The sequence below is a fragment of the Pyrus communis genome, chromosome 9 (genome assembly GCF_963583255.1).
Source record: "Pyrus communis chromosome 9, drPyrComm1.1, whole genome shotgun sequence".
Lineage (NCBI taxonomy): Eukaryota > Viridiplantae > Streptophyta > Magnoliopsida > Rosales > Rosaceae > Pyrus > Pyrus communis.
In genome coordinates, this window is record NC_084811.1 from 4,696,683 (window position 1) to 4,768,600 (window position 71,918).

At 36.4% G+C, this 71,918-nt stretch overlaps 5 protein-coding genes and 3 pseudogenes across 8 annotated transcripts; 1 reads left to right on the forward strand and 7 right to left on the reverse strand.

Moving 5' to 3' along the window:
- Positions 1-3,306: 3,306 nt before the first annotated feature.
- On the reverse strand, positions 3,307-4,148 carry LOC137745133 (non-specific lipid-transfer protein-like; annotated as a pseudogene).
- Positions 4,149-6,676: 2,528 nt separating this feature from the next.
- Positions 6,677-7,510, reverse strand: LOC137744854 (non-specific lipid-transfer protein-like). The gene is made up of 2 exons (XM_068484662.1): positions 7,075-7,510; positions 6,677-6,886 (listed from the first exon to the last, which is right to left on the reverse strand). Exons 1-2 carry the CDS (start codon positions 7,410-7,412, stop codon positions 6,877-6,879), a joined length of 348 nt encoding a protein of 115 aa, XP_068340763.1. The 5' UTR covers positions 7,413-7,510; the 3' UTR covers positions 6,677-6,876.
- A 9,114-nt stretch (positions 7,511-16,624) lies between these two features.
- Positions 16,625-17,219, forward strand: LOC137744235 (uncharacterized). Its single transcript, XM_068484096.1, has 2 exons — positions 16,625-16,887; positions 16,967-17,219. The coding sequence occupies exons 1-2, from the start codon at positions 16,625-16,627 to the stop codon at positions 17,217-17,219; spliced, it is 516 nt and encodes a 171-aa protein (XP_068340197.1).
- Positions 17,220-21,574: 4,355 nt separating this feature from the next.
- Positions 21,575-25,717, reverse strand: LOC137745295 (MACPF domain-containing protein CAD1-like). The gene is made up of 7 exons (XM_068485228.1): positions 24,961-25,717; positions 24,046-24,284; positions 23,763-23,958; positions 23,587-23,664; positions 23,120-23,303; positions 22,844-23,007; positions 21,575-22,525 (listed from the first exon to the last, which is right to left on the reverse strand). The coding sequence occupies exons 1-7, from the start codon at positions 25,216-25,218 to the stop codon at positions 21,908-21,910; spliced, it is 1,737 nt and encodes a 578-aa protein (XP_068341329.1). The 5' UTR covers positions 25,219-25,717; the 3' UTR covers positions 21,575-21,907.
- A 2,740-nt stretch (positions 25,718-28,457) lies between these two features.
- LOC137744236 (pentatricopeptide repeat-containing protein At2g20540-like) lies at positions 28,458-29,829 on the reverse strand (annotated as a pseudogene).
- Positions 29,455-33,607, reverse strand: LOC137745499 (serine/threonine-protein kinase STY13-like). Of its 4 annotated transcripts, none has more exons than XM_068485458.1 (6): positions 33,410-33,607; positions 32,658-32,930; positions 31,984-32,429; positions 31,329-31,453; positions 30,477-30,635; positions 29,455-30,350 (listed from the first exon to the last, which is right to left on the reverse strand). In XM_068485458.1, the coding sequence occupies exons 2-6, from the start codon at positions 32,876-32,878 to the stop codon at positions 30,063-30,065; spliced, it is 1,239 nt and encodes a 412-aa protein (XP_068341559.1). In that variant the 5' UTR covers positions 32,879-32,930; positions 33,410-33,607; the 3' UTR covers positions 29,455-30,062. The 4 variants fall into 4 exon arrangements, with proteins under 4 accessions (XP_068341559.1, XP_068341558.1, XP_068341560.1 ...); XM_068485457.1 differs by having other exon boundaries at positions 33,323-33,607; XM_068485459.1 differs by having other exon boundaries at positions 31,984-32,179; positions 32,297-32,429; positions 32,658-33,607.
- Positions 33,608-42,098: 8,491 nt separating this feature from the next.
- Positions 42,099-44,839, reverse strand: LOC137744237 (protein RKD2-like). The gene is made up of 3 exons (XM_068484097.1): positions 44,754-44,839; positions 42,524-42,872; positions 42,099-42,266 (listed from the first exon to the last, which is right to left on the reverse strand). Exons 1-3 carry the CDS (start codon positions 44,837-44,839, stop codon positions 42,099-42,101), a joined length of 603 nt encoding a protein of 200 aa, XP_068340198.1.
- Positions 44,840-47,391: 2,552 nt separating this feature from the next.
- LOC137744238 (protein DETOXIFICATION 53-like) lies at positions 47,392-48,825 on the reverse strand (annotated as a pseudogene).
- Positions 48,826-71,918: the final 23,093 nt, after the last annotated feature.

Below are 71,918 nucleotides of genomic sequence, written 5' to 3' on the forward strand. Positions count from 1 at the left end.
TTTGGGAAATAATGCTAGGATACTAAATGTATAGACTAAATTTTGTAAGAATAATGTTAGGGAGACTAAATTTATAGATAAAATTTTGAAACTAAATGATATGTCACCAATAGGAAATGAGCACGTTTATCAATACTTAAGTAATAATCCGCTCAACTTTCATATCATTTAGTTTACAAAATTTTGTTTTCAAATTTAGTCTCCCTAACATTACTCATTTTATAAACTAAATGACATAAGATATTGATGAATATATTATTATTTAAATAGTTATTAACGTGCTTATTTCTTATTGGTGACACATCTTTTAGTTTGTAAATTTAATCTACCTAGCATTACTCACCCAAGTGAACCAAATTTTTAGAATTTTTTTCTCTTCCTGATTTGTTTCATCATTTTCATTTCGTAAAAATGAGGTCTATATAATTCTGATTAGTAAAGAAAAAGATGCGTGCGGCCTAACAGCCCCAAACGGTCAGGTCCACGCCCCACAAACAAGTTATCGCAAGTGATAAGTTGAATTTTCTCGAAGGGCTTATCATTCAAGGCATTAGAATTTGGGGAATGTTTTCTCTTTTGGAACATGAAAAATTTCAGAGAATTTCCTCAACGGATCTATAAACCGAACTTATCATACAAAAGGGATTCTCTACCGGTCGTAAACCAAACGAATATGATGAGCAATGCGTGATACTTTAGGCCACTTTGATATGTAGCCATCAGCAAGGATATGAGAAGCATTATCATTCTGGAAATCATTGTATTAGCTTAGCAAAAGATTTTAGCTCTGTGTAGTATACCACGGTTCCACCCTTTATTTTGAACACTAGCTCTAAAAGGAGCTTAGGTATCAGTACTTTTGTAACCAAGTAGCTCACTTGACAAAGAAAGTGCCAACGGGGTTAGGACCCCAAAGTAGTTAATTTTTCTCAACTAAACTAATAGCACTGTTTGTATATCACAAATTTTATTATATAACAATAGCAGGTTCAACAACCATAAGGAGCTTTTAATCAATTGGCCTTCAAAGTAAAAACCTGAATATTTTGATTTTTCACTGTATTTGAGTGGCAAAAAATGTAAGTACTCTCGACTACATCACAAGTCTTCATTAATAATTCGTGGAATGATAATATCATGAGATGTTGTTCTTTGATTCATATTTACCGTCCCACATACGACAGGAGTTTTTCTTGATTACAACTATTCTTTTACTGTACACTAGGACAAGAGTTGTTCTATTATTGCATCTTTCTTTCTTTTCTTTAATAATCATATGATTGAGTTAGTTAGAGGTTGTTAGTGAGGGTATTTGGGTCTTTTGCAATAGGCCTAATGACTATAAAAAGGAAGTTGTAGAGATCATTTTTTGTAGAGTTGTATTCGACTATTGTGATAAATACAGAGAGCATTTCCTTCATCTTCTTTCCTTGTTCATCTCTCTGCCATTGTTTCTTTCTTCAATCTTTTATAGATTCATAGGTTAACATGGTATTTCAATGTAGTTAACATGATATCAAAGCCGCCAGGCTCACACCATGGATTCTGGTGGTTCTGTTTTTCTTTCATTAGATTTCATCGTTTTCATCGTTTTTCATTAGATTTTCTTCAATGCTTCTGTGATCGTCCAATAACTTCTTGGCAATCCGCTCTGACTCCGTCTAGTCGCCAGTTCCTCCCTGGCCCAGAGACTATTGAGATCAAGATACCATTTTTTTTATTTTTATATCGAGCGGGTCTTCCGCCTAACCCAAGTATGACAGCTTCTGCCTTTCGAACTCTCTTGAATGATGACGATGTTGGAAGGGTGATTGAAGGTGATTACTTGGCCTTGGAACTCATCACTAAGCGTGGTCTTAATGGAGGCGAAGCACCTGATGGCCAACTTCTCCGTGTTGTTGCCATCCATGGCCATGCCTTATTTTTCCCCAAATTGGAGTTCTGGTTTGTGATATTTGGATTCAAGACTTGAATGGTTGTTGATCTCTGGTGTGTTTTCTGGGCTTTTTCGCTCAAGAACTGAAGATTCAGTCATCCGCTGGTTTAGGTGTTGCTCGAAGATTAGGCGTTTGGCGATCTGAAACGGTGCTATTCGGAGATCTGTTGGTGTGAGTTTCGTGAATCAGGTGATTTTGTTTACTAATTTTGTATGATGCCTATTCTTTGAAGCTGTGGTGTTTGTTTTGCCTTAATTTCGTGATTTGATTGAAGTAAAGTTTTGGGGTATGTTGGTTAGAATCTTGATGCGTTGGTTTGGGGGTTGTCTTTCCTTGGAGTATCATTCTCTGGGATTTGAGAATATGTTGGGAGTTAAAGTTTGTGGGTTTAAAGAAGAAAGTGTCATTCTTTCTATGAATCTTGGAGTGTCATTCTCCTTGGTTAATCTTGGTGTTAGTCTCTGTAAAGATTTAGGAAGATCTCAGGAGTGTCAATCTCCTTGGTTGATTTAATTTCTTGGAGTGTCATTTTCCTTGGTTGATTTGGTTTCTTGGAGTGTCATTCTCCTTGGTTGATTTGGTGCTAGTCTCTGTAAAGATTTAGGATGGGTAATTTGCATATACAGTGAGTGTGTTACTATGGCTTCGCAATTCAAAGTCGAAAATCTGTTGGGTATGTTAACAATAAAGCTAGATTGTTGGCTTTCATCATGGCTTCACCAACAACAAAAGTTGTAGTCTTGTGTGATGATAATGTGGTGAGCAGAGGTTTTGGTCAGCAGTTACAAAGGTGTCAGTGGGTGTTTTCTTGTTTGCAGCAAGTTAATTCTTGAAGCATGGCAGATATCTTGCTCTCGCAGTTCCAAATCAATCTCAAATACCTGGCTAGTTCAAACTACACTTGGATACTCCAAGTTTAGTTTGGGGGGGGGGGGGGGAAGTAATAACCATATGATTGAGTTAGTTAGAGGTTGTTAGTGAGGGTATTTGGGTCTTTTGCAATAGGCCTAATGACTATAAAAAGGAAGTTGTAGGGATCATTTTTTGTAGAGTAGTATTCGGCTATTGTGATAAATGCAGAGAGCATTTCCTTCATCTTCTTTCCTTGTTCATCTTTTTGCCATTGTTTCTTTCTTCAATCTTTCATAGATTCATAGGTTAACATGGTATTTCAATGTAGTTAACATTCTTTTCTATAACTATTTTAACTAAACCCATCTTATAATTAACGAGTTATTGGTGAAAAATTCAATCCGGCGGTTGTTCATGCTAATTTTGCTTCCTTTTTTCTCTTTCCGTTTCATTTTTATTTAGTTTCTGATGGGAGGAAGAGGGAAGTAGTAAAATGGAATAGCAAAAGAGAACAACATTACCTAAACTTAAATATTATTAATTAATTCAATATGGACGAGTATTATAATATTGATGACCTAGTAGATGATACAGAAGTAGTACTAGAACAACTTAAACGATTCCCTCATGAGGAATCCCGTGTGGCCGGACCGCACAAGCACATTTTATTTTCACTAAATATTATCTGCGGCCGGAAATTGATAATCTCCCATCGCTTACTTCACGCTGCAATCACACAACAACAGAACACACAAAAATCAATAAAATATATTTTTGTTCTTGAGGAAGATGCATTAGCCAAAACAAAAACAATTAGCAACGATGTATGCATTTTTTCGGGTTTATGGAGTTCAACTTAGATCAAAGATCTAATGGTTTGACATTCAACAGGAATTAGGGTTTTGTGATGCTTACGTGGCGCAGTTGGTGGAGGTGCTGATCTTGTAGGGGACGTTGACTCCACACTTTCCAGGAAGCGCTGCTGCATTGTTAGGGTTAACACCTCTGATGCTGCCGGCAAGATTCTTCAGGCAGTTGCAAGCAGCCTGGCGGTCAGCGGTGGTCCTGGCGATGCCGTTAATGGTTCTGATTCCATTGCAGCAAGCTGGAGGGACAACTCCGCCCCCCCTTCGCGTAGTTAATGCATGGCGCAAGGCTGCTGGTCACTTGGCCACATGTTATGGCATGAGCAACGCTCACCGCCATGCTCAAGGCCACCACCAAAGCAAGCTTGGTCACTGCAGAGCTAGCCATAATTAATGACTTAAAGAGGCTGTAGATTACCAAATATGTGTATGAAAAATGGATATGAAAGAACTTGATTTGAAAACTCGAGTAGCTAGTGAGTTCTAAAGGCACTATGGTGTGGTGCTTATATAGAGAAAAATTAAGAAAGAATAGTTGAACTAAGGGTATAGATGTCAACAACTTTTGTGGCCACGTTTACGTGTTTAATTACTTGTTACATCAATATCACCATGAAATATTAATTTGAACTCCTTACATTTTAAAGTTATTGAACACTCGTCGGAACATATATCAAATTATGATTTGTATACAATGAAAAATGATTTCTCTTTTATGCAACGATACTCTATTTTAAAACGTAGGGGATAGTTGGGGTAAGTCATACAATGGGCGGTCATAGTAATTTGATTTTAAAACTTGTTATCTAAGAGAATCGAACCTAATCAAAACATTCCACTTACAAGTGAAAAATTATACATAAACAACCGTGTATTTTATTTGATAAATCTTCTTGCTACTAAGTCTCATGCGTGGTCGGCTAGTATAGTGAGAAACATATATTACTTTATGTGAACTGAACTACAGAAGAAAAAAGGCATGCATGTACGTCTGGTAGGAGTTGGGAGGGAGAGGGAGTTAGTTGGTGGTTGTGATGAAATTAATGCTTTTGGTACGTACCATGCTCTAATTTGTAATTGCAGTTGAGTTCCTTAAATGCTCTTAAGCACAAATTTAAGCGTATTAGCCTAATCACATAAATGATCCGTCACTTACCACCTACGTGAACGAGAAAGTACTTAATTATATGATTGGCGAAAACCCTAAGATAAGTTTCATAAAACGAAATTCACGCCTCTCGTGTAAAAAAGCCATCAAGGGAGAATCAAATTCCTTGTACAAATTTGGGGATGGACATTATAATTTGGGGAAGGACTTTATAATTTGGGGAAGGACATGAGAAGCATTATCATGCTGGAAATCCTTGTATTATGCTTACCAAAGGTACGTAATAACGACTGGACTATACTAACTAAGGTCTCATTTGTTAACCATTTAATTTTTAGGTTTAGTTCTTTTCAATTTAGAAAAGAAATGAAACCTGTTTTAAAATTGTTTGTTAACTGTTTTTCATTTTTTTTTTTTTTTAGTTTTCTTTTTAGGTGGAACTTGGAAAATAATAATAAAAAATTATAATATTTTCAAATAGTGAATTTGAGGTCATTACATAAAAAGTACATGTGAAAAGGCAAGAGAAAAGACCCTGGCTGACCAGTTTGAAGCCACACGTTCGAAGAACAAGGTAGCAGAGAGAGGAGATGCTCGCCGTGAGGAACGATCGGCACAGGACGTGTAGAGAGCAAATTTTTTGATCTGAACCTTTACCAGGTTTCAAAGTTTGGTTGTTGACGGGGGTGAGTGGCGTTTTGAGGCGTACGTGTTGGTGCGGCTAGGGTAATCGAGGTGTGGTACTGCAACTAAAGAAGAGATCGCTGGTTCGTTTTGAAAACATATTGACAATCCTTCTTCTGAAAATTAAAAAAGACTTTGGATAATATTAGGAGTTAATTAGGAATAGTATAGTGGGTGGAGAAAGGGATTCCGTGGAGATAACATTTTAAATTTTTAACTTTTTATGGTGACTGAGATAATAATATGAGAATTTTAACCAAACACTCCTGATACTGTTCATTTTAACAAAAAACAACATTTTTTCTAAGAAGTCAGTCCTAGTACACTATTCACTTACAACACTTTTTTGTCATTTTCGTTAAAACTCAAAGTTTTCAAACCATTTTCATTAGTTTTCCTTTATAATATAGATAGAAAAAAGCAGATTAGGTGGGTTTAGCAGCACTCAAGCCAGTTTGCTCTTCCTGGAGGCATAAAGTGAAGTAAGATCAGTATTAAGATGAAAATTAGCAATTCTTGCTCTTGTTTTAAGTCTACCCGGAGGCAGCAGAAGATTTTAGTTTTGTGTAGTATACTATGTTTCTACCCGTATCTTGAACCCTAGCTCTAAAGGGAGCTTAGGTATGGGTACTTTTGTAACCAAGTAGCTCACTTGACAAAGAAAGCGCCACCAGGATTAGGACCCCAAAGTAGTTCATTTTTCTCAACTAAAAGCATTATATGTATATCACCAATTTTATTATATAACAATAGCTGGCTCAACAACCATAAGCAGCTTGTAAGTTAATCGTATTAAGATTGATTTTTTAGAGTAAAAATGTAGTTTTTCGTTAAAATAAACAGTACCAGAAGTGTTTGGTTAAATTTTTTTTTAATCAATACGTCTTCATTAATAATTCGTGGAATAATAATATCATGCGATATTGTTCACTGATTCATATTTACCGTCCCACATACGACATGAGTTTTTCTCGAATACAACTATTCTTGTACTGTACACTAGGACAAGAATTGTTCTATTATTGCATCTTTCTTTCCTTTCTTTTCCACAACTATTTTAACTAAACCCATCTTATAATTAACGAGTTATTGGTGAAAAATTCAATCCGGCGGTTGTTTATGCTAATTTCGCTTCCTTTTTTCTCTTTCCGTTTCATTTTTTGTTTAGTTTCTGATGGGAGGAAGAGGGATTAAAGTAAGTAAAATGGAATAGCAAAAAGAGGCCAACATTCCTTAAACTGAAATATTATTAATTAATTCAACATGGACGGGTATTATAATTAATATTTATGACCTAGCAGATGATATAGAAGTACTAGAACAACTTAAACGATTCCCTCATGAGGAATCCCTTGTAGCCGAATCGCACAAGCACGTTTTATTTTCACTAAACATTATCTGCGGCCGGAAATTGATCATCTCCCATCGCTTACTTCACGCTGCAATCACACAACAACAAAACACAAAAATCAATAAATTATATTGTTCTTCTTGAGGAAGATGCCTTAGCCAAAACAAAAACAATTAGCAACGATGTATGCATTTTTTTCAGGTTTATGGAGTTCAACTTAGATCAAAGATCTAATGGTTTGACATTCAACGGGAATTAGGGTTTTGTGATGCTTACGTGGCGCAGTTGGTGGAGGTGCTGATCTTGAAGGGGACGTTGACTCCACACTTTCCAGGAAGCGTTGCTGCATTGTTAGGGTTAACGCCTTTGATGCTGCCGGCAAGACTCTTCAGGCAGTTGCAAGTAGTCTGGCGGTCAGCGGTGGTCCTGGCCAAGCCGTTAACGGTTCTGATTCCATTGCAGCAAGCTGGAGGGACAACTCCGCCATTCTTCACGTAGCCAATGCATGCCCCAAGGTTGCTGGTCACTTGGCCACATGTTATGGCATGAGCAACGCTCACCGCCATGCACAAGGCCACCACCAAAGCAAGCTTGGTCACTGCAGAGCTAGCCATAATTAATGACTTAAAGGGGCTGTGGATTACCAAATATGTGTATGAAAAATGGATATGAAAGAACTTGATTTGAAAACTCGAGTAGCCAGTGAGTTATAAAGGCACTATGGTGTGGTGCTTATATAGAGAAAAATTAAGAAAGAATAGTTGAACTAAGGGTATAGTGGTCAACAACTTTTGCGGCCACGTTTACGTGTTCAAATTATGATTTGTTTACAGTGCAAAGTGATCTCTTTTTTATACAACAACACTCTATTTTAAAATGTAGGGTATATATGGGGCTAAGTCATACAATTGCGTGATCATAACAATTTAATTTTAAATTCATTATCTAAACAAGTTAAATATAACCAAAACATTCCACTTACAAGTGTAAAATTATACATGAGCACCCGTGTATTTTCTTTGATATATCTTCTTGCTAGTAAGTCTCATACGTGGTCGGCTAGTATGGTGAGAAACATATTACTTAAAGTGAACTGAACCACAGAAGAAAAAAGGCATGTATGTCTGGTAGGAGTTGGGAGGAGTTAGTTGGTGGGTGTGATGAAATTAATGCTTTTGGTGGCTACCATGATCTAATTTTTTATTACAGTTGAATCCCTTAAGGCTCTTTAAGCTCAAATTCAAACTTATTAACCTAATCACATAAATGATCCGCCATTTAGCACCACGTGAAAGAGAAAGTATTTAATTATATGATTGGCGAAAGCCCTAAGATAAGTTCCAGATTTGACGAAGTTTCTGTAACTTTACCATTCATCCTACTTAATTCATTTGTTGAGAACGAATCTCATGTTGATGAAATTAGAGATTTCATTATCAGTTGGTTTTATAGTAGAATCTTAACTTTCTTTATGGTATGAGAGAAGATTGTTCCGCGCGTGAAGCCTAACGATCACACGTGCTTCACGTTACCCTATTTCTGTTATCCACGTATTAGGCTTGAAAATTCACTATACGTGGGGGGGCTTGTTTAGAATGAATTTCACATTGATGGGAGGAGCGACCTTACATTGGCTTATAAGTAAATTGAGTTACTCCACATATTGTCAATTTATCTTATGGTGGAATCTAAACTTTTTTTCAATTTGGCGTCAATTTTATACCAATTTCATGTGAATTTCATTGTACCGACAAATCAAATACAAACACGTCAAAAACAACATTTAACTTCTGTCAATTTAATATTATTTCATAGCCAGTTGTCGGTGGTTCACAAAAATATTGCCCTTGATTGAAACAATTAATGCATAAAATCGTGCAAGATCTTCACTATATATGTCGTGCATGGGTAAAACCAGGTAATTACAAAATATTAACCTTGGATAATGTCTTCCCAGTTGGCTGAAAAGAAAAAGTAATGTTATTCATATCATGTTTTTATATTATTTTAAGTGACATCTGATGTGGACAATCACATTATTTGAAAAATTTGCAAAACCCAAAGAAATGAAGGAGAAAGACTCTTTTTATATCACAATCATCATTTAATTATTAGTTTATTAATTAATGAACTAAATTTAAAAATATGATTAATTGATCAAATGATGTGGATGTCTACATTAAATGTCACCTAAAATGATATGAAAATATTGTACAAAAACATAGTATAAATGAAAAGAAAACAAAATTTGTCGTACCCCAAACAATATTTCGCCTTCCACAATCTCGGTTGCCGGCACCTAGTTAGGTACACAATTAAGGTCGGGGTCCCTTGATATTAATGGCCAATAGTGCATAATTGGTTTCTATTCCGTCTTCCTTGTGGACATGCGAGTACATCAGAGTCCCTCTCATTGTTTATGTTTTGTCCAAAACCAGCTTAAAAAAAAAAAAGAACTTGTGGACCAAATCTCTCGATGGATTAATCTCTAGCTAGCTGATCCATGACTTGCTCACTAGCTATCTATCTAATTAGCTCTTCCTTTTATTCGTTGCTTAATTGTTAAGCTTCGATATTGTGTCACTCAATTGGTTATCGTTTAGATTAAAAGCCATCTTTTATTTTATTGTAAATCCGAGCAAGTTTTCAATTTTAAAGCTATTTGCCAATGAAAGCCACTCTAGAGGAGTAGCTTCGTTGTTTACTATACACAAGGAGTTTTAGCCGCTATTCTTGATCAATAATTCAATAACTATGATCTAACAATTAAATTCTATTTTATAACATAAGGCCTCGTTTGGACATCTAAACACCAAACAAAGCCTTAGAGGTTATGAAATAGAATTGAGTTGTTAGATCTTGGAATTCTTGATCAGTAATTAAATATTCAAGATCTAACAACTCAATTCTATTTCATAACCTCTAAGGCTTTGTTTGGTGTTTAGATTTGAATGAATTTCATAACTCATTAGATTCAATATGCATTAAGTGAATGTCCATCTTATAATATTTTTCAAATTAAAAATAGAAGGATGAATTTCATCCTTTCTACCATGACGGCCGGGTTTGGTAGGTGATTCATGAATAACTCACTTTTTAACTTTAACTTGAACAAAATTTAGAAGAGAGATTATGAAGTTTCATCTGATTGTATAGAGTATTGACAGAATTATAAGTAGGAGTTTTTGTTAAGAATGAGTTCCGCATTAATGGGAGAAAGGACATTGCATAAGCTTATAAGAGGTTTGGCTACTTCCCATATTGCTAATTGATTTTACGGTAGAACTATAGGCGAAGCTACGTGAGGGCGAGGAGTGGCAGCCGCCCCTCCCTTCGCCGGCAAACATATCTAGGAGCGCTAGTTCAACCCTTCTGCTCTCGTAAAAATGAGAAGTCCTATCATACTTCAACCATCATGAACCCCAACCCATGGCCTCGTCAACTTCGGTATCATGTGCAAGCTTCAAGCTTACTCGATAAGCCGACATCGAGTTCCTAACCGAGAAACTTCAATTTGAAGTCCTTCTTGATTTTGTCAGGGCAGTCTCGCAGGGGGTGGCAGAGGATGCTGGCTTGGGATAATGGGATGAAAGGTTGGTATATGGGTGGGATAGTGGTGCTGACGGAGAAGAGAGGTTGGAGAAGGAGACGGCGGTGGGGTTGACGGAGGAGAGAAGTTGGAGGAAGATACGAGGTTCAATGAATGGTGGAGAACACGCGGGGGGTTTGACAGAGGAGGAAACAGGGTTGGTTGGCGGAGATGATTGCTCGTTTAGCTTGGGGAATCTCCAATTAGAGAGAAGAATGATGTTTGGTTAGTAGAATAGGGTATGTTTGGATATTAGAATAGATAATGCAAGGTTGTGTTTGGGATTTTACAAGGGCAGGTGTATTGTGCCACATAACAAGTTCAATATACTAGATCCTGACAGGTCAGGATCCATGTATTATCCCTCTTTCTTTTCTCTTCTGACCCCACCTTTTTTTGGTGGTTTGTTAACCTATTTCTCTTTTATTATTATTCATGTATGCTTTTTTTTTCCTCTTTTTAAGACCCTAATGTATTTATCTTAAACTCTTACATTATTTATAAATATTGTATTAATTTTTAAAAAATAATGTAAATATTCTTTAATGCTTATTTTAAATTCATTCAAATCCATCTAGACTCCTATCTAAATCTCGTCTAGGTGCCTACCTGCTAGGCCCCAATCCACTATCTGACTAGCGTCTAATGTATTTTAGAATCTAATCCTAACTAATTTAAACTTCTTACATGTCTTTGATATTACTGCTTACAACCGTTTTGGTGAAGAGACTGTTTTCTATTATGAATATTGACTTAAAACTTTGCACTCTCCAATGTGAAGGCAAACCTTGCACTCTTTTGAATTTCGCCCCTCCCCTCGGCAAATCCTGACTTTGCCACTAGGTGGAACCCCAATTTTCTTCATGTATCAAAGCAAATTGTCCCACGTATGAAGTCAAACAGCCACATGTGCTCCACGTCACCCTGTTGTGTTGTCCACGTGTTAGGTCCAAAAATTCACCACACGTGAGGGGGCATTTGTGTTTCAAATACCTATTGTTTGAAGAACATTTGTGTTGGCAAAAAGAGGAGAAGATTATTAGATCAACAAGCTGCAATGGTTTCGTCTTCTATACCGGGCTATGCAGGTTAGTGTTTTTGCATATGTATCGATTTTTCATAAACATGTTTATTGGTGAGTGTTTAGTCTGTTCTTGATTTGTGGTGATTCAATTGGCAGACTTGTGGTTAATAACATTGATATATATATATATATATATATATATATATGTATTTATGTATATATCTTACACCACATTGATGGAAGAATGGACCTTGCATAGGCTTATAAGAGGTTGGGCTATTTCCCATATTGCTAATTGGTTATTTGGCAAAATCCCAAATTTCTTCAGGTTTACTCTTCGTTTTTTTTTCTTTTGCGTCGGGAAATAATTTGTCACATACATCATTAGTATGGGAATTGAGTCTTGAAACAAGATCAAAGATTATTCTTGAACACTATTCTAAAAATCCCCGTCTATGTGCTAAACGGCTAGTTACCGTCCCAATTAATGCCTAGGCGTTTGAAAATTAAGAAACGGCGCCTAGACCTACTAAGACACCCGCCTAGCCCGCCAAAACCCGTCTAGATTGCGACTCACTTAGACAGAAAATAGATAACTTTCATTTCGCATTTTATTATTTTAATAAATTGTAAGAGACTTGTCGAATACTTAAATGAACACACATTATATGCTTGTTTCTCATGTTTTCATTATGTTCCAATAGCTCATCATATATATGTCATTATATTTTGTAGCTTATGATGAAATTATATATATTTTAAGTATAAATGCACTTATTTATACGAAATATAATAGATTTAATTAAATCCGCCTAGTCCACCTAGGCTCCCGCCTAGCCGCTAGACGCTGCTCAACTAACGCCTAGCGTCTTTTAGAACCTTATTTTTTAAGGAGGGAGGGAGGTGGGGGGCGAATTAATTAAAAGAAAACTAATGAGATTAAATAAAATATTTAAGTAGAATATATAGATACCTTGATAAAGATGATAAGAGTCATCATCACATACAAGGACAACTAACTCATATCGGTGACATGCAATAAAGGAAAAAGAGCTCATAACGACTCAATACTCATCCCTTATTCTTATGGTAGACTAGCTACCTACTACTATCATATTAGTTATACTATTATCTAGCTAGATGCTCATCCAGATCGACCTGATCTTCACTTCACACTGCAAATAACGAAAAAATTACTTTTAGTAACCAAAACAAAGGGAAAAAAATATTTATATTTAAAGGCTTAGTGTATTACAAAATAAAATATGCTAGTATTATCAAATTTGTACGCTCATTTTAAATAACGAAAAGTAATTAGCACATCATTTGATGAACAAATTTACCCAGCGCAGTTAGTAGAGGTGCTGATCTTGTAGGGAATGTTGACGCCACATAAGGAAGGGAGTTTAGCCGCGTTGGCTTGTTTAATAGTTTTGATTTGGGCAGCAACTGTTTTCAAGCATTTGCAAGCATTCTGTCGATCAGCTGTGGTCGTGGCTGAGCTGGCCAGGCCTTTGATGCCCCTGCAGCAGCCCGGAGTGGGGGAGCCACCATTCTGGAGGTAGGCCAGGCAAGGCGCAAGACCGCCTTTAATCTGGCCACATGTGAGTGCTGCTCCAGTGATCAAGGGTGCAGCCAGCACTATCCACATTAAGAAAACACAAACCACCTTAGGACTAGCCATAGCTTTTGCGTACAAAAGTCAAAGGATGGTTTAATAATTTGGTGGTGCTTTTACTAGATGCTGTGTGAGTAGGTGAGATGTGGAGTTTATACAGGGGGAAATAGGAGTGGGGCGTTGTAATTTTCTGTGTACAAAATTAATACTTGTTTGAATGGCCTGAACGCATGCAGAAAGATAACCGAGACTCGATGTGAATTCTGCATGCATGCAGTATAAACGACAAGCAGAGCCCGTTGAAAGATGTGTTGGTTAAATGGTTATAAATTGATGAACACCCAATCTTCACGCAACACAGAAAAAAAAAAAAAAAGAGAAAAACACACAAGGGAATATTGTTTGTCATATTTATTTTAGGATAATGTTAGAGAGATTAGATTTGTAGATAAAATTTATAAACTAAATGACATGAAAGTTGATGATTGGATTATTACTTAAGCATTGACAAACGTGCTTATTTCTTATTGGTGACACATCATTTAATTTACAAATTTTATCTATAAATTTAGTTTTCCTAGTATTACCCTTTATTTTAACTGCCCATTGTTTTTTCTTGTTTAATCTAATTAATAAGGTTTTAGTTACTGAGACTCTCTCAAAGTTAGCCTCTCTATAGACTTTTCGTCACCTCATGTTTCTGGAATAATATTTCATAATGTTGGCATGAGAATTGTGCTAAAAACGTGAGGTGATGAAAAATCCTATTTTTGAGAAAGTCTCCCTAGCATTTCTTTTCGGCGTATAAGGAATTTTCAGCATATAAGGAATTTTCAATGTGACACATAAATTAGTGTTAAATTGTTATTAATAGGATAATACTTGTCTTCATGAAAGAACACACATATCTCACTTGTTGTAAATAACATATATTCATCGTATAAATTTTAGAACCGCAATTATTCAAGTTTTTAATCTTTATTAGAATGCAATTATATATTATCCATATTAATATATGTGTTATATACAGTACGGATGGACGATATCATTGAGATGTCATAAACATGATATATTGTATTAATACAGGTATATATGCAACATATAGTGATGTAACTATCACGCACAATAACTTCTCCGATAATTTTATAATTCAATTCAAAACAACTAACAACTAGAATCGACGTTTACGTGTACGTTGTTAATCAACCTGTTTCCGATCAGGATTAGTAGGATTATACTCAAGCTAAAGAGTCAGTCAAATACCTTAGGAAAGAAGTTCAATACAAAAGCACTTCTAAATATTTAACAATATAAACACTTTTATCAAAGTTCATTCTATTTTTTTTTTTAGTATAAATAATATCGATTATTAAAAAAAAAATTTGAAAGTACTCTTGGTCTTTAAATATTCATTTTCCAAATAAGTGCACAAAGTATGAAATTGAATAGTGATATATTGCAAATTTACCATGCATGATTTTGGTTTTAAAAAAATATGTGGTTTTCACACTATTTTTAGTTTTTAACATTCTTTTTAGTTATCAAATTGAATTATTTAACCAAAAAAAAAAAAAAAAAAACAGAGATGATTAATCACATATGTTGTAAAACTAAAAGAAAATGATTTTTACACAACTTTTTTAATTTCTCAAATACCTATCTTTATTTCTAACTATCAAATTAAATAAATCATGAACAATCAAAATTTATGCAGAAGAATACGTGTTTACCATTTTTCGAACTAAATAGAAAAGTTCGAATAGTCATCGATCTCACCATTACCAATATGTATCAATCCTGTTTAATGTGGTATGGGTCAGTGTGCCACAACCGTTGGTATTTGAGCCGACCACGACATTGTGCCATACCCTGCCATGCACCGAAAGGCAAGAATGGGTCCATACTATCAACATGCATTATTCAAACTAACCTTCCTGCACGCGTTCACATGTCTGTGAAATACATTTTTTAAATTATGACATGTTATAGATGATTTACACGTTTTAAATGTATTTATATGCATAAATTAACAACAAAAAAGTCAAATATTTGAAGTAAATGAATAATCTTAAATCATGCTAAAAGAAACCCCTCATAACCAACTCAAGCAACTGAATTCACATAATAAAATCAGTCTCTATAGAATTTACAAATAAGAATAGACAAAATAATATTTAATGAACAATTGATTGAATCACATTATTGCTAACCTATTGTGAGGCTATGCCCACCCCCTTTCCCTTAGTGTATAGATAATATCGTTTCTTCAAATAAAATAAAAAAACAATCATTTGACAACTAATTTAATTACATTGTTATTCGCGTGCGAAATACTTTTTTTTATAACCAGCATTACATGTTTCTTAAGATGTTTTGAACGTGTTTAAAAATAGAGAAAATAAAATTGAATGAACAACTGATTGAATCACATTATTGTTATCTCATTGTGAGACTAAGCCCACCCCCCTCTCCTTTAGTGTAGATAATATTGTTAGTTAAAAAAAATTATTTGACAACTAATTTAATCATATTATTATCAGCATGCGAAAGACTTTTTTTATAACCGGCATTACACGCCTCTTAAGATGTTTTGAATATGTTTAAAAATAAAGAAATTGAATCACATTATTGTTAGCTTATTGTGAAGTACTAATTAAAAAAAAACAACACAAAAAAATTAACAACTAAAAAAACACTGTTAAATTGACGAAAATACCCCTGCCTATTTGATGCATTATTTTAGGATGCCTTTGAAGTTTTTTATCTTGGGGCATTTTTGTCCAAATATTTTTGTTGAAGCTTGGTGACACCAAAAACACTGTTCACCACTTCAAATGAATAATCTTAAATCATGCTAGAAGAAGCCCCTCATAAATCAATTAAAGCAGCTGAATTCACATGATAAAATCAGTCTCTATAGAATTTACAATAAGAATCGAGAAAATAATATTTAATGAACAATTGATTGAATCACATTATTGCTAGCCCATTGTGAGGCTAAGCCCACACTGCCCCCTTAGACCATCTCCAATGGTTGGGCTAAAAGCCAAATATTTTAGCCCGAAAAATTTAGCTTTTAGCCCAGAAACAACTTTTCTACTCCAACCATTTTGGCCTAAAATTTTAGCCCGGGATTATTAAAGAAAGAACTTAAGCTTTTTTTTTTTCTTAAATTAATTTTTTTTTAAATAAATATGTAGATTGTCGTAAATTAATTTTATGAACATTTGAATCTAAAAAAATTTAAATTCCGATAAATATTGAAAAATCACTAAATTTCCCACAAAGCAAGCCGTCAACTTTTACCAATCTTTCAACACTGGGCTAACTTTCAATTCACCAACCTTTCAACACCAAATTTTCAATTCACCAACCGTTCAACACCAAACTTTCAACTTTCACCAACTGTTCAACACCAAACTTTCAACTTTCACCAACCATTCAACACCAAACTTTCAGAAATCATCCTCTATATAAACATATGTCCAATATTTGTTGATTACACAACCTTTCAACCTTCAATCATCCTCTATATTCACCAATATTTCAACTTTCAAAGAGTTTTTGTTTCCTAAAAATCCTCCATATCTCATCAATGGGTGATAGAAGAAGGCGTAGTATGGCAATGCAGATTGCACAATACCAAGAAAGGATGGAGATTGAGGATGCAGAATTGTTCAATGCTGAAGTTGAACTTATCAACTCGTTTATGCAATCTGAGCACCATGGCGAATCTAGCCATCGTGGCTCTGTCACGGGGTGTTCATATGTGCAGCGTGATAGAGAAGAGTGTCATGATCGAATGATGAAAGATTATTTCATCGAGCGTCCGAGATTTCCTGCTCATGATTTTCAGAGGCGATTTTCGAATGAGGAGAGAGCTTTTTGAAAGCATCTTGAATGCAGTTGTCAATCATGACCACTACTTTGAACGGAGGGTAGATGCCACAGGCCGACAAGGTCTATCACCTCATCAGAAGCTCACATCTGCTTTTAGCATGCTAGCTAATGGATGCTCTGCAGACTCAACTGACGAGTATTGCCGACTTGCAGAAAGTACTGTTATTGAGAACCTGAAGCGCTTCTGTAAGGCAATTGAAGGCATATATGGAGCCACATACCTCCGCAACCCAAATCGTGCAGACTTGAAGAGGCTTCTACGCAAGGCAGAAAAAAAGAGGCTTCCCTGACATGATAGGAAGTCTCGATTGTATGCATTGGGAGTGGAAGAATTGTCCTACTGCTTGGGCTGGCCAATTCAAGGGCCGTCATGAACAATTTGGATTAGTGCCAACTGCACCATCTTCGCTAATAGAAACTCATGCCAAGCATAGAGCAACATCTTCCTCACAAGTCCAATTACGACCTCTAATATGCTCTCTTGCCATGTTGAACAATTTGGAAATGGAAAGAAATGGTAGAAATATAAATTGGAAGAATTGTAAGAGAAATTTGAGTTTTGTGTGGATGTTTAAACAAATACATAGGTATTTATAGAGTTTTTGGGTGAATTTTGAGTTAAATAATTTTTTTAATTATTTTAACCGTTAGATTTAAATTTGGGCCGTTAGATCTTTTTTTTTACCGTTAGATTTGATTATATTTGATCTCAGCCGTTGGATTCAATGTATTTTAAAATAACATATTTTAAAAAAAATCAAATTTGAATCTGGACCGTTGGATCAACCAACGGTCCTTGAAACGCAGCCGTTGGATTGAAAATGTAGCCGTTGGAGGTGATCTGGGTGGCTGACAACCCGCTGACAGCGGGGCCCACCCTGTCGAGAACGGACCGCATGAGCTCCGCGTGGGGCGCGTTGGCGAGTGAACGGGCCGAGACTGGCGTTTAGGCCAGCGAGTCCAGTCGCGCGGGGGGGGGGGGAGGAGAATTCTGGGGGGTATTTGGCCCAACTTTAACATTTGGCATTTAGCCCAATGTTTTAGCATGGGTTAGAGATGGTTTGGGGGGGAAATTTGGGGGGTAATTTAACATTTAGCCCACTATTGGAGGTGATCTTAGTGTAGATAATATCATTAGTTAAAAAAAATAATCATTTGACAACTAATTTAATCACATTATTATCAGCATGCGAAAGACTTTTTTTATAACTTGCATTACAGGCCTCTTAAGATGTTTTGAACGTGTTTAAAAATAGAGAAATTGAATCACATTATTGCTAGCCTATTGTGAGGTACTAATTAAAAAAAAAGGCACAAAAAAAAATTAACTATTAAAAAAACATTGTTAAAATGATGAAAATACACCTGCCTTATTTGATGTATTATTTTAGAAGTTTTTTGTCTTGTGGGCATTTTGTCCAAATATTTTTTTTGAAACTTGGTGACATCAAAAACATTGTTCACATTTTGTGTTGGCTTTATATAGAGATATTGTGACATCCCACATCATCCAGGGAAGTGATCCTTATATGTATATTCACATCTCTACCTAGCACGAGGCCTTTTGGGAGCTCACTGGCTTCGGGTTCCGTAGGAACTCCAAAGTTAAGCGAGAAGGGGGCTAGAGCAATCCCATGGTGGGTGACCCACTGGGAAGTTGCTCGTGAGTTCCCAAAAACAAAACCGTGAATGAATGGTAAGCCCAAAGCGGACAATATCGTGCTACAGTGGAGTCGGGCCCGGGAAGTGATCCGCCCAGGGCCGGGATGTGACAATTTGGTATCAGAGCCTAACCCTGGTCGCATGTGTGCCGACGAGGACGTCGGGCCCCTAAGGGGGGTAGATTGTAACATCCCACATCACCCAGAGGAGCGATCATTAAATGTATATTCTCATCTCTACTTAGCACGAGGCCTTTTAGGAGCTCACTGGCTTCGGGTTCTATCGGAACTCCGAAGTTAAGCGAGAAGGGGGCTAGAGCAATCCCATGATGGGTGACCCACTGGGAAGTTGCTTGTGAGTTCCCAAAAACAAAACCGTGAGGGAATGGTAAGCCCAAAGCGGACAATATCGTGCTACGGTGGTGGAGCGGGCCTGGGAAGTGGTCCTGCCCGGGCCGAGATGTGACAATTTAGTATCAGAGCCTAACCCTGGTCGCGTGGTGTGCCGACGAGGACGTCGGGCCCCTAAGGGGGGTGAATTGTGACATCCCACATCACCCAGGAAAGTGATCCTTATATGTATATTCACATCTCTACCTAGCACGAGGCCTTTTGGGAGCTCACTGGCTTCGGGTTCCTACGGAACTCCGAAGTTAAGCGAGAAAGGGGCTAGAACAATCCCATGATGGGTGACCCACTGGGAAGTTGCTCGTGAGTTCCCAAAAACAAAATCGTGAGGGAATGGTAAGCCCAAAGCGGACAATATCGTGCTACGGTGGAGTCGGGCCCGGGAAGTGATCCGCCCCGGGCCGGGATGTGACAGATAATGTGGAGGAACTAGGGTTTTTTTTTTTTTTTTTTTTTTTTTTAAAGACAAAGGAGACTTCATTAATGAAAGAGAGAATTACAAATTGTGATAGATCGACCCAAGTCTAAACCAAACACAAAACCCAACACAAACAAAGCAAAACAAAAAAAAGTGGACATACCCAAGTAAATAGAGAGCAACATTCCAAGTCAAGACAGGCCAAGACAAGGTCGGAGGCCCATGTACACTTAGGCCCATAGGCAATAGTAAACAACAAACGAAAAGAAACCCTAATCAAGAGCAGCAAACACACTCCTTCACCACCGCAGTTGCGCCCTCCACGAAGGGAATTCACTCCCCAAAAAGAAAAAAGCACCCAAACCAAAAGCTAGCTCTGAGAGTGTTAAGATCCATCAATCCACCAAGAAACACAATATCCACAGCCACACCTGCATAAAAAGTCACCAAACGTAACAGGAGGATGGGGAGGGCAAATGGGGTGTGTATGACACATTTGTTCTGATGTGAATTGTTCCACACTTCACCCAATTTTTCTTTTAAACCGGTTCGGCAGTGGGCTGTGGATGAACGGTCTTGAGTCAAGATGGAGTTCAAAACTCCAAGATCTAACTCCTAATTATGGGTTGGAAAAGATGGGGAGGAAAGAAGAGTTCAATGGGGAGGGGAAAAGGGGCAGGCGATTAGAGAGGGTAAAACTGAGACAAAAGCTCAGTGGGAAACATAACAAAAGAAACAGGGAAGAAAAGAAGAAAAAATAGAGAAAAAAGGGGCTGCCACCGAACCCATAGCCAAAGGCTAGGGTAGGCAACAGTGGGTGGTTCTAATTTTTTGCCTCTCTTATTTGAATGGTCACAGTTAACTTACGTTAACATCTTATATTAATTATTTATAGAGAGAAAGAAAAAATAAAAAGTGTGAGAGGATGGGAAGGAAGGAAAGCAAAAGTGTGAAAAATACATGTGCTCACACATGATGAGTGTACTCTTCAGTTTCCTATAATTCTATGAAGGGTAATATTAGAGAGATCAAAATTTTAAATCAAATTTGCAAATCAAATGATGTGTCGCCATTAATCAACGCTTAAGCACATTAATAAATATTTAAGTAATTATCCAATCATTAACCACCACATCATTTGGTTTGAAAATTTTAATCTTCCTAACATTATCTTTCTACGAAACTTACCAAATTTAACTTGCTTTTGTTGTACAAATGAAATAATGTACTTGTGCATTTCATATGCAATCCTTCAGAAAAAATAAAAATAAAAAAACACTAAAGCAGAGCAAATTACTACGAGTGTGCCACAACCCTCCTTTTCAACACTTCGATTTGGCCATGACTGCTTTCTTGCATATCGCCAAATATCGTGGCGGAATTGTGCCTGTACTCTTTAGAAGGTAACGTTTCTAAGATAAAAAATAGTACCAATTTGCTAAATACATGCATGTTATATTGTTAAGTTGTGAACATGAAAATACAAATAAACAAAATAAAATCATTAAATCAACAATTAGATTAACAGTCTGATAATATAATATAAAACAGTTCTATTGATTAATTACTTGGTTGTAGTTTCTTGTTTAGTGTTTCATGTGTGAAGAAGGCATAAGGTTCACCATAAATGGCCACTCATACTTCAACTTGGTGTTGATCACAAATGTTGGGGGTTGCAGGGGATGTCCGTACAATGTCTACCAAGGGTTCTAGGACAGGGTGGCTGCCCATGGCAAGAAACAGGGGGCGAAACTGGCAGAGCAACTCCTACCTCATTCGCCAGAGGCTCTCCCTCAGACTCCAGAGTCACCACTAGTGACGGACGCAGGCAGAGTCACCAGCTACAATGTAGTGCCCGCTGGCAGTTTGGACAGACCATTGAAGGTGGCCAGTTTTAGATAATTTGTGGAAGCAATGAATTGTTTATATAGACTTATGGATCATTTGAGAACACTTTTAGAATAACTGAAGTGTTTTTGATGAAAATATTTTTGAAACGAATTCTTAGTAAAAATACAAATAGATCCTGAAAAAGCATTTTAAGTGTTTTCTGTAAGAATCACATATTTGGTGCTTGTATATGAACCAGAACTTAGTGCTCCTTTACTGACATTTCAAATTTCCTCGAGTTTCAATTTTAGTAAAACCTTCGTAACCAGATTCATTTGTGTATGCTTTCCTTTATTTTTGTTAAGCTTTGCTAAATATATGATAGAGAACAACTCTCCTCCCAGAGGAACAATTAAATTAAATTTGATCCTAGAAAATGAGGTATATAATTGCTCTACAACAAGGTTTCTTTCATCAAATTAACTTAACATATCAAACCTTTTACTTATAAACACATCAAGAGGCAGCATCCATTCACTCTAAGACCACCCAAAAGACACAATCTTCGTCCCACTCTCTGTCTGTCCATCAAAAGACACCGCCTCTCAACTAACAAAAAACCACCACTGTGCACATCAATCTTGCAAAATGTTTAAACGACTCAATAACTTAGTAACGAATATTTCATTCTTAAAACAATCTTCCCTCTCTCCACGCCAAGCTTTCCACCCGTAACCAACCAGTGACCAGGATGGTCTCGTGGCCCCTTGCTCATCTCAGACATGTCTACAAACTTCGCCAACTTGTTGCCAGCGACATGTTCTCTTGAACCTGAACTTGAGTCGCCAGTGGATGTCGCTTTCTTCAACTTTTCATTTTGTGTATGATCCCACACGGATCTCCGGATGGTGCAGCCTGGCAGCCTGGAATATAATAGCTTCATGTACAAGACATTTCTCGATCCAAAATCCCACACTCCGAGCTGTGCTCCAGTGACTATGTAGACACCAGAGTGATCCCCTGTGAAGGCTTCAGGGTTCTCAATTGGTGCAGTGCTCACATGAGAGAAGTTTTTCCATTTTAATGGTTCGAACCATCGGCTGTCTTGCTCTTCAGGTCCTTGCCACTTGGGAGCACCAATTGCCACATCGCTACCCCAATATGGCCGAAGGATATTTGGTAGAGATGCTAAGTGCTGAAGATGAATACAAAGTCGATTCTGCTTGCTTCCTTCTAGACATAACCGTATGCCTGTCACTGGCTTCCGTCCAACAGTAACCTGCAGATCACAAAACCTTGTTAATGGAGACTACATAAACAGCCTAGGAGGATTAAACCATGAATCGAACTCAGAATGAGAGATCACAAAAAATAAAAAAATGGCTATTAGACATCTCAAGGATGTGATGTCCCACCAGTGCGCTGTACATGATGAATTGAGGAGTTAAACAATAAGCATTAATGTTTTTCTCATGTCAATTAGACTGCTTAATGTTTTAGTTTTACCACTTAGCAAATTTTTGTCTCATTCAGTCCAAAGACAAGTACAAGCCTCCCAAAGGACGGAAGAGCTCAGCGAAGAGAGATTCATTGCTACCTGTTCTTGGCTGACATAAAGCTTTTGCCCCATTATGCTGAATTGCAAGGATGGGCAAACAGGTTCCTTTCTTTGGTGTCCAATATTTCTGTCGGACACAGGCGCCCATATTCGGGAAATTTGAAACTCTAGGAAATATCTCAGCTCTTCAATTGGAGGCTTATCTGCAAGAAGGATTTCAAAACCATTTAGTTGGCTTACCTTACTGCTAATGACAGAGCACATTACAGGAAAAAGAAAACTCTAACCCATCTATGATGAGTTCAGTTGTTATACATTCAAGGTAAAGATCAATAGCTCGAGTAAGGTGCTCTTTTCCGGGTATCTCTTCAAGTAGGGCTGTTATGGGAAAAAATGTCATCTCAATTACATCTGGAGAGGACCGGACAGTTCTTGCCCATCGGGTGTGGTTTTGTTCCAGATCGTCTCCTCCTCTTCTTCTAAAAATGACCGTGACATCCTGCATCAACAATAATTGACGGTAATGAGAAATAACATATAGAAGAAGTAATAGAACTCGGGTTAAAATGCAAGTAAATGTTAAAAGGTATGCCAAAATCAAGGGCTGGTGAGAGCTTACTCTATACTTCTTATGTATTTAAGAAATGGTGAATAAGATTACATTCAAGAAAAATGGAGGTTCAGAGAAAGAAGCAACTGTATACTTTTTTAAACTTATTTCTTATAATAAACTATCAAGCGCAACAGAGATACTGGATACAAATTATCAATACGTTACATACTTCTTTCCCAGCAAGATACGGTGCCGTGGTGGGTTGAGGATATATCCCTTGACTGTTGAATAAACCAGGATCACCGCCCTGAAATATATATAATGATACTCAGTCAGAACCTAAATTTCACGTAAAGAAGGAGGCTACAAAATAATAAAAAGGAAAAGAAACAAAGTGGAACTAGCCTTATCATTAGATTTCATTTGACATGAACTTCTATTGCTTTCTGTGTCTGAGAACCTCTGAGTTGCAATATCCTGGACATAGTTTTTGATCTCCGTGGTTGACAAAGTAGATGATTGGTGTTGTTTAACATAAATTACATCTTTTCCACCAATTGTTACCGATGTTATGACATGAGTTCCAAAATTTTCAATGAAGCTGTCAAGAAAAAGTAACCAATCTTAAATAAGGAACATTTGAAACTATTTCATCACAAGTTTCTACGAAGGCTATACATATTCATACCTAGCCAAAGATGCTGGATCCCAACTCCTCGGGACAGCCTGTTTCACATTTTCTTGCAACACTATTGGTGATTTAAAAAGCTTGACCTTAGCAAGTGGAATATAAAATCCATCCACAGAAAGGGTCTTCGTGGCTGCAGCATCGATATGCTTTGAACCAGTGAAGCTAAATGCAAAGTTGAAACTTCCAAGAGGAAAGCCGCCAGAGGCGTTAGACTTTTGATTGAAATACTCAACCATCTGCAACCATTTGCCATAAGGATCATGTTAAATAACTTCATGCCTCTCTATCACGCACGCGCGCGCGCACACACATAGTTAAAAGGTAGTGACAGCCTCTTAAAAACTGCAATGGATATATAAATGTTCTTGAGCGCACATAATTAAAAACTGAATTTGACCCTAGTTTGGTTACTAAACTCACTCAAACAAGTACCTTCAAGCGTTCGATCGCCCCTGTATTTTCTAGTCCAGTACATTATTAAAAAGGATTAACACAATGCAGCTAGTGCATTAGTACCTATTGGGGAAATAATTTTATTAACATTGTTATCGCACATTAACCGTGGCAGAACACAAAACATGAAGTCGGAGCCGTAAGGAGCTGAACATTTTCCATGCCTTCACATTAATCCAATTTAAAAATAAAACCACCTATGAAGTTCCTTTTAATCTTCTGCAACTACCCATCATTTCTTACGCAAATTTGCAACATATTTCTCAATGAACATCAATCTCATAACTTAAACACTTATCCACTTTCCCTACAATCACATCACAGTAAAATGTTCGCAAAATTGCAACCTAAACCCAATTCACAAACTCTTGCAACATCCACCAAAACTCTCAAAGCAGACACAACAACCTAAGTGCACAATCAAACAACAATTCGAGACAACGAAATCATAAACATTACCTCATGGAAGCTGCAGACTCCAGAGCTCTGCCGGCCGCCGGCCTCCGGCGAATGCCTGATGTCCCTGGAAACACCCGGCACAACAATATCATCATAGAGGCGGAGATCCCTGGTGTGCTCCTCGTCAAGCTCCAGAATCCTCGTACCCGCCGCTCCCTTACAGTAGAGCAACCTTGTATCGAAGTTCACGTCGAAGCCTCTTCCTAATGCCTGTACGGAGTTCACAGCTGTGTGCAAAGCTCCTGCATTTTCTCCCATTTCTCATCACACTACTGCCCCAAACCCCTCTCACTCTTCCTCTGATCACGGATGATAAAACCCGACCCGAAATCCGAAACCCAAAACCCAGTTGCCTGTTCGGGTTCTGGAGCTCAATTCGAAGGACCAAGTTGGAAACTTTCCCGGAAACCCACAGGGGATTGGAGAATCGTGGCGTTTTCTGAATTGGGTTTTTGGAGATTTCTTTGTTCGAACATATTCTCGGGAAAGCTCGGGACTTTTTCTTCAGCTGACTTCTCTTCCCCCCCCCCCCCCTCTCCGTGTTCTTCGGCTGCTAAGTTTGACTGAAAAATCTTCGATTGGAAATCGATATGTCGAACAAGCTGGAGCTCTTTCTCCTTCTTCCTCTAGATCTCAAAAATCCATGGAAAGATTATCCAATCTTTCTCGTTCTCTTTCTGCGTGTGTACTTCTCCCTTCCTCTATCTCTCTCTAGTCTCTACAGTCTACAAATCTCTCTCTCTCTCTCTCTCTGTAAATTTCGCTTACTTTTCCACCAGCTTGCCAGTTACAACGAGGAGAGGGCGTTGACTTCGAGGATTCGTTTTTGAGCAACGTTGATTCCGCCACGTGCGTTTCTGATTTGATCAGACGGCGAGGGTTGCATCTCAATTGTTGTTGCCTTGTTGGTCTGACTTTCTTTTTATTTGTTTTATTTTACTAATTTACTTCATTCATTTTTGGCTCAACATCATTCGAGAAATTTCACAAAAACAAAATATTGAAAGTGGTGGATTATCTCACTGATATTATATTAGAGGTTAGATTTATTATCGAAAGAGTTTGAATTTACGTTTTTATATAAGAGGTCAACTTATTTTTTTTATTAATTATATAATTTAAATTATCTAACGGGGCAAAATTCCAACGAATGTTATGTTTCGGTGCATAGTAGAAATACTTTGAATTTCAAACTTTACGGGTTATCGGATTCAGGCGGATATAGAAATGTGTAATAAATTTTGTTTGAAAAGTGCTTTTGATAATTTGGCCAAAAACAGAAGTAAAAGACTGCAGTTTGGGCACTTGTTGTAAGAATTATTTGAGTAGCATGCCATGCAGCTTAGGCCTTATTTGGTATTGTTTTTTTTCACTAAAAATGATTTCCCTTTAAAGTTAAGCAATAAAAAAATGTTTGATAAAAGTAAAATGTTATGCTTATTTTAAAAGGAAAACTAATGAAAATGGCTTGAAAACTTTGAGTTTTAATGATAAGGACAAAATAAAGGGTAAAGTGAATAGTACTAGGATTGACTTTTTAGTGTAAAAATATGGTTTTTCGTTAAAATGAACAGTACCAAGAGCTTTTCGTTAAAGTTCCTTATTTTAAAGGCAATGGTCTCTATATAACAGCTTTTAAAAGCATCATATAGGTTGTTTTTAGAAGCTGCTTTAAAAAAAAGCTAAGTTGAGTCTTTAATGAACATTTTCAATTATTGTAATAACTTCATTAATTTTTTGAAAATGACATGTTTAGTCTTCCACACACATTTTATCTCTTAGAGAATAAAGCGACCGCTATAGTGTTATCACCTCCAATGTTGGGACCACAACCACAACCTCTTCCACTGTAACCACAACCACCATTGTCACCACCATCATTACCACCACCTTCACCATAACCGCCATGACTGCCACCACAATCACAACCGTCTCCACCACCATTATCACCACCATCATTGCCACCATCATCGTCGCCACCACTGGTGCTACAACTGCCTTACCACCAATGTTACCTCTACACCCGAACCACCACCATACCTCCGCCATTACTGCTACCATCAGCACCACTGCAACCATCACCACCATTACCACCACTGTCACGCCACTGTTGTTGTTGCCCCCACTCCTACTACCATGTCCATTTTGTTATTATATACAATTATATCATTTTTTTTTTCATTAAAATTTACCAAGCGCTTTCACACTGCTTTTCAAACTCATAACACGTTTCAAATACAGTTAACCAAACGCTTATTTGTGTTTACTTCATAGGTGATTATTCATAAAGCATAGCAGAAGCAGTTTTTTTTAAAATACACAATAATCTCAAATTGTCCTTTAGTCACTTAACCATCGGGGTAATGATATTGAAGTTATTTGATATTCATGTGATAATGCAACTTTAATTACAACCAGAGTAATAAAGTTTTGTTGTTGTGATTTCAGAATATATCTTACACTTGGAAGTCCTTGTAATACCGAAAAAGGGAATGATTTTTACTCGTATGGAGGGGAAAATAACAGTGACTAGTTTTAGACCCGTACTTATTACTTGCTTATAAAGGAAAATCTTTCCGTAAATAAATAAAAACAAACAAACTTCAAGAGCCATATGTACAAGTGCACTTAAGTTCAAGAGCCAAATGTACCTTTCTCCTAAATATATGGCTTGGGGCAAACTCAAGTTAACCATTTTATTAGGGACAATTTAAACGTGATATTTTATCATTAGTACGTAACATCACAAAGATGTTGTACTTGTTTCACCGAAGTCATCCTACACTTGAGATGCTCGTGACAGTACCTTACTCCTATATAAAAATGTAAAAGCACCTAACAGTTAGTGATTAACTTAGGACACTGCGATCATGACATTCTAATTACAAGTAGGTTCATACTACATACAAGTAAATTTTGTCTTTTTAACTAAAGGAACCTTTGTCTATACGACACCATTCTAATTGTAAAAGTAACATTTTGTGTGTAGTAAGTACGTTTTAGGTGGGGGTAACTTTCTTTGCTTTTATTGAGGGAACCTCTGTTTATACCCAAGATAGTAGACAGTGACATCCATCTGACACCCTTAAGAACAGAGTAAAGGGTTGATCATGGCCATGCATTGTTGCTTTCATCAGTCCTTCAAAGTCCCAATATCACACGCCAACATGCAAACACAGACAAGGTGCAGGCACAGCACCATTGCTTGCCTGCTAGCCTGCTAGCCTGCTAGAGTTGGCACAAGAAGGCCAAGCACTACTTTCAATGGAAATTACCAGGTGGTCCTTGAACCACCATTCACAAAGATTTTCAAAGCTGATAACAAAAAAAAATAAAAAAAAAGATTTCCGCACGCCTTCTCTCTTGTGGTTTATTTTTAACCTTTGTATCGAATAGGTCAAGGCGAAGTGAAAGAGATAAATTGTACGAATAGGAGAAAAAAGGTGTGCAGATATAAGTTTCCATAAAATCATAACTTATCTCCAATTACTTCGTGTCTACATGGCTGAAGCGAGCGTTTTGGGGACTCCCTAACAAATCATCTCGTTCCTCAACCGCTCAACGTCGTCCCATCTTTCTGCTTCTGCATAGATGTTTGACAACAAAACATAATCTGCATCCCTTAGAGGCTCCAATTTCGCAAGCTGCCGGAAGCTTTGTTCCGCCAATTCTACGTTTCCATCCCAGGTACCCTACAAGCATCCAACAAGGTCCACCACAGCAAGGAGCTTGCGCCGCAAGGCACTGTTTTGATCATGTGACTGAAATACTGGCGTCCTTCTTCCACCAAACACTTGTGGCTGCAAGCAATGATAACGCCGATGAGTGCAATCCGATTGGGCCCAACTTCACCATGCTGCGTTTCCGTAGTTTCAAACAATTCCAGAGCCTCGTTGGTCGTTGCAGTAACCATGGACAGCCATACCCATAATCATCGAGTTCCAGCAGCCGACGGGTTTCATTTTCAGCTCACTAAACACTTCCCAAGCTGAACTCAATTTTCCACATTTCGAATACTTATCTACATGGGCAACCCCTCAAATACCTCCAATCTTATGGTGCTTCAAGGACTCGTGAATCTTCCTTCCAATCTCCGGTGTTCCGGTTTCAGCACAAGCACCCAATATCGATATGACCGTTACTTCAGTAGCTTCCACCTCGGCAACTTGCATTTCACGGAAGAGCTTCAATGCTCCATCATTGAATTTCCCCCAACTTCAAAACCCGGCAATGAATTTCCCCGCCCTTTCGATTCACACCAAATCCGTACGATTTCTCACCATCTTCCACCTGCTCCATTACTCTGGCCCAAGCTTTGAGCGCAAACTTGAAGGTGAAATGATCCGACCCACCACCCATCTCCTGCATATGGTTGAAAATGTGTGTAGCACTGACGGGAAAGACATTGTTGCTGTAAACTCTGATCATGATGTGACAGACGAAAGGGTCGTCCCCGGCGGTCTCTTCGAGGGCGTGCGCGAGGCAGCCCAGGGGAGACAGCGACGCAAATGCGACGAGCTTTCCGAAGATGGGTTGGTGAGAGAAGAAGAGACGCGCCTTCGTGAGGAGAGCTTGGGCGGATTCGACTTGCGCCATGGAAGAGAAATGCGGAAGTTGCAGAAGCTTGGAGTGGTGCGTGGGAGACGGCGAGGTTCACACTCAGCGTCTTCCATTCCGCAGGCTCTGTGCTCTCGACAGCCGATATCGGTTCAATATCTATTGGAGTATAGTTCCGTTGTGACCATTTTACCCTTTATCCAGCAAAATAATTTGGCTGGCATTTCATCGCCTACAAAAGTAAATACTCAAAATGTTTTGGGTAAAAGAGGAAGGGTACCGTTTGTTAAAAGAAAATTGTCCAAAAACCATGTATTTTTCCTTTACAATAAGGTCACCTCCTACACAATGTGAACAATCCTCAGTTTTTTTTCTATTCTTTTCTCGTCAAGGCACTATTTGATTTCTTGTTCTCTCGTCGTTTGCACATTATATCATCGTTTTTCGAGTGATTAATCACGAATTTGCTAAACTTCTATCGACGAACGTGTGATTGTGTTCCTGCAGTAGGAACGAAAAGATGGTTTCCAAAAAATTTTGCCTGCTCATTGTGAGCTCTTGGTCCTCTTGGCATTGAACAGTTGCCTGAGGAAAGCGAACTTCCCTCTTGTCCGGACAGAGAATTCAGTCATTGTACCATTACTCGCTGCTGCTTCTTTCGTGTCAGTGTCTGGTATAGGCGGTGAGGGTGGCGAGAGCTTGAAGAGGAATGAGTTGAGCATGCGGATGATCTGGCTGAACGTAGGCCTTAGATTAGGGTCTTCAACCCAACATGACTGGATGATAAATGCAAGATCAGGGGATACGTCCTCCGAAAGTAGAGGCCTCGCGTGCTGCATTCTCAGATGACAACAAATAAAGAGTAAGCAACATTAAAAGAATATTGGTTTCAAAAGAAATAACAGACCCAACAGAATGACTGATAGCATTAACAGAAATAACAGACCGAATTGTTATACCTTGAAAGCAGCAGCATAAGCAGCCTGCAAATTGGACATGCCTTCGAAGGGCATGCGGTTAGTCAATAATTCCCATAAGACAATCCCAAAGCTATATACATCAACCTTGTTATTGTAATGCTTCTTCTCTCCCTGGCGTAGAGTAACCGTGCTATACAGCTGCAAATGCTAACAGTCGGTCACAGAGAAGTAACAATTTTGCAGGAACAGTTGGATACATTATTTCAACCAGATCAATACAACTTTTAAGAAGATTCAGAAACAAAAACCAACCAAAAAGACCCAAACGGCACTACAGAGCTAAATCATCAGTGCATAACATAAAAGATTGGCAGCCAGTTAGTTTTTTAACAATTTGTTAAATGATACTTAGGATTCGCAGTAACCAGTTCAACAAACTCTAAATCGTCCCCTCCAACCCTAATTAAAAAAAGAAACCACGCACACTGAAATTAGAATCCATATATAACAGTTAAATATCTGCATCAAGTCATTATCAATGTCTAAATTTCTGCTTGTAGGAAGTTCCCTCCAAACCCAAAAATCAGCCCCAACAACCAAGAGTAGTCATGGACAAATCAATGTCAAAAATTATTCTGGCAATATTCGTATTTCAAATGAAGCACCACCAATCCTATCTATCACAGATACAGAATTGAAATGCGCCTATAAATACATTCAGAAGGCAGAACGAGAGTAATAACTTATCGTTCTGCAGTCTACTCAAATAACCATGCAACGTTTCCAAAACAAAAAGCACTAGAACTGTCCAGTTTATTCAACCAAATAAAAGCACTTGAATCAGAGATTAAAAAGGAATACAAAACAAACAAGATACATATGTAGACAAACCTCAGGAGCCATCCAGCGGTAAGTCCCAGTTTCTGCCGTCATCATCTCTGTAACACTTTCTTCTCTTGCAAGACCAAAATCTGCAAGCTTTACATGTTTCTGATTTGCTGTAAGCAACAAATTATCTGCAACAAGACATGTATCGTTAAAAACCATAAAAAGGGAATTGTTATTGGCACTCCAAATTCCTCATTCTACACTCCAAACTTTCTATATTTAGAAAGAAAAATACACTTGAGAGGAGTGTAGAATGAGATTTTTGGAGTGCCAATAACAGTTCCCCCATAAAAATAGTCATACTAATTAAGCCACATAAAAATGCTTTATGTGATACAGAAAACAATGAAAACTTACTAATTTCAAGAGTAACGATACTATTGAAAAAACAGCAGCACATATCCCAGCTAAAAATTAGTTTTAGCACAAGCACTGCTGCAATTTCGTCGAACTTATTTAACAGAACTATGATAAGAAAGAGACACACTTAAGTGCACAACGTTTCCTTTATAAGTATTGGATTCTTTATTTCATTTTATATATTTAAAAAAAATGTCTGTCAACTGAAAAAGTATTAACAAGCCAATTGTTCCACTATACATTATCCAGCAATAGAAAATACAGAAGTGAAGCACAGCTCAAACTAGCAATATGGTACCAGGTTTTAGATCTCTATGTATGATCCCATTGGCATGTAAACATTCCATAGCATGAGCGATGTCAAGAGCAAATTTAATGGCCACATGGAGCTCTAATGGATTTGGACGAATACTCATCAGGTACTTCCTCAGTGACATCCCAGGTAATAGCTCAGTAACTATCACCATTAGTGGCTCCTTACAAGCTCCAATGAACTGTATAGACAGTAGAATAAAATTAAGAATTCCACTGAAACCAACATGAAAGCCAACGGCCTGCACCCGTTTGAGCATCCATGAACTAAACAGGACATGTTTAATCACAGCACTTACCTTAACAAGATTTTCATGTTTTACTCGCGACATCATATTAACTTCACGGGCAAAACGACCCTCAAGTGCAGCTCTTTCTTCGGTAGTGCTACCACGATGGAGGACTTTGATCGCCACAATTTGATTTCCGTACCTGAAAAATCATTAGACTACATGTACATAACTAGTACACTTGAAAACACACAGATCACTCATAAACATTCCGTGCAATAACACAATGGCACAACCTAATTCATCCGATGACACCAAAATCAGTAACTCTCACAAATTTACAAACAAAAACATTTCAGCTAATAATCAAGACTTGCATTCATCCAAACATTTGAGCATAAGAGTTGACTGAAAAGGAATTGAGACTGACCTTCCTTCATAAACCTTCCCATGCGCTCCCTCACCAATTTTTGCCCCGATAAACAACAATTTCGGGTCCACCAGCAAATTGTCGTCGATTGTCAGCTGCTGGGCAGCAATCAAACCATTCTGCGTGCCTGATTTAGGCTCGACACCCTCCACAGAGTTCCTCAAAACCGCTTGCTCACGCTCCCTCTCTTCCCTTCCGCCGCTCCTCACTCTGCAACTCATGCTGCAAACCTCAAATAATTCCAGAATTCCCCATTCCAACCATCTTTTCCACCTTAATCACAAAATCCACATCATCCCAAATCAATACTCCGACCCTTCATCAAGTTTCACTCAACACTTTCTCCAATTTTCACAAAAACAACATCACAAAAAACCCCAATTTCTCCAAAGCTTGAAACTTTCTTATCCAAACTAAACATTCAGAGCAGATTCTAACCCCACTACTACCAGTAACTCCACGAATTAATACCACAAAAAAGGACAGTAAAAAGGGAAAAAAAATTGGTGGAAACAAAAAGCAGTCAATTTTTTATTTTCCCAAAAAAAAATGGCGAAAATTCAAACTTGTAAAAGAAAACTTTGCTTGAGGTGGAAGAATCGTCGGTTTATAAAAGGAATTTTACTGCATAGAAAAACCAGATAAACGGGCAACAGGCAACTTACAGTCGACGCTAAATTTTCCCGAGAAAATTCATTCGAGAGAAAGAAAATTTCAATTAAAATATTAGTAATAAAGCAAAGAATCGCAACCTTTAACGTCTAAAATTTAGGTCGAAGCTTCTTTTTCTTTTTCTCTTTGAACTTCTACCCGAAAAAAGATAAAACCCTAACCCTAGAAAGCACGAGAGAGTCGAATCTCTGTTTTTCAAGCTTCGCTTCCTCTTCTCTCTCTAGAAAACGTGGATTTTCTCTCTCTACCCACTGAGGAGGAGAGCTCCAATGAGAGATAAAAATGTCGAGAGAGTTCCGACGAGGGTTTAAAGTTGAAAGCTTTAAATGTGAGAGGAAAAAAGAGGAAAGTGATGTGGCTAATGGTAGAGGGACACGTGGAGAGCACATATAGAAAGGTCTGCTCGTTGCGCGCGTGGCATCAGCGATTTGGACTGCTTAGATGGAGAGCAGCCATGTCTCGATAAATGCATCTTCTTCGGCTCGGCTCTGCTTTGGCTTCGCTTGAAAGTCGATCGATTTTCTTACATCTTGTACGTGACTTAAGTCAGTTGGTCAAAAGAGTGCTCCCGCCTCTTCGTATTTGTGCTCAAATTCTTATTTTAGTGGAGTAGTTTATGATATCACTTTGTCAAAATAAAATTACAAAAAAACCTGTAAGAGCGTTACAACTAAAGTAGTTAAAAGCATTTGTAAGTGCATACCCTACGACGATATTAGTAAGGCGAGGGGTTGTGTAAATTCACATATTAGGTCAGCAAAATTGGATATAAAAAACACTATTTATGAAAATCAAACTTAAAATATTATGATATTACTTTTCATTTACAATGAAAGATAAGCCCGAATCTTGCCAAATAGACCTGAATATTAGCTCTGCTCCCTTGTTATTAGTTGTATTAATAAAAATTGAAAAAAAAGTTGGGAGTTAGGATAATCTTTTTATCCGTTGCTTCTTTAAAAAAAAAAAAAAAAATTCTTTATCATATTATTTAATAAGTGAATGAAAGGACAATTTTGAATTTTCATGTGAAGTCAGTGGGGAGTTTTTTATCTGTGTGATTTTGACATTTCTCCAAATTTGCACTGTGTCTATTTTATTGACCAGAAAAATGTGTGTGTTTTCATTTTAAATGCCAATCTTTACACCTTGATAAGGAGAGGGTGGCCATTAGCCACCAGGGATTGTGTTGACACTTGAGTTTGTATCCAAAGTCATATTTTTGTAGTTGTTAGATAGAATTTACTTGTGTTTAAATATTACTTGGTTCACTTAATTCACCTATTCAAGTGAATATAATAAATTTTGATATAGTGGATTTTATATTATGGGTCGATATTAGGTCTGATAATTTCTTGCATGATCTATTAGTCCGACACGAAATGCACGAAAATAAAATGTGTTTTAGATCAATACGTTAATGAGCTGGGTTGTTATTGGATTCTCTGCTAAAAATTTGTTAACAAGTCGAATCATTATTCGATCACCTGTTAATAATTCGATAAGATATTGTTTGCCAGATTTAACATTAAACATGGCGATTTCTCACATGACCCGTTAATCCAACACAAAACAACATGACTTGTTAGCGAATCAGGTTGTTATCAGTTCACCTGTTAAGAATATGTTAAGATAACAAGTTTGACACGACAAAACCCGTTAAGATAACGAATATGATATGAACACGACAAACATGACTTGTTTGCCAGGTCTAGTTGATATTGAAAAACTAAGCCTTATTCAAAGGAAGAAAATTTAAAAACAAATTCTTATGTATTCCTCCTACTTACATCAATATTCGAAACTTTTGTTCCATTTTATTGATTTACAAAATTCTATATATAATAAGGGTGTTGTTATTGACACTCTACAAAACTCTTTGTAAACTTTATACTTGTTATCGATATACGGAATTTTAGATAATTAGTGTTACATCAAAGATTATATTAACTTGGTACAATGAAATAGAAAAAAAGTTTAGTTGATGAAATGATACGCAATCATTGTACAATATGAGTCTTGCGATTAGCCTTAGTTATAAAATTAACAACTAAAAAAATCATAAACAACGGGAGGTGGAGTGTCTTGGTGAATAAAGGCTTGTTTGGGGAATGTTTTTAAATGATGAAAAGCGCTTTAAGAGAAAGTCTTTTTGAACCAATCATTAGCAAAAAAGAGTAATGCAAGTTAGTATTAGAAGTGCACTTCAAGTGCTTACGAAACCCGAAAACAATGTTTCTAAAAGTGTTTTCAATCATTAAAAACACTTCCAAAACAAGCCATAGAGCCTTCATTGTTTTCAATCAAGTGTTTATGAAGGTTCTATGGCTTGTTTTGGAACCAAACTCCTATTAAAGTAATAAGGTTGTTCGTAATCAACAAAAAAAATTTAAAACTATCATAGTTTTGAATTGTTCACATAGGTCCATATATAAATTGAGATGTGATAACTCTACAGATGAATTCAACCTTGTTTTCTTGCACCAAAATTCGAATTTCAGTCCTAAACACACATTTCGACTCAATATCGACTATCTTGGCACATCCTTAGTAAAATAGGAGTTTGGTTTTCAAGAAAACTCCCAAAATAACCATGGCATAAACACGGGTCATAAAAAGAAAAGTAAATATTTTGACATACTTTTGGTGCTAGACGATAGCATATGCGACGGCGTAGTTGCCAATTTATACCATCACCGTGACAGTGTGGGGACTTTGTACCGGAAGAGGACTTTTCCAATGTTTTGTGACAAAGAAGCGTTGAATTTTGGGGCGTGGGAGAAATATTTTAATGTTGAAATTTGCACATGCCAAAATTCTAGTGGCTTGTAATACATTATGAAAATAAAATAACAGTTTAAATGAATTTGAGTAATGTCTTTTTCCAATTAATTAATCACACGTGGGAGTGACACGTCAATTTTTGTATGGCCTCCTGCATGGGCCATGACTTGACTTGGAGGACTTGAGGATGTGGAGAGAGTTTGGGCCACCGTGCAGTGGAAAAATTAGAATTTACACTTTGGTAGTGAAAGGGTAGCAATTTAGCCGAAAATTGAAAATTTTGTTGAGTGTTTATTAAAAGACAGGATTAAAATATAGAAAAAATAATGAAAATGATTTGAAAATTTTGAGTTTTAACGATAAGGAAAAAATAAAGGGTACAGTGAATCGTACCAGGATTAACTTTTTAGAGTGAAAATATGATTTTTTGTTAAAATGAACAGTACCAGATACTTTTCGTTAAAGTTCCCTTAAAATATAGAAATAACATCATCCGTTCTAATAACTAAAGAGTAATGCTAGGTAGATCAATTTTTTTAAACCAAATTTGCAAACTAAATGATGTGGTTGTAGATGATTGGATTATTAATTAAGTGTCAATTACCGTGCTTGTTTCTTATTGGTGACACATCATTTGGTTTAAAATTTTTGATCTTCCTAGCATTACTCATAACTAAATAGATTCATACTTTCCTGATCTTTTTATGATTTCCAAGTTCCAATGGAATGAACACATCATTCTCTCCCATTCATACTTAGGGCTAGTTTGATATTGCTGTGCTTTGAAAAAAAATTGCTTCTATTGTGCTGTGAGAATAAGCAGCTGTGAAATAAAGCAGCAGAGTGTTTGGTAAACTTTTTTGTAAAAGTGCTTTTGAAAAAAAAAAAAAAAAGCAGTATTATGGTGTTTGATAAACTTTTATGTAAAACAGCTGTGAAAAAAAGCTGGTTTTTCAAAGTTGGGTTTTGCAGCTTTGTGTTTTTGGCTTTTTTTCATCCAAAACTATGAAAAAAAGCTGAAGCTGAATGTTTACCGAACATAAAAAAGCTCTCAGCTTTTTTTTATAGCCGTTTTTTTCAGAATCACATTAGTACCAAACTAGGGCTTACTTCTACATCCCACTTCCCAAGTTAAATCCCAACCTTCTTTCCTTTTGAGTTTTATTGAATAAATAATCTTTGTGGTGATAAGACATTTGAAAAATATCTAATGTGCTAAAAAATTAGAATATAAACTCTCGGAGTGTAATTTGTCAACAAATTTAGTCAAAAATGATATTTCTGTTAAATCTTCGCTAAACACAGGCGTAAAAGCATACTTTCATGTGTGCACCTTATTCTTCCTCGTCTCTATTCTCTCTCTGTAATTTGTATTTTCACTCTCTTTTCTCTGATGATGACATGAAACAGGCAATCTCAGCCGCACTTCAATTTATCTTTTTACTATCTCTCTCTTATTAAAAATACTAAAACAATTTATAAATTTCTTGCCTTTGTTTCATGGTTCGCTAGAAAACGAAGAGAGCCTAATGGCAGTAGTTGCGCAAGTGGTTGTAGTGATTTGTACTGTTTCTTTTTCCATCAGAAGCTACTCGTTCATGATACTAAAAAAGGTTGGGAATTTCGGGGGAAAAATAGTATAGCCACTTTTGCGTTTTTGTGGTCTACTAATTTGGTTTGGATGGAAAACTCACAAAAATGGTTGGACAAAGAGAGAAATGCATGAAGAAGGTGAACATTCAATACAGACATAAGGAAGAGAGATGGAGAGACAAGGTGAAAACAAAAGAAGGATTGAGATAAAAGTACGAGCTTGACCCCACATTTAACATTAAATCACTTTTGCATTAAATTTGATGATGGACTACACCATGATGATTTACATTATAAATTTTTGAATGTTTTAACGAAAAGTTCGCGGTATTATTCATTTTAACGAAAAATTATATTTTTACACTAAAAAATTAAACCTGGTACTATTCATTTTACCATTTATTTTGTCTTTATCGTTAAAACTCAAAGTTTTCAAGTCATTTTCATTAGTTTTCCTTAAATTTTTTACCATGGCGGCTATCTTCTGAATCTCTACTAATTAATAAAACACTCATTGTCAATAAAAATCTTATAAAATTACTAGTTTAACCCTCTAATTAAAACATAACATGAATAAGAAATATGAGGCATAAATGTAATTTCACACAACCAAATTTTACTGTTTTTTTTTTCTTTCAAAGACTCACCTACATGTAATCCTAACATATCTCTAATTAAAAATAAATAAATAAAAATCACACTCCCACATTCTCTATCACTCTCTTCCTCTCTCCTTCTATATCAAAAAAAAAAAAAAAAAAATTTCTCACACAGTTTGTGTGTGCCCATATGCTAGTACCTTATTACCACGAGACCATTTATCCAATTAAGTCTTTCTGCTATTAAACTAATTAACTACTCGTCAAAAATGTTATTCATATCGTCTATGTACTCTTTCTAATAAAGATGAGATCCACATGTGTTAGTAAATTCTACTTCTATTAAAAAATGATTCAAATGATAGAACAAATAGATAGTAAGTGGCACTACACATCACTCTTGCATGAACATTCGAATTATTCCATGTGGTTAATGAAAAATGCCACGTTTTGGAGCCAATAAAATTCCAATTCAGCTATGAAGGTACATCTTGTGGACGACGTGCCGGCAACAATCTTTCACACTGTACATGCCTACTTTTGATGTGATCATCCGGAGTGCGAAAAACGTGACCGTTGTTTATTAGCCAACTAGTCAAAATAATATCGACGTTTCTGGGCCACTGAAACCCTCATTGTTATCTTTTGATTCGTATATCCATGTCTCATATGGGTAGCCATCTTACGTTGCATGAATCAATCATATTTTGGACCCACGTCGCTGTGATGCATATGCCATGTCATCCACAATACAAGTGGTGTGTCTAGTGGCAGATTATATATCCTCACATGCCACGGTGGCCTCTAAACATTGATATATATGGAGTCCACAGCAATTTTTATAGTATAAATATATTGTTTTAGTAGCGTTTTGTGTTTTGTGACAAAAAAAAAAAAAAATTGTATATGAGATTGTATGATTGATATGGAAAGTCACTACGGACAATAAACTTGTGCTACAAAAGCATTTCTTCTAAGAATATAATAATATGACATAGTCTAAGTAAAGTTTTTTTTGTTTTTTTGACAAGAAACGATAGCATAGTCTTTCATTAATCAACACCAAATAATTACAGAATGTCATTGGGTACATAATTCTAGTGACCAATAAATTGATCAGGAATGAATTTGCACAAAACAGACAAATAACAGTAAACCCCTAGTAGACACCCACAAGCACAACCACACAATCACCAAGCGCACAAGAACTACCAGTACAAATCTGTCACAATAAACAATAGCGCAACAGAGAGATACCGGCAGACACAACATTCATCGTTGAATAGTGAGGCCATAAAAAGTCATCGCGAAAGTGCGAAACCACGTCCAAGTCATCGTTAGCAGACAAGACTCACAATACACAATGCACAAAGGCGAAGACCAAATTAGCCAAAACACCAGTGCTACCATGGTGCACAAGGGCGAGAGGAACTACATTGCACCAAGAAGGGATCCGATGTACAACTCATAACAGGGGGAACGAGGCACTCTTGCCAAGGCCACCTACAAATTCCGAACAATGGGACACAGGCGTCCACGCACAAGCCGAGCCGAGCCGCAATGAGATGTACATGCCAAGCTCCCAGACCAAGCCGATCTTCCAGAACTGAGAGCACCGAAGCTGTCGAGGAGGGTAACACCACTAAGGAATAGAGTTGACGAAGAGGGGTCTAACCCAGCTGCAGCACAGATCTAAACCCCACACCAGGAAAGCGAGCGCTAAATCGAAGAAAATCTTGAAAGGGCATGGCCCGAGTCGGGGTATAGGGCATAGATCCATGGATATCTACACCCAAAATGATGGGAGAGAAGCAAGGGAGGGGAGAGGAGGATGGGAAAGGTCGGGAATGAGGGGTCAGCGTGAGGAAGTGGGAAGAAAACGAGAATGGCGAGGGGTGGAAGATGGTTGAGATGGGGAAAATGAGGGAAAAGGAAGGAAGGAAGAGCTAGAAAAGGGAGGGGAAAGGCTGCCACCTGTAACGAGCTGAAATTTCTAATTCGGAAGCTAATTACTAAGATAGGCCCTTAATTCATTTTCTTAGCAAATTTCACTAAAAGATTAATCTCAGGTATTTTATTATGGCTGCATCTAACCTTCTCGTTAGACTGCCTACGTACCTTACTAAGGGATCAAGTCATTCGTAGTTCACATTACACTTCTAGAACAACATACTAAAATTTAATTTCGATCCAATGGTTGGATCTCCACTAATCACAACATTCGAGTGGCGGTTGACGTTTTAATTTACCAACTTGAAAATCCAATTCAGGAAGATCCGTAAGTCGGATTCTCAATCTGTAAGTTCCTAAGGTCCTCAAATATTATGTACTATAATGTCTCAAAGTTCGGTGCCGATCCAACGGTTGAATGGTTGTCAATTACGACAAATCGTACGACGGTACAATTATCCAAAAAATTTGAATATTCGAATCATTACATCAAATTTCAACGAACAGACTTTGGATATGGGTTCAAAATCCATGTAAACAGATTCTCCCCCACTCGCTACCGCGTGTGGTGGTTTCTGGCGACCGGAAACCCACTTTTTCATCTAACTCCAAATTCTACCAAAATTTATAGGAAGATAGAGCTCAACAAGAGGAACAAGTTTTATACCTTCCACAAAGTCCAAAAGTGGACGGAAGAGGGTCAATTCCATTGAGAAAACTGGTGGGTGCCTAAAGCTTCCTGGTGTCGATTTGTCGCCCACGATGGTCCAACGGGATCAAAGCTGGTTGGGATTTACTCCTGGGATGATGGGCTACCAAACCCAAGTGGTAGCATCAGCCATCGCTTTTCCGATTCACCGGAAAAATCAAAAGGGTGGGCGGAGCACCATTGGTTTTCATCAGTTTTTATGGCCTCTCACCGCCACATACGGTGGCTAATCAAGGTGGTTCTTTGGTTGGATTTTGTAGAGGGGAGCGAGAGCTTCAACATGGTGGTGGTGGCGTTGTAAAATTCCACCTGAGTTGGCCGAAATTGACCTTGAAAATGGGAGGTCGCGAGAGGTCAAATGAGGATTTTTCTAGGTCATTTGGGCCTTCTCACCAGGTTTCCCAAAGTGGAAACCTTCTAATTTCAGGCTGACTAATTATAGGCTCCCTACAAATAGTAAGTCCACATGTCTAAAAAGTCTCACTACTTCCGTGGCTCGTAATTTCTCCGTTCTAACTCGGAATTAGGATCCGTTTGCACCTATGCACTTGTAGAGTCATCCTCTATTCAAATATATTTAGAAATACGATAAAGTATTTGAAGATAAAATACATCCTCATCAAAATTACGTTTAGTCAACAAGAGACATTTTCGTCTTTTCACTTTCCAATAAATTTTTTCCATATAATCATATATTTTAAAATTTTCAGGGTATTAGGCCCCCAACCATAGCTAGAGGCTAGCGGCGAAGGGGTTGACGGCTAGGGTTTGGTTGAAAGAGGGAAAGAGCTTTGTGTGGGCCTTAAATCCTAAAAGGATAATGCTAGGGAGACTAAAATTTTAAACCAAACTTGCAAACCCAATGATGTGTCAGTAATAAGAAATAAACACGTTACTTAACACTCGAATAATAATCCAAGAATAATCCAATTATCCACAACCATAATAATTGATTGAAAATTTGTATCTCCTAGCATTACCCAAACTAAAAACCAACAAAATTTTCCTCCTTACCCATGTGGGCCTCAGACAAACAACCAACTTTTTTTTGCCTTTTTCCTTTGCTTTTTATCCCTTTTCTTCTTTCTTTCCTCCTGTGGATTTCTTCCATTCGCACAAAACAATAAGACCTAATTAATTATAGCTGGACATGGACCTTTTCTTCTTGTACTTGGCTTTAAAGAAAGCTCTTCTCAGCCTCTTTGTGTTCTCTTCGAGTTGCAAATCCGGAAATTCCTCCATCAGCTGCCTCTCCCTCTCCAACAATTCCACCTCTCCATTCAGCTGACCATCTCCTACCTCCTGCATAATCCACATACACATCTCATTATATCAACGTATAACCATGCCAAAAAAAATTGATCCACATCCACATGCATGGTAAAAAGTAAGCATGCATGGTAACAAAGTTGTACGTGTATTAAAGAATTAATTATAGGGAGAAGTTAGAGACATGCATGAATGTTTCTTGCTAGGGTTTGAAGGCTGGCCAATTTGCGATAGGGCCAACGAGGAATGCCCAACTCCCGACACCTTTTCTTCAAAACCGTTTGGCTGACATTCATTTCCTGGGCTGCCTCAGATACGGGCATGTAGAAGTGATGGGATATGGTTTCCTTTGACAAATCTATTGAATGGTGGCTTCTCTTCTCTTCTACTTTGCATGTGGTGTCGGACAAATCTATTGAACGGTGACTTCTCTTCTCTTCTAGTTTGCATGTAGTGTCGGACAAATCTACTGAACGGTGACTTCTCTTCTCTTCTAGTTTGCATGTAGTGTCTTCCCTCAAATCATTGGTTTTCGTTTCTTGAATATCCAGTGACGATGATGATGAGTAAAACGGATCCGAAAAGTTATATTCCGGTGAAAATTTGTATTCCCAATCCAATGGAACGTAGGCGCTTCCCCTAAGATACGTTGGAAAGATAATGAAGATTAATATATACTACGTCTAAGGTTTTGTGGAAGAGGAATGCTAGCACCCTTTGAATTTTAAGGTTCTCGTTCTCTCTTCTAGGCTCTTTTTCTCATATGTTGCACGATGGTTTAAACAGTCTATTTTCTAGGCTGCTCTTTAAAGAACAACTCTGTCAAAAATCAATTAAATCCAAAATCGTTTAGTCATCTAACGGTTAAACGGATTATGATTTTGGTTGATTTTTTATTTTATTTTTCTGAGTTGATCCTTAAATTGTAACCTAGAAATTAGACGATTTTGATCATCAAGCAACATAAATACAAAATAAACAAGAGAGCCAAAAAAATAAAACGAGAAGATTCAAGTAAAAAAAATTACTAGCATCTCTGTTTGTGAAATTGCAACCTTTGTGTAATCTGAGTATTAGAAGATAAAATTATACTGCCGTAATATGCTATATGTACCTCAAGTCAAGGGGAGCAAGATGACTTGCGAAGGAAAATAGGTCTCCATCGTTTTGATCTTCGGTGGACAACCAATCCATGAAACAGAATACTTTGAGGTTGGGAATGTTGTGTCTTCACTGTCGACGGTTGGACTACAAAGACCTCAAATAAACCAATTGTTGTGTCTTCACTACTGTTGAGGATGATCTCAGGGTTCTGCAGCTTAACAATTTATAGGAAAATCAATTAGTGGTAGGCTTGAAATTAAGAGTTCCACATTAATACCTACATGTTACGTACTATACTGTATGAAGCTTCATCGAAAGATCATAAGAATAATTAGGCACAGATTTGTTTTTCTTATAGGCTTCCATGTACAGAAAAAATTATTAATTCTAAGCTTCCAATCTGCTTCCTAAATCCTAAAAACAGCCATGCATGAGTGCTGGTCAATTGGTTTTCACTTTTATAAATGGTCAAGTAAACATAGACTTTGAATACAATGCTCCATTTGGACCAGATATTTGAAGACTAAATACTAATTGTGTTTTCCCTTCTACGACTTCCTAACATTGACTGAACGATATAGGTAAGAAAGGGATATATTTATGGGTAGGCAATTACTTCCTTAAGTCTACTTTTATGTATACGCCATTTTCTACTTTTTCAAAGATAAACCACAAGTTAATTCTTAAGGCCTTCTACAATTGTGTCTAGTATTGAAATCGATTGGATAACTTTATAGAATAAATGTATTTTAAATGAAGAAGTAGATGCAACTTTCAAACTGTATTCAAGTTGAAATTAAAGAATGAACTAGTTATGAAAAAAAATATTTTTTTTTCAATGTCCATGAAAATAGTAAGATTAGAATAGAAAAAAATTTCTTCTTGACTACTAAGTAAAAAATATCAGAGTCTTTATCTTCCATGATGCATTTTCATATTTTGATATTGTCAAATACATCTCACGTTCTAATACAAAGTGGACTCTCTAAAAAATAAGTTTCTAATCAAACTTTCCCTTATGGAGACATTCCGATACCATAGCATGAACCGAAAAGCAAAGTCTTCCTCTCGAAAACGAGCTAACATAGAACACTTGCAGGCAGAGATCTATTTCTGTAGCAGGAGGAAAGCCCTTACTAGACGGGGCAATCCAAGGCATCGGTTTACAGATGAAGTTCTAGCACATCTGTGAGTGAAAAAAGAACAAATAGATCTTAAAAAATAATGTACAGAACATATTGAATGAAAGTCCATCGTGTTTGCTTCATTGAATAAAACTTATACAATGAAATTAATCAAATTACACTAGTAGACAAAAGCTCATCTATCACGGTCAATAACCGTGGTAGATTACAATCCACCACGAGCATAGTGTCCGTTTGTAATCTGGACGTGATAAAAACTCTTAGTTTTTACCACAGACAATGCCCTTTGTCAAATGCAATATAACCACGAATTGTGCGCATGATAGATTTGAATCTAACACCATGTGCTATGGCCATTGTGAGTTACATATTGACCATAGGCCATGCCCGTTATAAGAAAAATTTCAGAAATAATACATTACTTCATAAAATTCACATATTCAAATATTACACTAAAGCTAGCAACATAAACAATTAGTAGTAATAGTAAGAAATACCAAACCAATGAGTTATACTACAATTTTGTACCAAACATGTACAGACTTTGTTTCATACTTTAAAACAAAACTGAAGTCCTAGTTCCAAACTCGGTGCACTAATTATATTCGTCTCTTCAAGAAGACACACATCTCCGGCAAGTCAATACGCACTTCAAATTTGCAGGTGCCTATAATGTAAATGTAGTAGTTGGTATTTGAGTTATAACCCATCATAAATTAGAATCACCAACGACCTATGAAATAAAGAAGGAAAAATATAAAGCTTAGAATCAAACTCATGTCTCAAGGACACTATAAACAGAAAAATTCAAAACCACCAAGTCAATTACTCAAAATGCAACCAATCGTAATCCAAGTAATAAAAAAATTCCAAGTATCGAATATCCCAATAATATATTGATATATCAATTAACAAGTTAATCCTATCATTCTAAAAAAAAAAACAAAAAGTCTTTGATAACTTACTGTAATTGATTAGCCAGAGGACGAAAAATAAAAAAACTGAAGGAAAAAAATTCGAAGCAAAGAAAATTGCTACCAAATCCCTCCAAGAGTAGCACCGCTTCAGTTTGGTTTCTGCTCTTAGATGCCTGCAGGGAAAAAGACTATCAACCAAATATTGTACGTAGCACTTTAAAAGAAAAAATTGTAAACCCTAAATTTTGAAGAATAAATACAAAAACCTAGAGTGAATACCTAATAAATTAGGGAGCTTGAATAAAAGAATTTCAGATTTCAAAATTAAAAATTAAAAATTTTGGTTAGTTAAAAGAATTTCAGATTTCAAAATTAAAAATTTTGGTTAGTTAAGGGAGGGAGGGAGAGAGAGAGAGAGAGAGAGAGAGAGAGAGAGAGAGAGAGAGAGAGAGAGAGAGAGAGAGAGAGAGAGAGAGAGAGAGAGAGCCTTTTATAAATACCTGTTTGGCTTCTCAGAATAACCATGAAAGGGAAGAAGATGGGGTCAATGAGAAGGAGAGGGTGAATGAAAATTTGTAGATGGCTAACTAAGAACGGTTGAGAAGTTTTGAAGTTGGCGCTGGTGGGAGAGAAATAAAAAGAAGGTAAAAAGATTGAGGAATGATTTCACTTAAATTTTGGGAAGAGTGGGAATATTGTGAAAATTTAAAGATTTGAAAATTTGGGAAAATTTCTAGTCCCACCTTCTGAAACTTTTTAAAATAGTATGTAACTGCATCACTTTTAATGTTTGTGGTAGATACAAAAATACGGTGTAGCTACTAACAATATTGACCATGGCCAATGTACAAGGTGGTTTAATACTTTTACAACGTGCTGACTAAGACCGTGGTAGTAAGTTTTTTATTATAACGGGCTACTACTTGCCCATTGTAAAATATTATTATCCACAACATGCTGACTAAGCCCGTGATAAATGTTCATTTTTTTATAATGGGCACATAGTGTCCGTGGTAAAATTGATGTGGTAAATGAAAATTTTTCTTGTAGTTAATTGAAAGCACCATTTGCATAGCAGTTCATAACTTTGCTGTTGGCTCTCTACATTTAAATGAGTTTACAAAATACATTGAATAGGAAGTTCAGTTAGTTTGATTACAGCAGATGCAGATGGATTGAATGTTGGTGTTTATGTAGTTTTAGTTGAAACTTCATGTTAGTCCCGCTTTGGTAGTGGGAAAACTTCAATTCATAATTGTTGGTCCACATTATATATGTTTGAAAATGGATGATGCCCTATCTGTGTCGGCCCATATGGTTTATATGTTGGTTTTAGGAAACGTTTAAAACATCAGTACAGTGAAAATATTGATATGCAAATTTATGAAATATCGATGGATATATCGATATCGGTTGCTTTTGATGAAAATTTAAAATAAAACTTTAGGGAATGTCAAACACTGGATTAGACGAAATATAAGAGTTTCTCTGATATTTAACCGATATGTTGGAAATATTGACCGAATATGTCGATTGTAGCTGAAATTTAAGAGTTTCTCCGATATGGATCCCTTCCCTTTTCATATATTTCTCAAACTTTTCTTATATTTTCAAACATGTTTTAGGCTACGTGATTGACTAGGACAAAAATTTTAATCCGGAGATTAGGGCAAAATTTGAGTTTTCAGTTGGCCTTGCATTGTAATAATTTTCAAATTTTTTCATATGCCAAAAATGCCCTCATCATATCTGTGCAAATGATAAGGATTTTTTTTTGGGTCCTACATAATCTAAAGGAACTATGAAAAAAAAATTATGTATTAACGTTAAATCTCGTGATTAAGGACCAAGTAATTTGATTTTTCTTTTGGTTTCTTTCCAATGCTGTAAACACCAAAAAGAAAACCAAACAAAAAAATATGTGATTTCTGACCAAAGGATTAATTTGTACTGAATTCCCTACGTAAATTATCCCTGAAATATTTGTAAAACTCAGACTTCAGTAGGAGTTAGCAGCCCACTTTCTTCATCATCTATCTTCTCTAAGTTCTCTTCAATTTCGTTTTTCACTTCCACAGCCTGAGTCAGATGCTCAGCCCTTCTTGTTTGGTGTTTCCAATCAGTGTGGAGCAATGTGTACACCATCATACCCACACAAGACAACTGTGCTGAAAGCAGCCCAAACCACAGCCCCAAAAACCCTATTTTAAACGTAAAAGTCGCAAGAATAGCAACTGGCAGTCCAATTAGGTAAAATGCCAACAAGTTTATTTTTACACCAAGCTTAGGTCTTGCAGTAGCTGTTAACACTCCACAGGAAGCTGTTTGAGGAACGTTGCCTATTTCACACAAGCCCAAAACTGGAAGTGCAGTAGAAATCAAATCAAGAATTTGTGGATCGTTCGTGAACAGTGTCCCCCACATGGACCTAAAAGCAGTCATGAAAATGAACGCGGAAATCCCCCAAGCAAATGCCATGATTAGCCCAATCAGGGTGGTCCACTGGGCACGGGTCGGTTGCCCTGCGCCCAGCGAGAGTCCTACACGCGTCGATAAGGATCCACTTAGAGAAATTGGGATAATGTATAACATTCCAGTTGTTTGCAACAAAATTCCCATTGCTGCAACACTTGCTTGTGGGTTACTCAACCAGCCACAGAAGAACAACATAAGTTCATACCACCACCACTCTAAGCAAACTGAAACACAACTGGGTAGAGACAAACTTAGCAATGGCCCCCATCCTTGAAAGGCTGAGAGCATGGTGAGGCCATGCCATGGCTTCAAAGCATGAGGTGATCTGGCTAGATAAATTACCAAACCCAAATTGAAAAGAAAAGTGTTCCAAGCAAGCCCTAAGGCAATACCTGCAACCCCAAAATCCATATATGTGACCAAAAAATAATTCATAGGTAAATGAAAGAGGGCGGAAAATGCGGCTGCTAGGGTTAATGCGGTGGTGAACCCTTGTGTTCTGAAAAAGATTCTCAATGGTAGAAGCTGAGCTTGCCCTATCAATTCAGGAATGGCAAAAACCATGTAACGTTTTGCAACCCTAGTGATTTGCGGGTCCTGCCCTAACAATATAAAGATGGGCTCCATGTTGAGCCACAAGAGTGAGATGGGGATGGCAACAAGGAGGAGGAGGCAAAGGGTTTTCTGAAAAGTTTGACTGATAACTGACCATCTTTGAGCTCCATAAGCTTGGCTACAAATGGGGTCCATCCCCGTCGATAGACCTCTGAGGAGTGAGTAACCTGTAATATTTGAAAACCCTAGAGCCAATGAGCCTCCAGCCAATTCTGTTTTCCCAAGACGGCCCAAGAATAGCATTGAAACAAGAGACCTTGAGTATATAAGCATGGATGTTATCACTATAGGGCCTGCAATCTTTACCAACGATCTCAACTCTTCTCCTATCTACATGGATTCACAAAAGGAACGCGAAGTATTAGAAAATGGAATTTAATTTTTCTGCAAAGAAAGAAATTACTACAAGGAGCCCCGTCTACAACCTCCAATCATAAACTGTCGAGGTGGAAACCAGAACTGTTAGGCAAAGAGTGGATCGAAACTTTTTCACATAATTGAGAATGATTTAGACAAAATGCATAAGTAACAAAATTAACTTCCCTAAACACATACGAAAGCTTAATTTGCTGAAAGAAAGAAAATTTTACAGAGAAATTACTTTAAAATATAACACGTGGAAAATAGAAATATAAAGTCACTAGCTTAAAATGTATTTTTTTGGACCTTTCGTAGATTGTAAGAGTTGCAAGTTGCCAGAAGGCATAGTTGGTGAGGCATCGAACAAAAACCTCAGGGCATCGGCTCTCTTAAAAATGTAGCCAATGAAAAATATTGTCAACGTACGTCTAAAGAATCTAAAGCTGCCATAAAATGATTATGTTTAGTGCAGAGTAATTTAGGTTTGTCACCTATAGTGAGTATACTTTACTATTATCTAATTTGAAATCGATGTTTAATATATTGTTGATATATTCACAAATTATAGAATCTGTCAGACATGTGAGTGAATAGAAAAAATGGTCCAAAACATACATTATTAACCAATACCTGAACATGCGGTTATGATTAGGGAAGTATATATGTGGTTCTGAATTATTTCTTAACTGGTCAGCTTACGTGTTACTAGACAAGCATTGTGGCCTTCAATTGGGAAGCTTTTAGTGTGACCACAAACCTTTACGTGGAATAACCAATCCATCATTATATTGTTCAACCGTGCTATAACTTATGAATTGATAACTTTATGTAACTGTATGAGTGTCACATTGAAAATTTTCTCATCTTAATTAGACATTTCACTCGTATGAGTGTGGGGGCTGTGGTGCCACATGTGAGTGTGTATGGGATAGCTCGTCAAACATATGGTGTAGAGGTCCGTGAGCCAATCTCAGAATTGTTTGTTCCAAAGAATTACAACAAGCAGTTTGGATTGCACTTAAAAGAATAAAAAACATAACTTGAACGATAAAGCTTAAGCTTCAACATCTAGATTTCTAAACAAAAACCTGACAGTCTATATGTGTAATGACGTGAAACACGTATAACTGTTAGACTTAACTAGTGAGTTGTCCAGTGTAATGCTTGAAAAAATTTATACCATTCAGCACAAAACTAATGGCCGCTGACATCATAAATATTATCCACAAATTTTCACATTTCCGATGTGAGACATGACGTCGAGTATGTGAGAGCGAGAAGTAGAGGGAATGAGAGGTTGTAGGCTGCATACCTCAGTAAGCGGCAGCTCTCGCGGAAGTAATCCATCGGAGGGAAGGTGGGGGAGGCGTTGAAGAAAGCTCCGTATGACAGTAGTAGTAGTGATTGTGGTGGTGGTGGCGCCGCCTTCGTCGCCTCTAGCTCTCATTGCCAAGTCTTCTTCATTACGATCTCCAGCTCCATGATGCTTTAGAATCAGAAGGTCATGAGCACCACCACCATTTATAATTCCTCGAGATTCAGTACCAGGCAGGCACATGTTTATCCAAAGGGACACAGAAAAAAAATCCTATAAAAGTACAACCACGGACCGGTTTCAGAGACGGATTTGTCCAATGGGGTCCGATATGCACGCTTTTATATTAAACAAAAACTCCTCCAAAAAAAATTAACAAAATCAAAGTACTTCAAAACCCAATTTCTACTACTTGCATGCGTTTTAGTTTTTTCCCTTGTTACAGAGGAGAGTTTCGAAACCTGTATTTTCACACTAGTATTTATTTTTAAAGTGCGCCCCAAAGTTTTGCCTAAAAAAATGATATATCATTACAATAACAAACCTTGTATTTGATTTCAAAGCCCCAAATTAAGCTGCAGCTTGCTGGGCTGTCTGTCACTTTTTTCCCTAGCTACTACTTGATGAGCTCCTCGGCCATGGCATTGGACTTACTATTATTGCAGAGAAGATGGAAGAGGAGGGAAGAAATGGTGCATTGAAACATGGAAGGAAAGCGTAAACAGAGAGCAAGCTTTGGTCAACTTATAACATAATCCCTAGGCCTTGAATTGTATTATATATGTATGTATGTGTATATATATATACTGTGATTAACTGGACCAGAAAAAAAACAATGTGATTAATGAAAATTATTGTTGTGAAGCATGCGCGTCACTAAGTCTATGTCCACCAAAATTTTGGCATTTTCCAAGAAAATCTGTTGTCTACATTATGTTATGTCAGTAATTTAAAAAAATACTTAATTGGCTAGCACAGCAGAGAGTGATCATCAATCTAAAATAGTTTATTCTTTATTTGTCAAGCCAAAGAAAATGTGCAGGAAAATTCTGCGGTATACTTGGACTGATTGAATAACTATAAATTATAAATTTATTCCTTTTGTATACTTGCAGCTCAGTTTACCTTAATTATGTTGTTACGCATACAACTATGTCGTTCTGTGTTCGATTATCTATCTTAAGTGATTAAAATTATTTATCTTGGTGTTCGATAAAATTATGTGTTTGATCTCCCCTCCCTCAACACACTTGTGTGTATGTAGTATGTACAAACATACAAGTAGGGTTAATTATTTGAGTACAAGAGAATAGCAATAATGAATGGGGATTTCAGTTTGGGGCTGAGCCAAATGCCAGCAATTTCCTGGTTTATGAACCTCAGAATATAGCTTGTGTACGTGCCTAGTATCTATTAGATTAATGCTTGGTTTGGTGCTGAGGTGATTATGAAAAAAGTTAGTATAAAAAAAAGTTGGAAGCTGTTTTGATTTGGAGTACTTGATAGGTGAGAATTATTATGAGACATTATGAATTTAATTATTCCTCGAAGATTTCGTTGTACATAATCTATTCACGGCTTCCTGTATAAGATAAGAACACTAGCATGCTTTCATAACAATGTGATTCTTTTTTATGCAAGTAACACTAACTGTTAGCTAGGACATTCCTTAGGTTTCATTATACAAGACCAAAAAATATATACTTTAAGCATTTCCAGTAGTGAGATGAAAATGTGGAATGCAAAACCCATATTTATATCTCACTTGCATCTCTAGGAGATGTGAATATCAATTTTACTTTAATGTAGGAGATACAAATTTGAGATCTCATTTAGTTTTCTCTTTATAACTTATGGAGTCCACTTTCTAAAGATTTAGAAAGATGTACATTTATATTTTCCGTCGAAGATAGCTACGATGCTGCTTATCATGCCTTAATGTTTGATTGTATTGAAACTGGTCATACTATAACTTTTTCCTTTTAATAATTTTTTTTCTGAGCCAAAAAAAAAAAAAAAAAAACACACACACACACACACACACACTTATTCCATACAAAAAAAAAAAATGAGGAGAATTTATACATGATGGAGTGCTCGATGACCTTGGAGTGTCCCTGTAAATATACTATATAACTTGGAGGCAATTTTCCATGGAATATTATTGTAAATTACCTTGGAAACTGTTCTTTATTTATCTTAAATTAGAATTATTCAACTAATACTGAACCTAGCTAGGTGGAATAAAAGGGACAATAATTAGGACACTTATACTTCCAAATAATGGACATTCCCCCCCGACCAAGATTGAGAGATCGAGTTCTATTATCAAATAGTTCCACAATAAAATTTATCATGTAAGTTGATCTTGTCATTGTGGATTATTTGAGAATGATTCTTTACAAAGAGTTTCTCTGTATCAATTTTTTTAGTAACACATTATTTTTCTTCTTCTTCACACTCTTATTTTTTTTTATTTTTTATTCTTTGTAATTTATTCAATTCAAATCCTTGAACACAATTTAAAATACACGAATGTATGCTCGATCTTGCGTTTTACCTAAGAACACCTCTTCGATGCGCACTAATTCTTAATAGTTTAGCCAAAAATGTGGTACGTACGTACGAAATACCAAATTAAAGCATTCCCTTCATTGCTTTATTCCTTCCTTTTGCATTATTCTTTTTCAAAAGTTAAGTCTTATACTTTGCACCTTGATTTTTGTTGTTGTTGTTCATGTGTATGTGTGTGTTGAGACTTGTCTTTTTCAAAAGCTAAATCTTATACGTAGCACATCACCTCAGAGGGTTTCGTGCTTTACAACAATGCTCCTCTACAAAGCCATGAGTTTAGAATCCATTTTGGCTGTGGTACGTACGGATCCTTTTTCAATTGGGGATTCAGTTGACTATGCTGACCAGAATTGGAAAGAAGAATACTTGCTTTGTGTAAGAATATCAAAGCTAGTAAAGCTAGTGATCCAAGTAAAGAAGAAACAATGGTTAAGATCATGTCACATGTCAATAGATAAGAAGGGTTGTTATACAAAGGTTGTTAGAAGTGTGGTTTGTTGAAATAAGGAGGTTACACATTGTATTAGCTTAACAAGTAAGCTTTGTAATAATGTAGCATGTAAGACCATTTGTAACAGTTACTTGGTAATCAAGGAAGATCAATTCACAAAAGCTCTCGAGCTCTCTCACTCTCTAAAATCTTCTTCTGCATTTATGTTACATTTCTTCTACATTTCTTTGTAGCTTTTACACTTTGATCGCCAAGACATGATCTGGCGCTTTTGCATTCCTCTTGAATTCTTCTCTCTTCTCAATCCTCTAGTTTGTACAACTTCTGAGATACAATTGGGAAAATCCCATCATCCAATTCACAAGAAAGTTAGAGTTCTTGGTCATGTATATCAACTGTTTGATTAAAGTATTAGTGAAGAAATTTCATGCTCTCTGCAAAAATGGTTACAGCAGCACAACTACAGATTGTTCAGTCATCGATTACTAGCCTTATTCCAATAGTGTCAACATCCGTTACAATGAAATTGGATGACACCAACTACCTAACATGGAGTTTTCATATTAAATTGCTTCTTGAAGGACATGGAATTTTGGAATTCATGGATGGCACCAAGAAATGTCCAACAAGATTCATCAATGATTCAACTGTCGAAGGGGTAGAGACAGATGCCTACCAAGTTTGGAAAATGCATGATTGTGCAATCATGCAACTCATTATTGCAACTATGTCATCCACAACAGTGTCTTGCATTATTCGCAGCACTAGTTCTAATGAAATGGGGTGAATCTTAAGGAAAGGTTCTTTTCTGTGACAAAAGCAAATATCTTTCAATTGAAGACTGAACTTCAAAACATCAAGAAAGGTTCTAATTCAGTTTCAGAGTACCTGCAAAAGATTAAAGATGTAAGAGATCATCTTGCAACTGGTGGGGTTGTCTTTGAAAATGATGATATCATCATTATTGCTCTCAAGGGACTCACTGTAGAATACAACACTTTTCGATGTGTTATCAAAGGAAGGAAAAATGGTATCTCTATCAAAGATTTTCGATCCCAGTTGCTTGCTGAAGAAGCAACTATCAACCAGTCTTTGAAGTCAAATATGTCTTTTGGAACAGCAATGATGACAGCTACTCAGACTCAAAAAGGAAAAGCTTCGGTTCCTGATTCTAACTTTATAGATTCATGTAACTATAGTTCATCTTTTAGGGGTGGATCAAATCAACACAACAGCTCAAACAGTCAAAGCTACTTCTCTGGGAATCAAAGTAGCTATAACAATGGAAATTACAATGGAGGTTACAATGAAGGATACATAGGCAATAACAATAGAGGCAAAGGCAGAAGCAAATTTAATTACAATTATGGGTCAAGGTTTCATACACCAAACAATAACCTTGGAATTCTTGGGGCTCCAAAACCATATCAATCCAATTGTCCTGATCATCATTCAGAAATTCCAACATGTCAAATTTGCAGTAAAAAATGACATATTGTAGCTGACTGTTTTCAAAGGCATATAGGTTCTTCGTGTAGCTCATCATCACTTGTTTAATGCCAAATTTGCTGGAAATTTAGGCATACAACTATTCAATGCTATCATGGAGGGAATTTTGCATATCAAGGAAGGCCTCTTGCACCTTCACTCAGTGCAATGCATGTTAATCATCACCTTTCAGCTCTACTAAATAAATTTTGGATTGCTGATATTGGAGCAACCTCTCACATGACATCTGAGCTTGCCAATATTAAGTTATCTACTCAGTATCAGCTCCACTAAATCAATTTTGGATTGCTGATATTGGAGCAACCTCTCACATGACTTTTGAGCTTGCCAATATTGAGTTATCTACTCATTATTAAGGCACATACACCATAACCACTATTAGTGATGCAGGTTTAGCTATCACCAATATTGGTTCTTTAAAGTTGCATGCTCCAAATCATACTTTTGAGTTAAAAAATGTTCTTCATGTACCAAAGTTATTGCATCATTTACTCTCAATTTATCAACTCTACAAAGACAATAGATGCAGGTTTATATGTGATGAATTTCTTTTTAGGTTGAGGATAAGATCACAAGGACAATGCTACTCAAGAGACTGTGTAGGGATGACTATTACCCTATTCCATTTTACATACCACAAAAGATGTTATCTGCATCATCTCATAAACATGCATGATATCTTGCAAAGCCAGTACATACAACCTTGTTGCATAAGAGGCTAAGACACCCATCAAATGCAATCACTTCTACTATATTGCACAATAATTAAGTACTTGCATCACAAGACACTATTGCAAACATTTGTACACCTTGTTTAAAAGGAAAATTTACAAAACTTCCTTTCTTGTATTCTTCAAATAAGTCTATACAACCTCTAGAAGTCATTCACAGTGATGTGTGGGGACCTTCTCCCTTGTTATCTGTTGAAGGTTTTAGGTACTATGTAAGTTTCACAGATGAATATACTCGGTTTACATGGATATTTCCATTACATGATAAAGCATAAGTGTTTTCAACATTTGTTTAGTTCAATGCATATTTGAGTATTCAATTTTCTGCATAAATGAAAGTTTTTCAAAGTGATGGTGGTGGTGAATATCTAAGCAACAAGTTGGCATTATACATCAAATTTCTTGCCCATACACACCAGAACAGAATGGTCTGGCAGAAAGGAAACACATGCATATTATTAAGACTACAATCACCTTATTACAAACTGCACATCTTCATTCCAAATTCTAGTTTTATACTTGTGCTACTGTAACCTACTTAATCAATAGGATGCCTTGTGATACTCTAAAAATGAAATCTCCATATATGCTATTATATGGTCAAATTCCTAATATAAATCATCTAAAAGTTTTCGGATGTACCTGTTTTCCATTACTTAAGTCATTCAACATGGATAAGTTTCAACTAAAAACCAAAATTTGTATTTTTCTGGGGTATGTAGGTCACTACAAGGGTTTTATTTGTTTTAATCCTGAGACAAATAAAACCTATGTATCCAGGCATGTTCATTTTGATGAAACACATTTTCTATATAACACTATAACTTCAAAAACACAAAGATTAAACTTTCTGCATACACCAATACAAACTTAGGTCACTGCATTACCAATCATCCCATTACAAACATAACCATTGTCACCTTCCTATCATGAACATTCATCATTGTCATTATCCTTACACTCTGAGGATAACAATTCATCTAGTGCCTCAGAATCTTTGTCTACATCATCATCTAGTGCCACAGGTTCTTTACAAACAGATGCATCAAAAGCCTCAAATTCAATTCAAAACCCTATTAATGACATGGTTATTCTTTACTCTCCAAGCTTCATCACAGAAATTGACTCCTCTACACAGTCACTTATCTTTGTGGATCTTGATTTCCAACATTTGTTCTTCCCATATCAATGAATTTGCATCCAATGCAAACAAGATAAAAAAAAATGGGATTATCAAGAGAAAAGCTTGGTCTGCAATTGTTGATTCACCATCAATAATTTTGGAACCAAAAACATTTAAGGCAGCCAACAAGATCATAGAATGGAAATCTGCAATGCAAGAAGAAATATATGATTTGCACTCTCAACATACTTGGTTTCTTGTTCCTTTGCCACCAACAAAGAACCTAATGGGTTGTAAATGGGTTTACAGAATAAAAAATGGTTCCATAGCAAGGTATAAAGCTAGGTTAGTGGAAAAAGGTTATAGCCAAGAGGAAGGAATTGACTATGGTGAAACCTTCAGTCTAGTAGTCAAACTAACAACCATTAGGTTGGTTTTTGCATGAACAGCTCAATACAATTGGTCTTTTAGACAGTTAGATGTCAAATGTATTTCTGAATGGTGTTCTTCAAGAAGAAATCTATATAAAGCAACCTTCAGGCTTTGTCAGTGATCAATATCCATCTAATTTGTATGCAAGTTACAAAAGTCTCTTTATAGGTTAAAGCAGGCCCTCAGAGCATGAAATGATAGATTTACAAGCTTCTTACATGGTTTGGGATTTCAGAGTTCACAAGCTGATCCATCTTTATTTGTCAAGCTCTTATCACTTGGCACTATGGTGTTATTGTTATACGTAGATGATGTGATTTTAACAGGCAGTAATCTACAACTCAAATTAGCAGTTATTAAAAATCTCACTACAAAGTTTGATATGAAAGACTTGGGTCAATTGAAATATTTTTTGGGATTACAAATCAGCTATAAACATGAAAGGCTTTTTGTGTCTCAAGCCAAGTATATCTCAGAGTTAATTGACAAAGTTGATCTGCGGGAGTGCAAACCTTGTCTTACACCATGCTTGCCATATCACATGCTATTGAAAGATGATGGAAAACCCTATCATAGTCCCGAGCAATATGGAAGCATTGTGGATGCACTACAATATCTTACCTTCACAAGACCTAACATGGTTTTTACTGTCAATCAAGCATGTCAATTCATGCATAATCTAATGGAATTTCATGTTGTAGCTGATAAAAGGATTCTACGGTACCTTGTATGCACTTTAAACTAGGACTAATTCATCTTCAAGCTTATAATGATGTTGATTGGGTTTGTGATCCCAATAACAGAAGGTCTATTTTTGGTTTTGTTGTGTTTTTAGGTTCTAATCCTATATCTTGGGCTTCAAAGAAGCAACATACAATGTCACGTTCATCAATTGAAGCTAAATATTGAGCTTTGGCAATTACAGCAGCTGAACTTGCTTTGATAAGGCAGTTTTTTTTTGTGATATACACATTTCACTTTTTATGTCTCCAATGCTCTATTGTGATAACATCTTAGCTATAGCTCTGTCTACAAATCTAGTGTTTCATTCTAAGTCAAAACATACTGAAATTGATTATCATTTCATTTGAGAAAGGGTGACAAGGGGTAATTTTCATGTTCAACATGTGTCTTCTGCTTAACAGTTTGCAGATATTTTGTCTTCATCATTGTTTCATCAACACTGCAACAATCTCATGCTCAATTCCATGAAGCATGAGCTTGAGGGGGGATGTAAGAATATCAAAACTAGTAAAGCTAATGATCCAAGTGAAGAGGAAAAAATGGTTAAGATCATTCCACATGTCAATGGATAAAGGTTTTTATACAAGGGTTGAATTGTAGGTTGTTAGAAGTGTGGTTTATTGAAATAAGGGGGTTACACATTGTATTAGCTTAACAAGTAAGCTTTGTAATAATGTAGTATATAAGATCCTTTGTAACAGTTACTTGGTAATCAAGAAAGATCAATTCACAAAAGCTCTCGAGCTCTCTCTCTCTCTCTCTCTCTCTAAAATCTTCTTCTGCATTTTTGTTACATTTCTTCTGCATTTCTTTGCAATTCTTACAATTTGATCTTCTCTTTCTGTTTTTTTTTTTTTTTTTTTTTTTTTTTTGAGTTACTTTTTTGTAAATGAATGTTAATTCCTATTTGGATATTCTGTTTGCTTAATGTTGGTGAACTAATAAAAATGATGGGTGGAACACTTAATGTTGGAAATAAAATATACAGAGAGAAAAGATAGATATCATACGTATTGAGAGAAGAAACTAATCTAAGTGTGATTTTTTTTTTCGTTACAGTGTCTATTTATAAGCTTAGGGTTTACATAAAAAGAAAGTCCTAACTAATAATACATATACAAATTAGCCCAGAATTGAACAGTCACATATAAATATTAGTTACAATACTCCTTCTTGGTTGTTGACCAATCAATGATAGTTGTCTTGATAAAACCTTGCTTGGAAAACCCACTGAGACAGAACCAATGCCGCTTCACCCAAACATTGCCAGGAAGAACCCTATGGAATAAAAACATGGTCAAAGTAAAAAGAGCATTGTGCACTTATAGATCCATTACAGCATATTGTCGAACACTCAATTTGATGAATAACTCTGCTAGATTAGCGACTCCCCCTGATAATAGTAAGCCTTGATTCGACTGATCATCATTGTCAAGCTTGAAGTAATGTAACTTCAGTCTTTAAGAAATTGAAGTTGAATACAACTTGATTATGGGAAGTACGAAAGTTCATTGGGAGCTGACAATAAACTTTTGTGTCCTATAAAGGTCAAAGAAATACAAAAAGAAAATCTAGGAGTTGAAATAAATTTGGGACATTAAACTCCATGACGAAATATAAGTCATATATACAAATAACCTTGTAGGCTCTTCAAGAGTCATATTAAAACTCTTAACAATATAATTTCAGTTCGAACTAATATAAGTACTCAATGAGGCAATATATACCAAATTTATCTATAATACAATATATTGATACCGAGTACATACTTTTAGCTTCATGCTTTTACTTTGAAATCTTTAATAAAGTATCTCATGGCATTTTCTTACTTTTAGAAATTAATGTGAGAGATATACTACAACTTAAAAATATCAAGTAGTATGCAGTCTCCACATGCCATAAGTCTCACGTTTAAGATAACGTTGTACTTATAGAAATGTGGTTGCGCCTACAATAGGAGACTATGTCTCTACCAAGAAGCCTATGCCATTTAGTGATTTTATTTCTCTTTATTGGTTTACCCAAGAATAACCTTTAGGGTTTAAACTATATACAGGTTCACTTATTCTATGTTTATCAATGGCTCTTAAAAATGGAATTTGCATCTTTCCAATTTTGGCAACCTTTTTTACAATTTTCTCGACATTTAATATGAGATTTGACTAAATATCATTGATGATATGAGTAGTTACTGTAATCAAAATTATCATCAATTTGTGATCCAATAATTCTCATTTTCATGTGCATGCTTAATTTATAAATATCGCAATGCTTGGGTACCAGTGCATCTTTAGGGCTTTAATTGCCATGAAAATATTTTAAGATGAATTTCTTAGAGAATTGGATCATAACCTCCTAGGACCGTTATCTAAATCGAGCTTCAACTCTATAAATATCGACATCTGGGTAGTTCAAAGTTTGAAACTTATATATCTAGCATGCTTAACACATGGAACATATTAAGGTATGTCACTTTTGAGACAAAAGTGGATGTATCAACGCTGATTCACGACGTTCTTGAAACTGTCATTCTCTCCCTAACGGCAAGAAAACTTTCTCACCAAAGTAACAATCTATCAAGTTGCGGTAAATATGAACACAATTAAAAATAAATCAACTTGAATCACAATTGCATGAATATGAACTTTATATTCATATCATTATGGAGTTGCGTGCCTCTGTTCATATTGGATGGAAATTAAAGATCAATGGACTGAGGTGCGGTTCTTGTTATAGTTAAATTCATAATGCTCTATTGGAGTCAGAGAATATATTAGTCACATATTATTGAGTATTTAGTTTGTATTTAATTAACATGCCGTGTGGTGGTATACTATATTTACATGAGTAATGAATTCATGCCATACTAAAATAGAATGCAATCCATATGTATGAATTAATAGGAAGAAAGATGCAGTTCATGATCTATGAAGTAATATGAATTAATTGATAAAATAAGGCAACACCAGAACTAATTGTGGTAGAAGTGAGGGGATTGTTTGTGACAAAATAACGTAAATGCACTAATTTGACATGCAAATTTGGCAAACCCAAACTAATTTCACATGAAAACACAATCATAATTCGACGGTTCACGGTGAAATCTTCATAAGCATTGGACATCTTATGTGTTTCAATCATCTTGCACCATAACCCCAGTTGGGAGCTTTTTATTTAATAGTGAATCTGCACATGAACCACATATAATTAGAACAAGCATAATAAGGAAATAAAGCGTAAATATCTAATGTCGTAGAAGTTTTAGCAAAGGATATAGTGGCAATGATCCTTCAAAGAGTTTTATGCACTTGTGATCTTGTCATTTATCTACTATTCTCTTATCTCTTTATTTAGAAATTAAAATCAAAAGCATCATCATGTTGATATCTTGTTGAAAATAAATATAGAGAAACAGAGAAGAGTTAGATAGAAAACAAAGAGATCAAGAGAAGAAAATTTAGTGCAATTTCCTTCTTATTAGAGGATCCATTTATAGGCTTAGTATTTACATAGAAAAATCCTAACTAATTACATATTATATATTGACACAGAAGTGAACATCCACATAATAAATATTATTTATAACACTGAAAAGATAATCTGTCCTTTTAAAAATCAGCTTTATATATAATGCTTAAAACCTTTTTTAGTCTCTTTAAACAAAAGTTGATTATGAAACCAAAAGTTGATTAAGACAGAATCGACTAGCAAGTCTCTATTGGTTTCTTTTCACTTGAACATGCACATGCACATGCATGCCTTTCCCTTTTCTTTGATCTCTTTTTTTTGTTTTCTTAAGTAACCAACATATTGTTGAGGATAGTGATCCAATGACTATAGAGTGTGCCACTTGTCAAAGATCAGTTGAGTTAGTTAACTGAGTTAGTTAGGAAATGGTGCTATGACTTGCTGTGTAAGAAATGAATGTATAGTAGCAATATATAAGCATTGTATAACTACCATATAAACTCCTATCTCTTCTCTTCTATCTTTCTCTCTAGCATCGGATATTCGCCTGCAAAGCTGAACATTTGACGTTCGATCTTGACTACTTTCGCTCACAACAAACAAGTGATGTTTCTCTTTCTACATTTCTTGGAGCTTTGTGATTTCTCCATCTTTTCTTTCTTCTTCAATTGGTTCTTGATTGCACACAAAGTGCTCAATACAAGTCTTTAGTTGGTTTTTCTATATAGATTTCTAGGTTTCTTGCAACAATTGTGACTGCAGCACAGCTACATATTGTTTAATCACCTATTACCTCTCTGATTTCAACTATATCAACGTCCGTGATAGTGAAGCTTGATGATATGAATTATTTGACCTGGAATTTTCAAATGCAACTTCTTCTTGAAAGGCATGGTCTCATGAGATTTGTTGACAGTTTATCCTTATGCCGTTCTCGATTTCTCACACCTACATCAAGCAATTCAGAAGTTAATTCAGGTGATTCTTCCTCCTCGGTTGAAAATGATGAATTCAAGATTTTTGAAAATGCACAATTGTAGTTAATGCAATTACTCATAGCTACTCCTTCATCTCTAGCTGTTTCTTGTGTGATTGGGTGTATCAATGCTTGTGATATGTGGACAAGACTGAAGGAACATTTCTCTACGGTTACTTATACAATTATTTTTCAAATCAAATCCGATCTTTAGACTATCAGGAAAGGGTCTGATTCGATTACAACATACCTGCAACGAATTAAAGAGGCTCGGGACTACTTAGCTGCTGATGGTGTGCTATTTGAGGATGATGACATTGTTATCATTATTCTCTCTGGTCTACCTTCTGAGTTTAACACTATCAAGTTGATTATTCGAGGAAGGGACAATGTGATCTCGATCAAAGATTTGAGGGCTCAATTACAAGGCTAGGCTTGTTGCAAAAAGGTTTAGTCAAGATGAAGGAATTGATTATAGAGAAACCTTTAGTCCAGTTGTTAAAACAACAACTGTTAGACTTGTATTAGCATTGGTAGCTCACTATGGATGGTCATTAAGGCAACTAGATGTGAAGAATGCTTTCTTGCATGGCATATTGCAGAAAGAAGTGTGTATGTCACATCCTTTTGGTTTTGTTGATTCTCATCATTTAGATTATGTGTGCATGCTACACAAATCATTATATGGTTTAAAGCAAGCCCCAAGGGCTTGGAATGAGAAATTTACAAGTTTTCTCCCATCTCTTGGCTTAATCTAAACTTATGCAGACTCTTCACTATTTGTCAAACAATCGGGCAGCTCAATAGTCATATTACTTCTCTATGTTGATGGTAATACATCTTTAGTGATTAATGAAGTAATAGCTGCTTTGACAAAAAAGTTTGAACTTAAAGACTTGGGGCAACTTCATTATTTTCTAGGAATACAAGTTCCATCTCAACCTGATGGTTTGTTTTTGTCTCAAGCAAAGTATGTAAGGGATCTTCTTGCCAAGACAGAAATGGAAGATTCAAAACCATGTGCTACACCATGCTTGCCTTATAACAGATTGGTTCTTGATGATGGGAAACCCTATAATAATCCAGGATTATATAGAAGCTTAGTTGGGGCATTGCAGTACCTAACATTTACTAGACCTGATATTGCATTTGAAGTGCATCAAGTATGTCAGTTCATGCAAAATCCAATGGACTCACATTTCATTGCAATAAAAAGGATACTTCGATATTTGAAAGGCATGGTTAACTTGGGAATCAAGTATATCAGAGGCGACTTAGATGTGAAAGCCTTTTCTGATGCAGATTGGGCTGGTGATCCTAATGATAGAAGGTCAAAAACAAGAGTTGTGGTGTTTCTAGGTTACATGATTCATCCTAAAACCCAAGTTGTGACTTTTAGCAAGAACCCTAGCTAGAAAACAATGACTGTCCTTAAAGAAAGCTTTTTACAAATATCTTCTCACCTTTTTTATTTTTGTTTTGGACTGTTACATTACGAAAATTTTACAGTCCACCGTTTAATCTATCAAACATCGATACATTCTATAAATTGATGTACCATAGAAAAAACCCATTACATATTTTCAATTTACAGAATTGATGACTAGCATTATTTTTATTACTATAAACAAATGAAGGGTTTCCCGTTTCCCCACTACGTTTAATTTTTTTTCCTTGTCATTGGTTCATAACTTCAATTATTTGTGGTTGCTGAACAAAATGATGGATGTCCATGGCCATGTTTCCTTTCCGACACACTTACCTGAAATGTTAGGATCAACAATGGAGGCTTTCCACGTTTATGAATTCTTTTCGAGGGGACAGCTTCAATAAGATTATCAATTGGTCCAGGCTCATCGGTCCTTATTATAATTAAGCAACATAGGGTTAAAATTTGGGGTGTCCAAAGAGAAACTTAACGGACAAAACATACATGCCATGGTTAATTATGGTGTCAACATATATCGTCATATATGTTGACAGGACCACGCAAGAGGCTATCGATTGCTCAGCATAATCTTTATAATCAATCTATTACAAAAGTTTTAGATATAAAACCATCCATCTGTATAAATTAAGCAGGATGTGCTCAATTGTTATCTTGAAATGGGAGGTGCTTGTTCTTGTAATGCTCCATTTCAAAAAAGGTATATAGAAAGCTGCTAGCTGCTCATTTTTATCGAACAAAAGAGAGGGAGGTATAATAAAAAAAAAATGATAATTTTTTTCTTTTACAAACGACACTATATTTACAAATTAAGATGCTTATACATATTAATGATGTATGGTGAAAATTGGTTTATGATTGAATGGTGGAGATTGGTCTAGTAAGAGTTTGTTAGAAGGTTGGAAGCCTTTAAGGGGAGGGATCCCTATTTTTCAAAAAAAATGGGGACACCCTCTTGACCGTTAGATTTGGCTTTAATGAAATTATGTGGTTGAGATTTTGTGGCCTGTGATTTAATCTCAACCACAGAATTCCATTAAAGCCAAATCTAATGTTCAAGAGGGTGTCCCCATTTAAAAAAAAAAATGGGGATTCCTTCCCTTAAAGGGCCTGTAGAAGGTTAAAGTTAGTTACTTTGTAGGCTAGTATAAATTGTAAATTGTTTCTCATTTTCTGTAATATGTTAAACTATCAATACAAGCTTTGATTTCCTTCTAAACTTTCATCTTCTTCTTCTTCTCTGTAATTTCAATAGTCTCATGCCTCTTCCAATGTAGTTAATAATACAATGGGACAATATACACTCAACAAAGCTGCCACTAACTAAATATAAAACTAATCACAAATAGATATTTTTTTTTGCATCCATGTAAATCGAGTTTGAGGCATTCTTCAACCAAATGAAGATATATACTACTAGATCATATGCTAATTGGTGGAAAAAAATGACCAAAATTTAATTTACAAGTATTTTTTCATAAATTAATTAGCTACCAAGTTGTGGCCAAAGTGGAGAGATTGGCTAGCTTTCGGCTGCAAAGTTTCATTAATAATGGAGAAAGACATAATTAAGAACCATAGACGTGCACCAGATAGAACAAAATTAAATAGAACGTAGGCTTGATTAAACTCAAAACTATGTGCAATTTACAAAACAAAAGGTTGGTGCGTAGGTTAAAAATTGTACTTAAGAGTGGCATGCGTGCTATATGAGAATCACAACATCACGTTCCCAATCAGTTGGGACCAGCAGCAAAGGAGACCGGCCCCTTCAGTAGTATGAAGATGCCCAACAGGACCAACCAGAGCTTCAGCATATGGACTAAGACAGTTTACCAGATAACCAACTCGTGAATCTAGCTTCGCAATTAAGCATATTTTGTGTATGTAAGAACCTTTTGGATAGCTAAATAATTTGATTAAGATCCATGATTTTGGTTGTTTCCTTTAAACTCTTTCATCTTATTTTTTCTCTTTTTTTTTATGTGCATGTTTTGGATTATTGCATATATATATATATATATATATATATATATATATATATATATATATATATATATATATATATATATATATATAAGCCTGTGCTAGACAATTAGGTTTGGTATCATGAAAAAAGAAGTTTGTTTAAGCCAAATAATTTAGGAGAACCATAGAATAGTTATATTATCATTGTACTTAAAAATTCAGAGAACACGTTGGAAGAGAGTAATCAGCTCTGTAATAATAATATTGCATAGCACTATTTGGTCCAACCATTGGTTAGTTGCACTACTGCTTTTACGCAAAGGGTGGAGGAAAATTTAAAATTATCTTCTTTCATTAATTTATATTATCTCAATATATGTATTAGGTAAATTTATATGCCAAGTTCAATGTGAATCTCATCAGTATAATTTACATTTCAAACGGCTTGTCTTCATCCTGCTGATTAAAGAAGTATGCATTTGAAAACTATACGAGTTTATGACCTAATCCTTGCGCTGGAAATTGAAAATTTCTAGGATGTAGTTTTGTATGTGAGTTTAGGGTTTTTGAATGGTAGGAAAACCGCTTTTAATTAAAATTAACCATCATAATTCTATTACCACCGTTTTGCCAATTTTTGTGTTGGTTTTATGATGTATCATGTATTTATATGTTTGTTTTTCTTTCATTAATTGTTTGGTTCTCTTTGGTTAATTGTTTGTTTCTCTTTCATTAACAGTATGTCTTTTTTTGTGTAAGTTACGCATATGCGTGTAAGAGATTGGTTTAACAAGTTCGAGACTTTACCAAATGGGAATCAAATTTCAAAAAAAAAATAAAAAATAGTTTTTAGTTCCCTTTAAACTTCTTCATTAATCAATCAATTATCATCGACTATGCATCAGTCACCGTAATAATGTGTTGTTAAATAATTTACATCTAGAAATGCTCTAATCTTCACTCAGCTAGTTTATTATTAAGAATCAACGTTTAAAGGTGAAGAAAATTGATATTCTACTATAAAACTAATTAGTAATATGTTAAGTGACACTTATATAAAATCTCTTTTCGTAATTCGTGTGAAATTCATTTTCAACTAATAGATCCTTGTGGACAAGAATAAGTCAAAGTCACTGAACTGAGAAAGTGATTTTCTTTTGTTCGTCGCTATACCATGAATCGCAGTAGTGCGGACCAACCAAACCTCCAATGACATTGCCACGCAAACAAATTTTTTTATGGCTTCCACTTTCTACTCTTTGTTCCCCCGCAAGTCTAGCCACTGTGGGTCCTCCCACTGGATCTTGGTGAACTTCTTTTTTTTTTTTTTTTTTTTTTTTTTTTTTTTTGGGTCAAGGGGAAGATTTTATTCCAACCAAAACACAAACTTACAAACATACAAATGTCCAATAACACCTATAAACAACCAAAAAGGGCCTAAATAGAAAGAAAAAAACAACAAAAACAAAGAATGAGCCCAAAAGCCCAAAACCAAAGAACATCCGAGAAGCACCTACTGCCTTCTACACCGACGGTCCAAGGAACTGCCAACCAGCCAATTCTCCAACCATCGCTGATCATCTCCTTCACTGACGTCTCCTGCGCACAGCCATAAGTTAGGGGTAATCGGCATCCAAGCAAAAAAGGCCAATCACCAGGTGGAAGCTCAAAAAGAGTCTTGAGTAACACTACCACAACCGGCAGACACAAAGGAGAACGTGGTGGTGTGGAAAACACCCGAGCCGGTGCAAGCGCCGGAACTCTACACAAGAACTCGACAGAGGACATGGTTGAAAAACGAAGCAAGGAAGAACCAGGAAGAAGAAAATCCACGGAGTTGGAGGAATTGGATAGGCCGAATTGAAAATTGGAGAGAACCAATAGTAGATGCAGGGAGAAAAGAAGGAGAAAAGGGAGAAGAGGACACAACACCCAATCCCAGCCAAAGCTACAAATCAAAAGGAAAGATTTCATGGAGTTAAAGAATCAACTAAGGCTTCTTTATCTCCAGGGACAAAGAGTTAATTAAGATGAACACATATCCTCTCTGGATCACAACAACCAGAGTCCAGGGATCAATGCATTCGAACTACTGAAATTTTATCCAATGGCTACAATTATTATAACTTTTAAAGAGATCCCCTGTTTGTAACCGTTGGATAAAATTTCAATGACCCGGATGCATTGATCCCTGGACTCTGATTGTGTTGATCCGGAGAGGATCTGTGTCAAATTAAGATTGACCAGTATTTTTGTTTAATCTGAGACAACCTAAGTGCTGCCTTGTAGTCACACGGCAAAACCTGTCTATGTCAAAATATGGGACACGAAAGAAAGATAATGTAGCAATCTATATATCTTGTGTATATATATCCCTTGATATTTGTCTTCTTTTTTTCAAGATGCATGCTTTCCTTTGCTTGTTTCTCATAGGAAAATAAGAGGAGACAAAAAGGAACAAAATTTGCCTCGCACTAGTGTGCTAGTTCTTTGCGCACCAAATAATTATAAACTTTGGTCCATCTTATTGGTGGATACAAGTTGAACAATTATAATTAGCACTAACACACTCATTACCTCTTTAATCATGTACTTGTCGATGGCAAAGTATATGCTAACAATTATCTTTTGAGATTTTAACTTTTCGACTTGTTTACTTCTCTAAATTATAAAGCATATATATTCAATTAAGGGTAAATTACACAGAACTACCTCAACTATTGGTCATTAACAGTTTCATACCTCGTCTTTAAAAAGTTTCAATGTCATATCTCATCTACGAATTTGTTACAATTTCATACCTTCCGTCAGTTGTTTGTCAATTCTTCCGTTAAAATGTTGACGTGGCAAGTGACGAGACTTATTTTCTATTAAAAAATTAATTAAATATTTAAAAAAAAAATAAAACCCCTCAGCCTTCTTCCCCGCTCTCATCTTCCCCCAAAACACACCCAGCTCACCCAAAACCAGAACCCTCCCTACCCCCCACCCCACCAGATCCCCAAAACCAAAAACAAATCCCAAATTCCCCTAATTTTCAAATTCAAAAACCCACAAAATTCCCCCAGTTTTCAAATTAAAATCCCTCTTCTCCCGGAAGAAGAAATCTAGTCCCTCCTCCGCCGCCACCGCAACCCCCCACCCAGCCTTCACCCCCACGCACTCACAATCCCCCTCATTCCACTCACACGCCCAGATCGCCGAGCTCAACTAGGCCACCATGAGCAACCTAGGGTAGCAACAAGTTCCGGTGCCTCTGGTATGCGTCGCCGGGCTCGCTTTCACGGCGCTTTCCCTTTCTCCCTTTGCCACATGATTTGGGATTTGTTTTTGGGAAAGAAAATGTGTGAGAATATGTGTGAGGAGGGAGGGAGGGAGAGAGAGACCGGGGGGGGGGGGAGAGATGGGATCTAGGTTTGGAAAAGGGGGACGGATGGGGAAGATGGGAAGGGGGGACAGATGAGGAAGATGGGAATGGGGGATGGGTTTCGCAGGGGGTAGGGATGGGATCTGGGTTTGGGTTTCTTGTTTTTTTTTTTTTTTTAATTTTATATTTTTTTAATATTTAATTCAATTTTTAATCGAAAATGGGTCCCGTCACTTGCAACATCAGCATTTTAATGGAGAACTTGACAGACAACTGATAGAAGGTATGAAATTGTAACAAATTCGTAGATGAGGTATGACATTAAAACATTTTAAAGATAAGGTATGAAATTGTTAATGATCCAATAATTGAGGTAGTTATATGTAATTTACCCTTCAATTAAATATCGACTTTTTGCTGATGTTCACTCACATAGATTGCAATCAAATTAATTCCAATACTAAACCAAAAATTCTTAACCCTTATAAACAAATATAGGTGTTCAATACTTGATCTTGGTAGATGGTTGAAGGAAGTTCAGAGTAATAAGTGGGTTTTTTTATTTTTATTTTTTTTGTAGCTTGAAAATGCCAATGTGGTCGTCTTCTAAATTATCTAATCCGAGCAGAGACTTACAAAAAGGTGTAACCTGAATCTGTGTGTTATTAGGCCTATGATCCAACCTGACCAAAAAGCTGGCAGCAGTAATGTGGAAATTTGTAGCCATTTTATCATTATTTCATGTGGCATTCAATAGTTATTTTTTAGGTAAATTACATTTTACCATGTTAGATTTGAGGTATATTGCAACTTCATAAAATATTTTTAAAAAATTTCACTTTCATACTTCATTTACTATTTTATTTCAATATAATACATCCGTTATATTTTCCATTCATTAGTCCGTTAAGAACTGACGTGGCTACCGAATTTGTACCACATAGCAAAAAAATAATTTTTTATGCATTTAAAATATTATAATAATTTATCCTATAATAATAATAAACTGAAATCCAGAAACCATTCCCCCGACCCCCCTCCCTCTACTCCACTCTCCTCACCTCCCCTCCCATCCAAAAACCCATCCCACCACCCCCCCCACCTCCCCCCCCCCCCGCAACCCCCACCCCCCCCCCCCCCCCCCCCGCAACCCCCACCCCGACCCACCCTCTCCTCCATTCTCTTCACCTCCCCTCCCATCCAAAAATTCATCCCAAGACGACCCAACCACTGCGAGTTCTCCGCCGACGTCACGAAGATTTACATAATACTACGGAAATTCCACTCCAGGGTCCCGAAATTGGAGTTCGCTCTGCACCAATCCGGTGTCGTTTTGAGGTCGAGGTTAACAGAGCGGGTGCTGAACCGGTGCGGCAACGCCGGGAACCTCGGTATAGGTGCTTCGTGTGGGCTGCACAACAGCCGAAGTACAGACCCAGTTACAAGGTATAAGGCCATTATTAAAAGCTTGAGCAAAATGCATAAAAAATGAGGGTGTTTGTGGAGATGCAAGCGCTTTGCGGTCGAGAAGAGATGGAGGAGGCAATGAGGGTGTTTGTGGATATGCAGAGATGGGTTTATTGTTATTTATTTATTTTTATTTTTATATAAGTAAATTATTATAATATTTTAAATGTATAAAATAAAAAAAATTATCACGTGGCACAAATGTGACGGAGTAGGATTATTTTCCCTCTTATTCTCATCCCCTTCCCTCCCCTCTTCTCACACATTGTTTTTTGTATTATTATCTCTATAAAAAAAAATTAATATAAGATGTTGATATGGGTTAACCATGACCGTTCAAATAGGAGGGGAGAGAATACTCTTCCTAACTTTGGCAGTCAAGTCATCTCTTAACGGACCCATGGATGGAAAATGTAACGAATGTATTATATTGAAATAAAATAATACATTAGGTATGAAAGTGAAATTTTTTGAAGATCTTGTATGTGGTTGCAATAGATCTCAAATCTACGGTAGTAAAATGTAATTTCCCCTCTTTTTTTCTTTCCCTTTGTTTTCATTTTTTCTGTTTTAGTCCTGAAAGTACCCCCAAGTGTCCAGCATAGGCAGACCCAAAAAAAGGTAGCCCAAAGCAAGAACAACCGGCTCCAAGCCCACAGAACGTGATTAATATAACTTTAGGGTGCCTCCATTGGCACCCAATCTTTTTTTATTTTATTTTTTATTTTTTGAACAAACGATATTATCTACACGAGGAATGAGCTAGCAATAATATAGTTCAAATTCACATTTGGCGAGAATCGAACCTAAGACCTCTCACTTAAAAGTGGAGAGGAATATTATTAGATTGTAGTATTAAGTGACATTAGCACCCAATTTTTAATTTAGGGTGCTTCATTCAGATTTTGTTTCATTTGATGATCCTCTGGACATTATCCGGATGTTCTCGTTGAAGATTGTACTAGATAACTATCAATAAAACCGCTATTGTTTCGCCTCGGAAAAGTTTTCCTTTGTACTGAGTTCTGAGATTTGTTTGTTTGTTTTTTCATTTTTATCCTAATTACAATAATAATTGATTATGTATTATGTCATTTTCATTGACAGTATAAATTCACTAAAAAAATTGGGTTAACTAATCATCCAAGTGATTGATCTTAATCATCATATTGCTTCCGTGATTGATATATTTGCTAAATACTAATAGAATGAACATGCCAAAGTAATATCCCTCACATCGAAGCAAATGATCAACAAACTCTAGTTTCCCAAAACTCACAAAATCCCTAGATTAATGCCCAATTACTAATTAACCGTGTGTAGCACTCAATTACTAATTAACCGTGTGTAGCACCCAATTACTAATTAACCGTGAGTAGAATTTAAGTTTTCTCTTGGCCCTCCCTCCCCACCACAATTAACCGTTTGTAGCATTTTGAAACCCTTACAATTATTCATTTTCTGAACTTGCCATCCCACATTCCCTAAACCCTATAT

Excerpts from the sequence above, each read along its gene's own strand:
- LOC137745499 (XM_068485458.1), bottom strand. The coding sequence starts at position 32,878 with ATGAGTTGCAGAGTGAGGAGCGGCGGAAGGGAAGAGAGGGAGCGTGAG. Across the intron at positions 32,430-32,657 it reads GGGAAGGTTTATGAAGGAAG|GTACGGAAATCAAATTGTGG; the intron begins GTCAGTCTCAAT and ends ATGATTTTTCAG. Across the intron at positions 31,454-31,983 it reads ACATAGAGATCTAAAACCTG|ATAATTTGTTGCTTACAGCA; the intron begins GTACCATATTGC and ends GTCTTGTTGCAG.
- LOC137744854 (XM_068484662.1), bottom strand. The coding sequence starts at position 7,412 with ATGGCTAGCTCTGCAGTGACCAAGCTTGCTTTGGTGGTGGCCTTGTGC.
- LOC137745295 (XM_068485228.1), bottom strand. The coding sequence starts at position 25,218 with ATGGGAGAAAATGCAGGAGCTTTGCACACAGCTGTGAACTCCGTACAG. Across the intron at positions 23,304-23,586 it reads CGTATCTTGCTGGGAAAGAA|GATGTCACGGTCATTTTTAG; the intron begins GTATGTAACGTA and ends TTGTTGATGCAG. Across the intron at positions 23,008-23,119 it reads TATTGATCTTTACCTTGAAT|ATAAGCCTCCAATTGAAGAG; the intron begins GTATAACAACTG and ends TCCTTCTTGCAG.
- LOC137744237 (XM_068484097.1), bottom strand. The coding sequence starts at position 44,839 with ATGGCCATAGCACATGGTGTTAGATTCAAATCTATCATGCGCACAATT. Across the intron at positions 42,873-44,753 it reads GACAAAGGGCATTGTCTGTG|GGGAAGCGCCTACGTTCCAT; the intron begins GTAAAAACTAAG and ends AACGTATCTTAG. Across the intron at positions 42,267-42,523 it reads AGGCAGCCCAGGAAATGAAT|GAGGTAGGAGATGGTCAGCT; the intron begins GTCAGCCAAACG and ends TGGATTATGCAG.
- LOC137744235 (XM_068484096.1), top strand. The coding sequence starts at position 16,625 with ATGGGTGATAGAAGAAGGCGTAGTATGGCAATGCAGATTGCACAATAC. Across the intron at positions 16,888-16,966 it reads CCTGCTCATGATTTTCAGAG|GGTAGATGCCACAGGCCGAC; the intron begins GCGATTTTCGAA and ends CTTTGAACGGAG.